This window comes from Acomys minous (assembly GCF_964271855.1).
Source record: "Acomys minous genome assembly, chromosome: 2".
In the NCBI taxonomy this organism is placed as follows: Eukaryota; Metazoa; Chordata; class Mammalia; order Rodentia; family Muridae; genus Acomys; species Acomys minous.
The window spans coordinates 56500086-56570036 of record NC_140484.1 but is presented as its reverse complement, the minus strand read 5'-3'; the positions used below and the strand labels follow the sequence as shown (position 1 = coordinate 56570036).

General features: G+C 48.4%; 2 protein-coding genes across 21 annotated transcripts in view; both read right to left on the bottom strand.

The window, feature by feature from the left end:
- IGF2 (insulin like growth factor 2) overlaps window positions 1-5192 on the bottom strand; it is a 10580-nt gene extending 5388 nt beyond the window's left edge. The window contains exon 1 of one of the 4 annotated variants that reach the window (XM_084800744.1): window positions 4971-5192. Coding sequence is in view for 2 of the 4 variants with exons in the window: in XM_084800743.1 (XP_084656869.1) it covers window positions 2381-2407 (27 nt within the window). In the remaining 2 variants the exon portion in view is untranslated. Of the gene's footprint in view, window positions 1-1429; window positions 1570-2380; window positions 3517-4970 lie in introns of those variants that run through there. The other 3 variants (XM_084800743.1, XM_084800742.1, XM_084800745.1) reach the window with 3 other exon arrangements.
- A 17652-nt stretch (window positions 5193-22844) lies between these two features.
- On the bottom strand, window positions 22845-68251 carry LOC311592215 (insulin). Of its 17 annotated transcripts, XM_084772305.1 has the most exons (7): window positions 58624-62740; window positions 57726-57848; window positions 53927-53995; window positions 31183-31318; window positions 23881-24348; window positions 23570-23770; window positions 22845-23043 (listed from the first exon to the last, which is right to left on the bottom strand). In XM_084772305.1, exons 6-7 carry the CDS (start codon window positions 23754-23756, stop codon window positions 22898-22900), a joined length of 333 nt encoding a protein of 110 aa, XP_084628431.1. In that variant the 5' UTR covers window positions 23757-23770; window positions 23881-24348; window positions 31183-31318; window positions 53927-53995; window positions 57726-57848; window positions 58624-62740; the 3' UTR covers window positions 22845-22897. The 17 variants fall into 17 exon arrangements, with proteins under 17 accessions (XP_084628431.1, XP_084628440.1, XP_084628445.1 ...); XM_084772314.1 differs by lacking the exon at window positions 31183-31318 and having other exon boundaries at window positions 53808-53995; XM_084772319.1 differs by lacking the exon at window positions 31183-31318 and having other exon boundaries at window positions 53907-53995.
- Window positions 68252-69951: the final 1700 nt, after the last annotated feature.

Genomic DNA, 69951 nt, shown 5'->3' with positions numbered 1-69951 from the left:
TCAATGGAACACAGGAAGGCACCCCGTGGTGTCTTTGAACTGTAGAAACCCAAGGACCACCCACCTACAGGCGCAATTACAGCTTAACCACACCCACAGCTGCTAGGGACCAGCACTGGACACTGGACTTGGTTTCCATGCTATGACATCATGGGGGCGGGTCCAACCCAAGGGCACATCACCACTGCCACTCCTACTCTGGCCTTCAAGCAGTGGCCAAGATGGCAGATAGCTCCACCCCACCCACCGTGGAGCATGTGCATCCAAAGGGACCAGTTGCCAACCTCCCTGCCCCCTCTCCCCCCCCACCCCCCCCACTCCCGCTAGCTGGCTACCCCTCCCTAAACAGCAGAGCCAGCCCCACCCATCCAACCCCCTCCCCCAGGCTATGCTGAGCAGGGCCCAGGTCAAGAATCCAATGGTTAGCGCAATGGGACCCCTGTACTCCTATGAGCCTTGCTCTCCAGGATTACCCAGTCCTCCAAGTCCTCTGGCACCTCAGAGCTCAAGAGGAAACCTAAAGTCCTGTACCAAGCCTCAACCCTTACCCATTCAGGGTCAAGGACCCTATAAACTCCCTCTACGGGCCACAGAATCATCTTTCAGGTAGGATCTAAATTATAGCCAGAGTACTAGAGACAGCAGTTTGGGCCCCCTGGGAAACTGAACACCTCAGTTTAGAGGGACACACCCCCTCCACAGGCTGTGTGGCTACGGACCAGGGCAATGGTTAGCTAGCTTCTATAGTAATGGGAGACTGCCACTACCCACGGTAAGCCACCACCCTTCACTCTGCAGTCAGAAGAGCCCTCCAGGCCGCAGCCCCAGCCTCTGTTCCACAGGCCCAGAGGATTTTTTGCTGCAAAGAAACATATTGAGAGACCAGTGCAGAATAATCAAGAAACAACTTTGTTCGAGGCTCCCTCAGTTAACTAAAAGTCACCTTTGCCCACCTCCTCAACAAGACCCAGACCGATCCCCCCAAAGCTCTCTGTGCCACCACTGCTTGCAATCAGCCCGCCATATCTGCAACAGTTAGTCCTGGGTGGTGGTGGTGGTGGTGGTGGGGCTGCGGCGGCGGCAGCGGCAGCGGCGGCAGCAGACGGAGCTGACCTCGAAGTCCCTTCCCAAAGCCACTGGCTCCAGGTCCAGCCCAGGTGGCCAGGAGAAGCAAGCAGGAGACTGACCAAGAGGTAAGGGATAGGTGAGGGCCCAGGGAAGGCCCAAATTTCCTGGAGTGGGCAGGCGGAGGGGAAGGAAAAGGGGAGGACGGAGCAGGTGAGGAAGCCAGTGGGCACAGGACAGAGGCTGAGGGAGGACGAAGGCTTGTAAGAGGTAACAGGCCCAAGGCTACTCAGTGCCCTGACCACCCCACAGGGCAGGCCGGAGCAGGATGGTAGCAGGGCCCTGGCTCCACAGCCCTGGTTACCTGAAGTTGGATAAAGAGGCCGCTGGGGCTGGAAGAGGAAGAAGGCAGGAAAAGGCTGGAAGGCTCTCGCCGGAGAAGCCAATGTCCAGTTTGCGAGCTGGTCAGTGCCTCGGCTTTTATGTCTGAGTCGGCTCCTCCCAGTCCCGGCTCCACCCTACCCCCCAAACCCCCACCCTGCTGACCACTCCCCCCGCCCCCTTTTGCACCCGCCCCCTCTCTCCTTCTAGCCAGTCCCTTCTCTTCTGCACCCCCAACAGCTACCCTTGGACCATTCCTCAGCAAAGCACCACCAGTGGGAGGGGGGGCCTCATCGTGCGCCCCCAGCCCCCTCTGCACAGACCAATGGGGGCAGGGAGTGGGCTCCTCACATCCCCCTATGGAAAGTTCCACCCAATAAAAGGCAGGGGCAGCTTATTTCTCTCTGGACTGCCCTTTTGAGCCCAAACCCACTCCCTTTCTCCACATTCCAGGTTGGGAATGTTGGGGGGCATAGATGGGGTGTGTGTGGGGGGGGACAGCGAACTGTCGCGTCTGGTCTGTTTTGCCAGTATTGGGGGGCTTCTGGCCCCGCCCACCCAGTTTTCTTCTCTCAATTTCCTTGGCACAAAGTCAACATACCAGGGTGGGCTTGGGAGAGTCGGCCCCCCTCCTCATCACCCAGCACCTGGCGGGGGTGGGGGGGCGAAACAGGGCCTTCACAACACGAATAATAAATTTTAAGCAGCTCAATCCCCCCTCCCTGAACACACAGGAAGGACCAGGAAGTCTTCTGTGAGTTCAGCTTACATACCCCATCCCCAGAAGTCCCCATACCCCTGCCCCTGCCCCTCCCCCACTCCATGGCGCAAAGGGGAGCTGAATTTGCTTAGGGAACGAGTCCCAGCCCCCACCCCGGGCCGTACCAGTCCCGCCAAGCCCAGGCCCGGCCCTGGGGCCCCTGAACGCCCTTACCTGGAAGCCGGCGAAGTTGCCGCCCATCTCCCTGCTGCGGATTTACAAAAAAACCGAACAGCGGGCGAAGGCCCTTCTGCCGGGCACTCCTCTGCCAGCGCCGCTCGGACCGAGTCGCGGGGGCCGAATTGCGACGGGTCTCGAACGGGGGGATGGCTTTTTTGATGGGGGGGGGGAACGATGTCTCTTCTGCTTCTTATGGCAGGGCGGGCTGTTTAGGGCTGAGGCGGGACAGATACTATTCTTTCGGGGGGAAAAGGTATCGGGAAATGAGGTCAGCTGTTGTATCAAGGACAGTGGAGGGGCAGAGATAGTGAGAGAGACAGAGTGAACGTGAAAGGGGGGGACCACAGAGAGGGAGAGAAGGAGAGAGGACAGCGAGAGGCGGGTAGGCTCACAGCGGGAGAGGACAGCACGGAGAGAAACAGAAAGCGTATAATTAATCCACTTGGGTAGGCGAAGGCCGAGGGCGGACGTGAGGGGGGAGGGAGTCTGAGGCGAGGAGGAGCGGGGAGGGGGCAGGAGGGGAGCCTAGGAAAGGTGGCGGGTAAGTGAGTGCGCAAGGGGGCGCGCACCGCAAGCAAAGGAAAGGATGCAACTTCGAAGGGCCGAGGACGGTGCTGAGGGGGGAGGAATGGAAGCGTCACCCCGGCCACGGGCACCCAGCTCGGTTAGGGCCGACGGAGCCCTCGGCCGTCGTAAGCCCGGGCCTCTGGTGGGGGGGGACAGGCGTGGCGGCGCCGCGGCCGCTCGGGACTGCAGCGAGAAGAGGGGAGCGGCCGGGCCACGCGCCGGGGAGGGCTGGGAGGGGGAGCGCGGGGGATGACAACGCCGGCGACCTGCAAGCCGGACTGCCTGCGGTGGGGACCGCCTCCTCTAGCGAAGCAGGAATGGGGTGTTGAGGTAGATAGAGGAGGAGGCGGTGGGGAGATCCGCAGGCCCGACGGAGCGCGGCCCCGCCGACGGCGCCCTGCGCGGGAGTTAGCAGCGAGGCGGCGGACGGCGTCGACGCGGGGCCGCCAGCCCGGATGGAGGCGCTGGCGGGCCGAGCGCGGGCGGGCGTGGGCCAGGAGGCGGGGGCGGCCGGAAGGGGGGGCCGGGGGCCGGCCTGGCCTCACGCAGCTCCGCCGGAGAGCAGGCAAACTACGGGCGCCAACGCCCGACTCTTATAGCCGCGCCGCCCCGCGGCTCGGAGCCCGCTCGGGCCCCGCTGGCCTTACGCCCGCGCCAATGGGCGTCCGCAGGGCTCTCGCCCCGCCCCGGGACCGCCCCCGCAACTGGAGCCACGGGGGGGGGGATGCGGGCCGGGGGCCCCGGGCACAGGGAGTGCCGGTGAGGGGGGGGCGTGGGTTGCGTGGTCGCGAAGCTGGGGTGGGGGCGCTAAGCGTCCCCGCAGGCCCACGAAATCCCCGGTCCCCGTCCCCCAAAATCGAGGGCTCTTGTCACGTTTCCGGGGTGCCCTGTACTTGTGCGACAGGGGCGCGTGGTGCAAACCAACGTGCGTGGCACCCTAGGCCTCAATGGTAATGAGGAGACCTGTACCCAGTTAGAGGGTTACTAGGTAGGCGCATTGCAGCAGGCCCGAGTTCAGGCGCAGGTAACAGGGTCGAGGGTCCACACTGGAACCTACCTGTCAGGCTGGGGAAGGTCCCCAGGGAACCGCTAGGGCTGAGCGCGCAGCCTCCACCTGCCTGAGCTGGCTGGGCAGCTCTAGCAGCACCTCTAGTAGCCGCCATATCCAGAGCGCCTCCCGGTCCTTTACGCGGGATTCCCCAGCAGCCTCAGGGGCCACCAGGTGCGCCACGAGGGGAAGGCTGGTTTGGCCATGCCAGATCGAGGCCCTGCGTGGAGCCCCGCGCAATGTCTGCACCCTTCCGCAGAGAAAGAAGCAGGGCAGGAAATGTAGCTCAAACCATACCTGTAAATCAGAGCTCACCGGACTGCGACTAAACAGCGCGCCTTTGGGACCCACCCAGAATATTGGGATAACAGTTCCCTCGCCTCAGTACGCTGAACTTGTTTAGACGCGGGTTCGACCCCAGGGGCCACCACGATAATTTGGGGGTCTGAGGAAACCATCTCCTGGAGGGTTCAGACGATGTAAGAAGCCGTTGCGATTTTTACGGAGTCAACCCCACTCATAAACCCGATCACCCTGCCTCTCCCCGCTCGCCTCAGCACCTTGAAGAGTGGAAGGGGCTGCCGCCGGCGGAAACCAGCGCGCCAGGGAATAACCTCCTGGCCAGGCCATCAATCACTGCGCCCATGGCTCCGCGCACGCTTTCCCAAGCCTTAGACCTGTAAGGCCGAAGGCTCCAAGCCTCCGGAGAGTTCAGCGCCTCTCCCCTGCCTTCGCTTTGCCCAGCGCTCTGCCATTCCTGCTTCCTAGCCGCCCAGCCTTTCCCCCTACCACTACGTAGTTTGCAGAATGCAATGAAAGTGGCGCGTGTTTGGGGCACCCAACCCAAGGGAGCGTGGCCGCCAAGGGAGAAGCCAGCAGCCTCTCCCGTTCTACTCGGCGGCAGCCCTGGGGACAAACTGCAAAGTAGCCCGGTGCCGGCAGCCGAAGAGCTGGAGCACGGGAGCTCACCGCAAGGCCGAAGGTCGGGTCCGCAGGCGCAGGAGGATCCGAGGAGAAAGGCAGAAGATCGCTCCACGGAGCGCAGTGGACGCTGCTGAAGGTGAGCGAGACCCCAAAGGGCAGTCCCCAGTGTCCCGGGGCAACGCCCAGTCCGTTGGAAGACCCGGGGACAATGCCCAAATTTGGGGGAAACTGGGGGCAATGCCCAGTCGTTTTCCTGGACGAGGGAGCAGTACTGCCCACGCCCTGGCCTTTGAGCAGTGTCCTGAGCGTGTTCGGGACACACAAACTTTTCCAAAATCTGAGCTGCCGCTGGGACACTGTAGGAAACGCGAAGAGGCCAATACCAATGTTAAGCGCAGGACAGGGGAAGTGACCAGGGGAAACAATGCTCAAATTTCGGGGGTTTGCAGTCCTGCGAATGAGTGTCCAGAAGTAGAAGGTTTCCAAGGAGAATCCATAAATGAGGAAACTGGTGAATGACTGAATTTGAGATTCCAGGAAAATTAGAAACCAAGTTGGAGAATGGGAGAAATTATTCTATGAAAAAAGGGGGGACCGTCTTGGTCCACGCCTAACTTGGGGAACTCAACAGCTTGGTCAGCAAGCTTAGAAAACCCACAAAATCCTGGACTAATTTGTAGAAGAAGTTACTTGGTTTGTTGTTGCTGTTGAGTTTAAGAAAACACCTAACATGAAATTTGGAGCAACGTCCTTTTAGTTGCTTAAATTTGGGTGATGAAAACACAGATGGATTTTAGGATTCGAGGTCATTCTTTTAGGGGAAGAGAGTGACGACTAGGGCTCACCTTGAGGCCAGTGGACCTTGCAGCACCTGGGGGAAAAAATCACCTCCAAAGTTTCTGTGGCTTCAGAGAAGTCCTCTAGAGAATGCGGAAATGCTGGCTAAACGTGGGAGACTTAGAAGTGCAAGCAAGCAGTCTATTTGAAGAAGACAGAAAAATCAATGTCTTTTAATATTTTAAATTTTAAAACAGATTTCAATTGGTCTTTTGTTGAACAAGGGGGAAGTCTGTATGTTTTCTTGGACAATGTTTGTGCTGGAAAAACATACTTTGAGTTTTACGGATCAATAAAAATTACCCAATGGATGTTGAAATCTAAATTGCAGAAAACAGAATTAGTAGCTAGGAAATTTGTAAGACACAGACCTTTAAAACATAGGATTTGGGAGATATGGGATATTATTTCAGTGTGGTTTGAGGACCATAAAACATTGTCTGAATGTAGAGAGACTCAGGTAGGAGTCATAAATTCAACAAAGTTCATTAAAGTTTAATAAAAATCCAACTCTTTGGAAGAAAAAAAAATCTCAATTTGTTTTGGAGTCCCTGAACTTGGGGGCCCCTGGAAAAATAATTTCAGAATTTAAAGTTTCCCAGTATCCTTGGAGCACTTCAACACCAACTCCTACATTACAAGGAATAGAGATTATGAGTTCCTAAATCATAGGGCCTGAGAACCAATGCCCCAAACTTGTAATCTGCAGAGATTGTGCTGGATGACTGAAGAGGAAAAAAAAAAGTTGAAATGTAGGCTGAATGAGGGCATAGCTGGCATTGAAGGGGGAGATATCAGAACCCTTTTGTGACCCAAGGCTAACACTAAGTGTATTTGGGGGGCCTGGGAAGTATTGCCTTATGTTGGAGGACACTGGGCATGGCTCAACATGGGGGGGGGGTAAGGGTGAGGATCCTGGGTGGTACTGGATTTTGAAATTGTTGTTTGAATGAAAAAAAAATTTTTTTAATTGGTAAGCTAAAGGGACTCTTATTACTTGATGCAAAGAAAATGCTCAGAGTGCTCAAGGGTTGGAGACATTCAGCATTCTAGTATACAGAAAAAGGCTTTGGCCCAAAGTTAATTGTGTGCCTTCTGTGACCTAGAGAGACATGGGACAGGCATACATGACTTGGGAGAGCACGGAAAGGTCTCCATATGTGAGCACACGCCTTAGATCATTGCTCAGCCTGCTTGGGGGCTTGCGTGAGAGACTTAAGCGTGGCCAGAAAGCTTTCAGGAGCTCTAGAAAATCACAACGCCCTGACCCGTGTCTGTGCATGGGATTGTTGCGGGGGCGGGGGGGGGTGCGGCGCGGGGGTCTTGTTGAGTGAATTTTAGGCACAATTGCTGAAATCACTCCCTATATTTTCTGGAATCTGGGAAATGAGAGTGTAGGCTACTTTAGGTGCATATATTTAGGGGAGGACATAGAAAGAAAAGTTGGAACTTTGAGGGCCCCAAGAACGTTGGGGGTTCCAGAAAAAATTTTTATTAAGGAGGTCTGGGTGGGATTTCAACTTGTAAAATTTGGAATTGGGGCAACAGGCTACAGAATCTAGTCTATTATGTTCCACGTTAGTAAAACTGAAAGACGGGTGGCGGGGAAGAGAGTCAGCAGAAATAGTACTGCAGATATACAGGGACACGGAAAAACACCCTCCGCCCTACCCTGGAGACAGCTGCGAAAATGTCCATTCTCTCAAGTAAGGAAAATTTGTCAGAAGGACTAGGGACTAAGGACTAAATTTTAGGGAACTGAGGCTGGTATTTTTTACATCCGTAGGAGTTTGCCTATAAAACGGTGATGAGACAGGACCAAACTTGGGAGCCCAGGCCACATAATCTAATTTTGGGGAGCCAAGAGAAGCGGAATTCCCACTTTAAAAATGTTTGGAAATAAAGTGCCAAGGGAAAAAAAAAGTTTCCCTTGTAAGGAGAACCAATGCTGAGTGATTTTTGAAGGGCCCGGGAAAGCAATGCTTAAATTTCTAGGATCCCAGCCGAGGTGCAGAGAAGCCGGCAAGTTGTTCTGGCTGCACCGAGGCCACAGAGAACTAGAGGTATGTTTGAGAAACTGTGCTCCCAGGCCGCGAAGGATGGGGCGCCAGGATCGGCGGTGCCAGGGAACTCACGTGGAGCAGGGGCGCCCTCACAGGGGAACGCGGGCGCGGGAAAGGGGCACAGACGAGGCAAACTGGGAGCAGTGGCGCCGAGGAGCGCGCTGCCGAGCCAGCAGCATTTTTCGTTCTTTTGCCTTTTTTGCCACCCAGAGGGTTTGGGTGGTCAAGGCCAAGCCAGACGGGTGTCGGAGAGGGAAGGGGAGTGTCAGGCGAGCAGCAGCGCGCAGCTCCGGGAGGCTCCTCGGGCTCCTCGGGCTCCGGTCTCCCGCTCGGCTTCCAGCCGCCCCTGCGCCCCACGCGCTCAGGCGCCGCGAGCCTAGGCGAAGCCGCGGCTGGGCGGCCGCCGGGGGCAGGCTCGTCCCTGGCTCTGTTTGGGGACCCGGGGCACCCCCAGTGGCCACCCCTGCCCGCCCCGGTGCCCCGCACGCACTTCTCGTGCGTTGCCTGCTCCCTAACAACTAACAGTGGAGGAGCCAGCTTTGTTTGGACAGTGTGGAAAGAGGGTAGAAAATGGGGGAGCAGAGAAGAAAGTGGGGGAAAAGAGCACCGCGGAATGACACAGTAATGGCAGCAGCCAGATGCCAGGGCCTCATTTCGTTTTCTCAGAAAATTTCTGCGACTAGCCTCCCAGTCCTGGCTGGGGAAAGTTCAGCTCCTTAAAGGCAAATATTAAACCCACACACAGGCTCACCGCGTGTTGTTGCTGGGAACAAGGCCACCCCCTCAAAGTTGGGCAATGCTGGAGGTAAAGGGCCATGGTTACAGCCGATAGTGGCGAGGGGGGGGGGCGGTGTTAGATTGGGAGAGCTGCTAGGGAGCAGCAGAATGGGAAAACCCAAGCATGGCTTGTCTCTATATTACCCATAGAAAATGGTATGGGTGTTGGGGGGAGTTCTCAAAACCTGACACTCTGGGGAGGCAGGAGTTAAAGTCAGTGGACAGGTGCAGGGACCTAGGCAGGGTGAGGCATCCCCTTCATATTAGCTTGATAGGACTGAGAGTCACCCCGCCTCACCACCACCCCCACCCCCCAGCACACACACCCATTTTCCACCGGGAGCATGAAGCACGTGGGGAATGTCCCCCCTTCAAATTCCAGTTGGCATCAATCACCCCCGTGTCCCATTCCAAGAACATCTGGCCTGTCTCCCCCCACACACACACCCATGCTGCCCCCCTTCCCTCTTCCACCAGTCTCTCTCCCTGGGTTTTCTGGCGTGTGTGTGTGTGTGTGTGTGTGTGTGTGTGTGTGTGTGTGTGTGCGCGCGCGTGCCTATAGACTTGAGGAAGCTTCCAGCTAGGAAGACTGGGGTATGATGATGTGCCCCATTGTAAGGAGACTTGTAAATTTGTTGGGAGTGAGGAGCATTAAAAAAGTGCCTGCGATCACCCCAAGTCCTTGGGAGGCCAGAGTAAGGCGACAAGCCTGTCTCCTTTATGAAGAAATGGCAGGGTGGCTCACAAGAGACAGGCGGAGTGCCTTCTACTTTTCCTCAAGAGGTGGCACAGGCTGGGGATGATCAAGGTTCTGGGAGCAGAGCCCCCCCTGCCCCCAGTTCGTTTCTGGAGTCCTGCCTTCCTTCTCCTAAGGAGCATCTGAGAGAGCACAATCACACTGTTTCAGAGCCTAATCTCAGCTTCATGTCCTGCAGAGTGGCCCTGGAGAAGCCACAGAACCACCCCTGGAGATGCACTCCTGGACTTTGCCAGGTAGGAAAACGCCAAGGTCACCTTGAGGTGCCCACTGAAGAGCCACCAGGGCATGCAGGTGGGGTAGAGTTGGGGACGGGCATGCATGGTCTCCTTCCTCTACTTGGCTGCCCACAGAGCCTTTACCTGGCCTTATTTAGTCAAAGTGTGGCTCAAGGGGCAGGGGGAGGCTGGTACAGTTCCTGGTCAAAGCAGGGCGCAAAGCGACCTGATTTTCTCTAAGGCCCTCTCCTTTTCTCTATTTTTGCCCTCCTGCTCCAAGGTGAGAAGAGGCTTACACCAGCCTTAGGATGTCATGGGGCTGGAGATGGGGGCTGTGGTTTCCTCTAGGCAGGGCTTGGTCCGCTAGACTTTAGCCCTTTGTGGACCCCAGTCCCCTCCCTGCCCTGCCCCACCACCACCATGGCAGACCAGGTCTCCTTTCTGGGCTTAAAACCTCAAATTCTGAAGAAACTGCTCCTTAAGATTCTGAGTCACCCACTATGCCTGGCTAGCACCCTTAGCCAGAGGCTCTGCCTGTTTCCCCTCTCTCCCTGCAGACAGCTGGTCTTCCTTACTCCCCGTGTCTTTTCCAGGTCTGCTATTGTTGCTTTCCCTCTCCTTGGCAACAAGCCGAGCATTTTACACACCCAGCTTTTCTTTGGGGGTCTCCAGTATTATGTGCTCCCTCGCACTCTGCCGGAAGCCTGCTGCAGAGGACACATTCTGCTGGACTGCAGACTTAGGCACCACATAGGGACTCTACACCAGGAAGACCCAGGGAGTGTTCTGTGTCATCCTGCAAGCCTGGAAAGTCACTGCGGGGACCACCAACATGAGGATTGCACCACCAGGCTGACCAACACAACCCAAGCTAAAAGTAAGTGTTGTTGTAGAGGCACTAGAGAGACGGTAGCAGGGAAGGGCCGGTGTGCTGGATGCAGGCAGACTGAGGCCATGCCACTATGTTATTGCTTTAGTGTTTGAACCAAACTTTAAAAGAAGATTCTTGGCTTCTCTTTGGCATGGCATGATAGACTGGAAAGGGAGTGGGAGTTCACTGGCTGGGCCCCACCCTGTTGACTCTGGGAGGCCTGTGCCACTTGAGGCTAAGGCACAAGGACACAAACCCGTGCGCTGCCCTCCAATCTCTAGTATTGCTCCAGAACCAGTCCTGATCAGTAAACTACAGCGCTACCAAGCAGCAGAGCTTACTCAGGCAAAGTCCATAGTGGCTTCTGACCTCAGAACCTTTCCAGCTACCTCCCATCCCCGTTCACACATAGGAAGCGCCCATGGCCTTTAGAACACAACAGAATCAGAAACAAACGTCCCTAAGGCTCTCCACAGGTCTCACAATGGAATTATTTCATTTGTAGTTCCCAGTTCCAGCCAGGAGGGAGGCCTGAGACTGTCACACACAGTTTGAAAAATGTAGATAGACACAGAGAGATCAGGCCACTGGTGCAGGGGCACCACAGCTACAACTACACAGCCAGGGGGAGAGGGAACAGGGCCCCAATCCCCAGCTTTCCTCAGCTTCCCAATTCTTTCTGGCTAACCGTTTTTCTTGTTCTTTCCTCAGGTTCTTTCCTCATCTGGAACCTCAGCCTTTCCCTCTTGGGCTGTCTGACCTTCCCCTCAGCCCTTGCCACCTTTGCCCCTGGACTCCTGGAACACAGCTTTAAGGACCTACATTGCACATGGACTGCCAGATGCCTGCTCTGCCTACACCCTGCATTCCCAAGGAAACACCTGGAACCCACTTGAACTCCGGATACCAACTGTATGACTGAATAGACTGGTTCCTTGGCTGCAGGGGACTTGGTGGAACCCTGTATCTGCAGGAGTCCTGCAGACAAGACTTTTGTGTTTAATTGCTAGAGATAACATCCAGTGTGCTGGATGCCTGATGGACACTTACCTCTGAGAAAAGGACTGGGGCTGGTGGGTGGCTTCGTTCAGTTTTGGGAGCGTGAGGATCTCCTACGCCATAGGCCACAGCATCTGGTCTCCGGGCTGGATTCTCGGGCTGGTCTGGCCTGTTGCTTCTTAGGCTTTGGCTCAGGCCTAGGTTCAGGCTCAGGCTCAGGCCTTGGCTCAGGCTTCGGCTCAGGCCTTGCCTCAGGCCTTGGCTCAGGCCTAGGTTCAGGCTCAGGCTCAGGCCTTGGCTCAGGCCTAGGTTCAGGCTCAGGCTCAGGCCTTGCCTCAGGCCTTGGCTCAGGCCTAGGTTCAGGCTCAGGCTCAGGCTCAGGCTCAGGCTCAGGCTCAGGCTCAGGCCTTGGCTCAGGCCTAGGTTCAGGCTCAGGCCTTGGCTCAGGCATTGGCTCAGACATTGGCTCAGGCACTGGCTCAGACATTGGCTCAGGCATTGGTACAGGCCCTGGATCAGTCTTCTGCCTCGATTCAAGCATTGGCCTCGGCTCAGGCTGAGGAGATGGAGGACCCTGGGATAGGGGCCTGGGATCATCTTCCTCCTTCTCCTCCTGCACAGGGAGCTTAGAGACGATTACTCGGCCCCTGAGGAGAAGCAAATGTCCTTGAGAGGATCTCAAAAACAAGTCTTTTCCAGCCGAGTCTGGCCCCCTCTCCTCCCCCTGCTGCTGATTGGGAAACCTGTGGTTCACCTTGTTAGTATTGAGGCATTCCCTCCCACCCCCACCCCTGTCCTTTCAGCTGCTTAGCCCCCCTACTAAGCAGAAGGGAGAAAACAGTTGGTAAGAAGTCACTTTGCCAAGTTTGACAACTGCTCAGGGAGAGACAGGAGACCCTCCCTTGGGAAAAACAAACTGGCCCCTTCCTGGTTATGGATTGGATTCTGCCTTAGCATGGGTAGGGGTGCTGCACACAAAAGTTTGTTTGTTTGTTTGTTTGTTTGTTTTTGAGGAGTTGCAGCTAAAAATATGAAAGTCTCCCATTCCTCTCCTCACACTCCCACCTTGGATGGGAGCAAAACTGAAAAGGCACATGTCTGTGCTTTGGGGAGGCACTCTCTGGAAGGGGTGGAAGGCTTCTTTAGGAAACAGACCCTTTCCCTATAAACATTACACTGGGTGGATTAAGGAGTCTGAGATCACAGTTGCAGGGAAGAAAAAAACTTTATGCACAAACAAATGTGCACTCAAGAGTACTGCTACCACCCCAAATTCTAGAGGGAGGGTGCAACGAGGCTGGTACAGTCAGGAGAAGAGCAGCTTTTGTTTTTTAAATCCTGGTAGGGAATAACAAGGAATATCCTTTCATGCTCCTGCCATTTACTGTCCAGTACCTTAGTGGTAGGAGATACAGGATGTTTAAAAAGAAAAAAAAGGATGGAATCTATGCTTTTAAGATTATATATAATATATGTGTATAATATACACACACACACCCCTACACACACACACTACTCCAGAATATCTGGCCCCTCTGCACAGTTTGGGGGGCGGGTAGAGAGGGACATGCACCAAAGTGAAATTTTTACACAGAAAAACTTTTCTTTTACGTTTATATAAATAGCTGTGCACTCCTGCTGTGGAGAGAGAGAGAGAGAGAGAGAGAGAGAGAGAGAGAGAGAGAGAGAGAGAGAGAGAGAGAGAGAGAGAGGGAGGGAGAGAGATGCCCCTCTCCTTTTGCACAGTAAATTAGAGGAGGAGAACCTGCTTTCCTTGTAGCTTTGTGCAGCCCTGTAAGTTCCCTTCCAATTATCTTTTCTGTCCTCTCAGAAAGCTGTAATTACTCTTAGACTGGTCAGTCTAGCAGCAACCTTCCCCTCCTCAGAAACTAGCTAAAGAATCCTGTCCCAGTCCCCAATCCATCCACTCATCAGAATATTTAAACTGCAATTTCACTCATACACGGAAGGCATGAACAAGGGAAAACCAGTTAGTTACCTGTACTCTAGTAGCTTCCCTGAAGTTCCCGGGCGGTGGATAATGAGGACCGGGGAGTCACTGGAGCCCAAGATTCTCTTCCGAAATGTCTTGGGTGATGATGTGCGGGCTGCAGCCTCCTCCAAAGCAGAGGGTGCACTGGTTATGGCGTCCAGATCCTCCAGCCTGATCGGAGTTGAAGTAGAAGGGGCTGAGGTTGAGGTTGAGCCTGAAGAGTCCGTGAGAGGGACTTTTAGGCTTTGCATGATAACAGGGCCTCTAGAAGTGGCTTCTGCTCTCCTCCACCGAGCAAGGCACCTGCTCAAATGCTAACTGACTCTATGACTTTGTTCCTTACCTCCTCGTCTTTTCCACGCCCATCTCCAGGCCCCTCCAAATTTGGGAAATGATGTGCAATCACAGCACAGCAAGGACTTCTGGGAAAGCTGACTGTGACTAGGGGGCATTAGAGGGTGGAGCTAACATACGGGAAGCCGTCTATGTGGATGTGAACAAAGCTAGAAGCACTTCCTATTAGCTAGGGGGGGTGGGACTATGTGTAGAAGTGGGGAATGGGTGAAGCTTCACTAGAGTGACACTTGGCAGTCACTGGACACCCTGGAATGTACGTGGGCATGGCACAGGTAAAAAGGGGGCGTGGCTTATGCAAATTAGAAGCAGGGTTCAAAATAAATATTTAAATTGTGTTTAAGTGCTTCCGGTGCATCTGTGTGGCACAGCGCCATCATGTCGTTTCATGTTTCATGGGTACTCAACTTAGAATTCTTCCCTGTCATCAGTCATCTGACCTGGCCCTCTGCCCTGTACGAGTGATGCCAAGCACTAAGCATACTGGTGCAGATGGCATGTATAGTGACACTTGTTCACCCTTTTGGGGATGTTGACTGGGTTGGTTCTCATCCCTTTTTAGCCTACAACTTCATTTAAGGCACAGACTCAAAGCTGACAGCAGCTGGCATGAGGCTCAGATACAAGTATTGCCTGAAATCTTATTTGTATTCTGAAACCTTTGTCCCCGGCATTGAGGTAGAGCATGGAGTAGAACAAAGGCTCAAAAAGAAAAGAAAAGAAAAAAGCACTCCAGAGAAACCCACTAGTCCCTATCTTTGCACTTTTGCATTGCAGCGTAATCTTTTTTTTAAATCTTACTCATCTTATCAGCCCAAGCTAAGACTTAATTATTCCCTCTCTCTTTGTTGTCCAGGTTCCACCTGAACTCCCTTACTTAGTGGTAGAGATAAGAATGTTTGTGTAGAATGAGACTTTCTGTGAGGAAAGATAAACTTCAGGGCAATTCATATCTGATGGAGGTGGCCCAGCCTGCTAAAGAGATCCTAGTCCATGAGAGAAAAGCAAGTGGGATTTCTCCCTGTGCTTGTGGATGACCCCAAAATATATATGAGATACACAGCAGAGGACGTTTTATACTTCTCAGAGCGAGGCAGTCTTTTCCTTGAGAAGATTCTAGCTCTACTTTGGTGCCCATGGCTAGGAGTATGTGACAAGTGCTGCCCTATATTGTCCGTTGTAATATGCCTGGATGTTGCAAGCTGTTACTATAGAGCCTTCTGAGTACATTTGGCTGAGATTTACTAAGCTAGAGATTGGCATGGAGAAGGTAAAAAACAAAACAAAACAAAACAAAACCTTACTCCAAGCCCATGAAGAGATGCCATGGAAGTTCCACAAGAGGAGGGTGCCCTCTGAACAGGTAGAAGGGTAAGGGGCTGTAAGGAAAAACTGGCTACATTCTACAGGTCACAGTCAGAGAAGTCAAGTTTTACTCCTCCCAAATGAATCCAAGCTCTGTCTCCATGAGTTTCCACCGCTGATTAGGCCCAGGGCTATTTTTATTCCATTAGGGTCAGAATGTTTAAGGACAGGAAGAATTCAGGCAAAGAGTACCCACAGAGGAGCGACTAAACCATGGTGCCAATGAGGCAGGAATGGGACACCAGACATCAGTGAGTTAGGGTGTGAGGGGCTGACCCTTCAAAATTATATTTCATGAATGATCCATGGTTGAGGGGCACAGTCTAGGGGGACACAGGAAGAAGGGACCATTAAAAATAGAGAGAGAGAGAACAAATATTGAGGTGTCACCATGAAGGCACAGCACATTAAAAAAAATCTACTCACATGAGGCCTGAAGAGAGGCGAGTCAACTAATTCAGAGAGTCTGCTGGACTTGCATTTATGGAAAACCGAGCTGAAGTATCTCTAGAGCTCCCCAGCATCCCGTTTTCCTTACTAGGCTGCTAAAGTGGCCTCATGCTGACATCTGGTGGCTATACATGTAATTACAATGCACAATCTAAAGTTCTTATTTAGGGCAAGAATTTGAGGATACTCTGAGAAGGCAACTGGTGAGGAGTGAAGCTGTAATTCTTCCCCCTACAGAGAGGAAGACTGGTAGCATCGGGGTACAAGTGAGTTCTGTAACCTTGTACGTGCACTGAGGCCTTTTTTGTTTTTGTTTTTGTTTTTTGTTTTTTTTTTGTTTTGCCTCTACCTTGTAAGGCATTCTTTGCACATCTTCCTGTCTTAGAACTCGGGGACACCTCAAACCACATAACCTCTAAATTCCTTCAACTATCCACTTAGTTCTAAGAAAACTATGACATACTTATATCAAAATATATTTATTATAAACTGTTTCTAGGCATAATCTCAGGATCCTAGATAAGAGGTAGGGTTCCTGAGAGGAACAAGGGTGGATTCAATTTTGTTTCTAATTCTCATTGGCAGCCCATGATCCAGCACCAGAAAAGGGAATTTGCCAGCCTGGCTCGAGATCGACATCTGGTGGTCATTTAAGAAATTGCACTGATTCTTCAGAAAGCTCCTCTTTTCCCCACTGTCATTAACTACAGGGTACTATTATACCAAGCCTTGGGAATGGAGAGAAGAGGGAAGGTGTTATGGCTAGGATGTAGTTTAGTGGTAGAGAATCTTGCAAGCGTGAGGCATTGATTCAATCCACAGCACAGGAAAAAGCACTCTCATTTCACCTGCAAATAACTTGTCCCTAATTCTTGCTCACTGATTTCTTCCCCTTGATTGACTGGGAGGGCTGAAGCTACCGTCTCATAAGCTATAATTCTACAGCTGAGCACCCATGCTTGGGGATGGCGGGCCTGTTCTATATACTTCTTTTTTTTTTCCCTTTTTATTTTTGGTTTTTTCGAGACAGGGTCTCTCTTTGTAGCCTTGGCTGTCCTGGACTCACTTTGTAGACTAGGCTGGCCTCAAACTCACAGCAATCCGCCTGCCTCTGCCTCCCGAGTGCTGGGATTAAACGCGTGCACCACCACGCCCAGCTCCTCATTCTATATACTTCTATCAACTGGGGCATCACACAGGACTAGAACGGGTACAGGGGGCTGGTGACTACCTAGTTTCAAATACCTACTATGGTTATTACTTTGGGTAATCAATCTAACTTGAGCTTCCATTTTCCCTTCTGACCACACAGAAGGAAACTGGTGCACTTCTGGAACCATGTGTAAATGTATTTTTGATAGTCCTGAACCTACGGTTGTGGGACACTTGTACGTTAAAGCCCTCTACATGTTCAAACAAAAATTTACTCCAGAGAAGACTCTGGAATTTTGGGTGGAACACTGGCTAGGGCTGCCTTGACTCCTGAGATAGGACTTCAAAGAGCTGCAAAGGCCTCCTTGCCCCCAACATACAGAGAGAACCTCAGAACCAGAGCAATCCTCATCGGCAGCATGGCACTGCTGGTCTCCTACAAAAGCTCACACTTGACTAAAACCTTTTCTCTATGAGCCACTCCAAGTGGAGGTCTCTATCCTCCACTCCTGGGATATCCTGTCCCTTAGAGTATGGTGCCTCCCATATAACCATGGCTATCCTAGAAGCATATGCAGGAAGTTCACCAGTTTCCTCTTCTCCACAAAACTCACAGGAGAGCCTGTGCTCTCATCCAGGAGGATGAAAGCCAGAGAATCTTGGATGCAAGACATAAGCCTCCACCAGCCTGACTCACCAGCTCTCATGCTTCAGCCCCATGGACCCGAGGAGGATGAGGATGGAAGGGAAGGGAAGGATCTCTTACTTCCCTATACACAACACAGACCTTTTTGGGCAATATGTGACTATAGACACCCATTGCTTATGCCATGGCCGACCCATATACCAGGCCTTAGGGAAGTGCTCAGCAGAAGTCCAATCATGGCTCATAGTAGTGCCTGGCCATGGATTGTGGGGAGGCTCTAGTGGACCTGCCTCAAGGCTACAGACTGCAGAGCATGAACACTGTTTCAGTCAGCCCACCCCCCCCCACACACACACTCATTTCCATCTTGCTTTTAAGGTCTGACTATGCAACTAGATCTGAGAAATGGGACTCCTTCCTTTGCTAGTTCTCTGTCAGCTTTTCTTCCACTCAGCCAGCCCCTCGCACCTCCTTTTCAATATCTGGCTCCAGGTGGGGCACCTTCACCTTTTACCAGTTCCCTACCCCTGACAACTGAAGCCGTTTCTCATCCTCAGAAGTCAGGCCTAGGGAAGATCAGGCAGTAACTGCCAGAACACAGACTTGAGTGCCTCAGTGTTACCTCTGGTCCCCAGGCACACTCTCACTGTTGCTGGGTCATCAAGTGTTGCTGACCCACGCTAAGGACTTGATCCCAGAGAAGACAGGAGCCTTCCAGGTCTGCAGCAGTCCAGGTCACAGTGGGTCTTAGAGAGACCAAGACCCAGCTGGAGCAGGACTCCGTTCTAAGCCAGGGTGGCCTTTGAAGAGCAGAGGGGGAATGCCAGGGCCTCAGCATGATCAGCCACAAACTGGCAGGGCTCAGGGCCTCCACTCTGTGGTCTACAAACACAGATGGGCTGGAAGAGCCAGAGGGAGGTCCTGGTGGAATGTGGGTCATTGTCAGCTGTAGGATTTGCAGGAGGATTTGCAGGACTGCAGGGGATGAGGCCTCATGGAAACGTGAGGGTCTGTGGACCTCCAAGTTTGGCAGCTTTAAGACTTACTTCTGTCATTGGCAAAGTACAGGTATGTCTGGTAAAGAATCCACCATAAGTCCACAGATGGGAGCCAAACATGGCCTTTGAGATTTGTCTGGCTCAGCCAACCAGAGTTGGTGGCCTTACCCCAGAGGTCTGATAACTGGATCTAGGCATTTTAAGCATATGGATGAAGCACTGAGTAGTTGATGCATTGCCGTGCCAATCTCTCAATCTGAGGATCCCTGGCTCAGGCCCTCCTTGAGAGAGAGACTTGTTGGTATCCCTATAGCTCAGCCCAGGCCCAAATTCATGGGTCAGCCTCAGGGGTCTGCAGCTCAGGAACAGAGTTCTAGCTACCTGCAGCAGAAGGGTGTCGGTTGATGTGTTTGTACCAAAGTGGTGGTGGTGATGTGGTGATGGTGATGATAAGGCGGGGGCAGCAGGCTACCTGGGGGCCAGGCAGTGAGCCAGTGACTCCAAGGGGGCTGGCTTGAAGCCACTGGGTAACTTGGCGCCAGCACAGCGTGACTTGGCCACACAGGGTCACCTCCGCAGCTTCACTTTCGAAGGAATCTGCCTTGCTGTTCTGTGACCAGGCCAGAAACAATAGTGGGGGAGGGGGGGAAGAGAGGAGTGACACTGTATCCAGGCCGTTCTTCAGCTCTCAGACCCCTGGCCACAACACCCCCAGCATTCTTTTCAAAATTGACCTTCCCTTCCTCTCAGCACTGGGCGGAAGGTAGACATGGGAAAGGGCTGACCCTATCCCAGATGGACTCTGCGTGCGGCATCCTGCACCCCGGGGTCCCTGTGGCCCCCACTTCATGTGAAAAACCAAGGTTTGGCCTTCCAGCCTGTGAGCCTAAGAAAACTCCAAGCAGAGCAAGAGACGACTGGCTCCTCTGGCTCCCAGTCTGTTTCCACTAGGGCTCTGGGGACCACAAAAGTCCCCAGATGGAAACAGACAGTCTGCTCCCCCTGGCCTGTTTTCTTAGCCATAGTGTGTTGTTGCCTAGATTGTGCCTGCATTCTCCTTTAGGCAGCTGTAATTCTAGGCAGGCAGTAAATGACTATAACCTGAGACATTCTAGGAATATTGCAGACACCTAGTCATTTATTTGTTCAACCCTTCCATGGGCCTCTAGGGAGCCTAGACCTCAGAGGTGCACATCCAGGGTGATAAGACACCTTCTGTCCTTACCAAGCCCCACACCCTCGAGGGTTCAGGGAAGCCAGCCTTTCCAGAGGCCCCTCTGTCCCTGCGTGTGCAAGGGAGCAAAGGAAGATACTACATAAAGGCAGCCCCTAGAAGGATCTATGGTAGGACTGTCAGACTCGGAGCACCTCAAAAGCAAGGCTTTGGTGCCCTCTGCTGGACACTTCTATGACTAGCCATTTCTAGCTACATTGTCCAGATTTCACAAACGTCCACTGTAAAACGGTTCTCTCTGCACTAAGGGACAACCAACCTGAGTTTGTGGAAAGGCTCCTCGTGGGTCCCCTCCATTCACATCTAGGCTAGGGATCCACCAACCAATGTTTGGTGTTGCCTAGTGCCAACTTTTCTGGTCAGGTTGACATAGGAGCTACCTGGGTCTGGAGTGCTTCCTACTCCTTGTTTCAGAACCTTGCTGGGCATAAAGATATCAAAGGACAAAGATGGACCCCCCCACCTTGATCCCACCTCTCACGTCACTCAAGGCCTGTTCAGGCCTGGAAAACATGAGTGCAGTAAACATTCATTGATAACACGAGAAGGCAAAAACTATCCATGGGGCTAGACTGAGGTGCCAGTTCATCTGTGACAGGAACTAGGGCAACCCAGGGGAGCCAACCTGGAGGCATCTACATTGGAAAACCATCTTAGGTGCCTGGAGACCTGTACTGTGACTGGATAGCAGAAAAGTGGCTGCCCTGGCTCCAGGCTCCAGGCTCCAGGCTCCAGGCTGCCTGTGTGTAGTATTAGTATGAGTCTCTCCATCTCCGCATATATGGAGCTAAAGCACCTTCTCAGAGCAGGCAAGAGTACAACACAGATGTACTGGCTATCCTTGGTAACATCCTGGCCCTCAAGATGGTAAGCAGAAGTGACGAGGGGTCCCAGCAGGGTTGGGGTTTGTTAGGGAGCAGGGCCCCATAAGACACAGCCCAAGCTCCAACACCAAAGTGACAGACATAGCTGGATAAACATGATTTCTCTCTGCAGGCCCCATGGACAAGGGGAGGCCCTGGTTCCAAGGGCAGGAAGGAGCACCTGTGCTGCAAGGCTGTCTCGTACACAGAAGGGCCCCAGCAAGGCCAGCTGGGGTTCCTCATGCAGGTCTAAAACTGATTTTTACGGAGGTGACCTGTACCCTTAAAGAAGCATCTGAAGTCCTCAGCTAGGATGTCTGGGGTTAGCACTTGGGGCGGTGCTGATGGAAGACTGATTCAACCTCTACTCCTTGGGCACTAGCTCACTTGGGGTGGCTGCTTCTTGTCCCACTCCCTCAGGGATTGAGAGGTATTCTGACTCCTCTCCTCCAGGCCAGTAGAGGAGACTGAGTGAAAAAAGTGAAGGAGGAGAGCCCCTAAACTAGAGTTGCGCGAGGCCTCAGGAAGGCTGTGGGGCATGGACCTCTCATTCTGGGAAGGTTAAGGGGTTCTGGGGCAACCTGCCCCTCCTTTGAGGCCTGGGTCAAAGGCTCTGATCTTTTGATATCCTGATATCTGGACCATACTTCTGAGCTCCCAGAACCCACAGCATGAGTCCACTGCAGGTCCTGAAAAGTTTGGCTTGCTCACAAGGCCCAAGGACACAAATATTCTTGATCCCTTTGCCCCTGACTCATATGTCTTGCATAGAGTTTATGGCACTTGAATGGTGGGGTGTCCCATCTGCCCACCCACCCAAGGCCCAGGCAGCCACAGCCAGTGGCTTTCTGGAGGCTCAGCAGATCCCCAACCAGTCCACTTGTCAGTCCCCTCTTCTGTTCTTGTTCTGTGGAGGCTCACATAACTTCCCTCCAGCAGGGCACCCCACCTGAGGCCATGACACCTGACTGCTGGGGTGTTCCCACAGAAGGATCCCAGCCTCCTCCCTCTCTCCTCTTTTTGGCTCAGTGTTCGTCTGTCTATCCATCCATCCATCCACCCATCCATCCATCCATCCATCCATCCATCCTCCGGCTAAGTTCTGGCCTCCTTTTTCAGAGGCAGGGCTTGCTAGGGGCCTGTGGCATTTCTCTAAGTGGGAGTGTGGTATTGTCACAGAAAGGAGGTGACTGGGAAAGGGTACTCTGGGCTGCTGGAGGAGGCTTCCTAGACACCAAGTACCAGCAAGAAGGATTGTGTCTAGCTCAAAGGCCTGTCATACTGGCCCTGGGTGAAGCTTTTTTCAGGAAGACACAGATTGGTTTGGTTTGGGTGGCAGGCAGTCAGAGCCAGCTCTTGAGATGACTCGGAACAACTTCTAGATCCCTAAGCTCTCATCTGATGGCCAGATGGCACCCAATCTGTGCTCAGTGGGTGAAAAGAAATGCACTCTATGTTAAGATTCCCCAAAGACCTAGATGTTATGTGACCTTTCTTTAGCACTGATATCTCTGGGGGGATTGCCAAACAGTTGTGTTCAAAGAATCTAGTGAGAGACTCTACCTATCTGGAAGGAGATCTGGCATCATCTGGCTCTCTCGTGACCCACATTGCCTGACCACGCCTGAGAAGTGGGGTTCTTAGGCTCCTGCCCAGTGCCTGTAGGAGTCTCTCAGTATATCTTTCCACATATGTGGGATGCCTGTCCTGTCCAGAGCACTAAGGGTAACTTGGAGAGCCTAAGGGGTTGCTGCTGTCCTCTGTCCTCCCAGAGCTGGGTCAAGCACTGTGAGAATGGCCCTCCAGCTCAAGTTCCCAAGCCCACTTTCTATCCCTTCAGAGACTCCTTCTAAAATAGCCTTGGAAATCGAACTCAGGAAGGCTAGGTGGGAGCCTTTGTTGGAATATTCTGGTTCTCTTTCTTATAAAAGTTCTCCAGGGCTTTTGAGGGCCCAAGGCCATGGAGCAATGAAGCGTTAGCTTCCAACTGCCATCACTCATACAGAAGCAGCAGGAATTGCAGAGGGGGGCCATGATACTCCAAGACAACTCGGGTTGGGGGTTATGGGCTATCTGAAGGTGTTGGCTACCTTGGGGAAGGACCTGTCTATGTTCCACGTTTGGTCTAGCAAGCACAGGGTTACCAAGAAAGCCACGAGGAAGCTGGGGGTGCAAAGAGCACCAAAGGGAGTCTTGGGCAGATTCTTTAGGAGCCGTCATGGTCAGGCAGATGGACTAAGCTGTGGCCACCCCAGCCAGCCCCGCTCACATCCTGCACACACACACACACACACACACACACACACACACACACACACACACACACACTGGAAGTGCTCCTTCAAAGGTTTTATTCATTGCACAGGGTGGGTGGGGGTGGGGGTAGCGGTGGTGCCTAGTTGCAGTAGTTCTCCAGCTGGTAGAGGGAACAGATGCTGGTGCAGCACTGATCCACAATGCCGCGCTTCTGCCGGGCCACCTCCAGGGCCAAGGCCTGAAGGTCATCTGCTCCAGGACCCCCGCCCAGCTCCAGTTGTCCCACTGCCAGGCAGGCAGTGTCAGAGGAAGCCAGAGTGTCAGCAGCATAGGAGCAAAGACACATAGGGACAATCCAGTCAGGAACAGCTGAGCCACGCCCTGCCTATCCCAGGCTTTCTCTCACCTTATCCCCTGCTAAGTCAACAATAGTTGGCAGGGGCTGCATATATGTGGGACAAGTCACTGAGTACGGGGTTCCAGAGCCTACACATCCTGCCACCCCATCCTTCAGTTGATGCAGTGCTTTAGTGGGTGCGGCAAGGGGGGGTTCACAGATAGGTGCCTGTTCTGGGGCCTATCCACGTACACATCCCAAGTTCCTGCCACCTAGGAGCCTTAAGGCAGGATTATCATTGATTCCTGGCAGCTGCCATGTTTACATACGTCCAGCTTCCCATGGAAATACACACACCCCTTTCCCGGTTACCCTGAGACCCTCCACACCCAGGACACAATCTATGAGATCCTGAGGGTGAAAAGAAAAGCGGGGTAATTAGCACTTGGGACACAGTTCAGGAGCAGAGCTCACCTTGTGGGTCCTCCAAACCACGGCGGGACTTGGGTGTGTAGAAGAAACCACGTTCCCCACACACCAGGTAGAGAGCTTCTACCAGGTGGGAACCACAAAGGTGCTGGTTGACAAAAGCCTGGGCAGGGTTGGGCTCCCAGAGGATGAGCAGGGCCAACAGGGGCAGAAAGCGCATCCACACGGCCATGATGGAAAGATAATCTGGAAGATAGGCAAGGTTGAGGCCAGCAAAAGGTCCGTGGAAGAGAGAGGCTCGCTCAAGTCCCTGGAGTCTTGGCTAGGGAGCCAAGCCCAGCGACGAGAGTACATACCTGCTTGCTGATGGCCTCTGATCGTAGCTGGTCAAGTAGGGCTGGGGGTTACTGGGTCCCCAGTAGCTTTATAGTCTGAAGCACCTCCTCTTTGCCCCCCTGGACTTTGCTGTTTGGCCCATTAATGGCTCCAGGGGGTAGGTCGGCAGATGGTCAAAGGGGCTGAGACTGCAGTTTCCAAACACTTTCCTGGTGCTGGGTCTGCAGAAAGTTCTTCTTGGACGTCAACACCTCTACTTAGCTGTTGGGTAATTAGAGTCTTAACAAGGTGCTGGGTGGCCTGATGAGCCAGTTCTCAGCAGGGGGCATTGTCCCAGAGAGAGTGGGGCCTTCTTTGGCGTTGTCCGAGCAATTTCCACATCATTCCCCAGGGAGCTGTTGTTAGGGACCTAGTATCTCTGTCCCTTGGACTGTTGCACAGTTTCCATTGGAATCCAGGTCCTTAGCTCAGCTGAGATCTCAGCTCACCTACAGAGGTAGAAAGAAAACAGAAGTGAAGAAGCAAGGTATTGCTGACCCCGTCTCTTTTATCTCTCCTTCCACGAACCTGTAACCCACTCAGGGGTCAGCTGACTTGAAGTCCTGTGGCACATCCTCCTGAAGTACACCTGAAGGCCAGCAATTCCCCACAAGAAGTACATACTTCAGAGCTAAGAGCTAAGGCAGCTGTGCCTCCATCTCCTAGTGCAGGCTCTACCCCAGTCAGGGAACCCTTCTTAGCCTCCACATGGAGTGGCCGGGGGTGGGGGTGGGGGTTCCTTGACCCCTTCTGTTCCTGGTTTGGTACTTTCCTGTTTCCCACCAACCAGCAAAAACTCTTGGTGGAGCTGCAAGAGCTGAACTCTACCTGATGCAGGACTTTACAGCCACTAGACTCGAGTTCCTTGCTCCCTGCCCCCCAGAAAGTGCCACAGCTATTCATACTCTGGGTACCTGGGACACTACAGTGGACCCATCGCAGTTGAAGATATGTGAGCTCCTCAAAAGGAGTTCAGGTGAAGAGCTGGGACAGGATCTGGGTGGGAAGACCAGGGATGTAGGAAGGGGTGTCCTCAGGACCATAGAGAGGCCAGAGGGCCTTCCTGAGAGTCTCACTGGGCTTTCAACCTCCCTAGAGTTTTTTCTTTTGAGAAAAGAGTCCTACAGTGTAGCTAGGCTGGCCTCAAACTCACAGCCTTCTTGCCTCAGCCTCCCAAGTTCTGAAATCCAGCCCTGCACTGCCACCTCTGGGTCCCCTTGGGAACTTAAAAAGACCTAGGGTCTTCTTTACACTTTTTTTCTGATGTTGAAGCTCTTTATGGGGTCTCAGTGACACACGGGGACAATCTTGAGCATCCCCACAGCACCGTAAGCCCTCCACAGGACCACCATGGGGGCTCAAGCCTCTCCAGAGCTCTATGGGGGAAATCACACATAGTTTGTGTCTCAGAGGAGCTCATGGACACACCCACAATGCAATAGGCTTACCCCACCCCATGGTTGTAGCAGGGTCCACAGCCTATTTCAGGGTCTCTCTGTGGTTTAAGGCCTTCCTTGGGGCTCCACATGGCTCAGCAGCCACCTCTCTGCTATCCTATGTGGGTTTCAGTGTGACTGTAGGCCTTCCCCAGGCTCTCAGAAGAACGAATGTTTTCCCCAGAGCCCCTGTGATGTTTTAGAGTACCCTTAAAGACAATGGCACCCAGAGACAGCTCCAGTTCCTCAGTGGGGTTAAGACCTTCTCTAGGCATTTTTGGAGCTCAGAGCCTTTCCTCGGAGTCCAAAGAAGCATCATGGTCCTGCCATATCACTACTCTTTCAAATTCTTACAGCCTTCCCCAGGGTACTAAAGAGACTCAGGTTTTTCTCCAGACGTTAATGCTTGGGAACTCAGTGGGGCTCACATTGCCTCCTTGGCTCTCATCCAAAGTCATGGCATTCCCAAGGGTCCCAAGGGAGCTTAGGGCTTTCTGTAAGGCCTCAGTGGGTCTCTCTGAGTTCCTAAGATCTTAAAAAGACTTAACTCTTCCCCCACCCCTGCATTAGTTCTTTTCATATCCCTGTGAATGAATCTCCCCAAAGAAGCAACTTTAGGAAGGAGAGGTTTGTTTCAGCTCATGGTTCATTGTGGAAAGGCAGTCACGGTGGTTGGAGTTAGTCAGTCTGTGGCAGCGGGAGCATGCAGAGGCACTGTCCAGGAAGCAGGGCTGGCCTGTAACCTTAATTCTCACTCTTATGGCCCTTTATGTATCAGCGAGCCCCATGTGTAAAGGTTTCACAATTTCTGAGAAACAGCACCACCTGCTGGGGACTAAGTGTTCAAACACATGAGGCTGTTGGTAAGCCTCACACTTAAGCCATTATGCCAGGGGCTCAGTGGATCACAAGACCTCCCCCCATGGTTGCTGTGGGGTCCACAGTTTCTCCTAAGGTCTCAAAGGAACAGAGAATCCTCCAGGGATCTCAGTGAGCTGCAGTGCTTCCAGAAGTGTCTCACCACAGTTCCCTGTCTTCTCTAGGTTTTTTGGAGGATCACACTCTGCCCCAGGGTCACAAATTCTTAATGAAGCCCACACTTTCTCCAGGTATTCAGCAAGGTTCATGGCTCTCACCAAACTCTCACTAGCATATTTTGATTCACCGATTTTCCCAGGGCCCTAAAGGAGCTAAAGCCTTGGGACCTGAGTGAGGCTAAGGACTTCCCTAGGGTCTCAGGAAAGGCCAGTCTTCCTTAGGATCATATGGGCTCTCCTCCAGATCTCAGTAGGGATTTGCTAAGACTTCTGAGGTCTGAGACCCTTCCACACCATCCTAGAGGTGCTCCCATCCCCCATCAGGGTCACAGCAGCCTCACAACCTTTTCCAAAGCCACAGTGGGGGCATGAGAATTTTCTAGGGCCTCAGCGGTATTCCAACACCACGCAAGTGTCATCAGGGGAGAAGGCTTTTTCTAGAGTATCTTTGAGCTTCAAGCTTTCACCAGCATCTCACTAGACTTCCCAGCCTGAGGTCCCCATGGCTTCAGGAAAGCTCACAGATTTGCCTGAAGTCTCAGATCTTCTTTTATGTCTATATTTTAATTAATTAATCAGTTTGTTTGTTTACTTCTAAGTGCAAAAGTCAAATGACAATCCATAGGGCACAAGTCCCTCTTTCCACAAAGTGAGTCTTAGGGTCATGAGGCTTAATAACACACACTGCTACAGTCTGAACCATCTGGTTAAGCCCAGATGTCTCACTTAGGCCTAAAACCTACAGATGGCCTTACCAGAGGGCCTACAATCTTTCCAGTGACCGAATAGGAGCCTAAGGACTTCTTGACACCCTTAAAAAAAAACCTAGGGCCTTTCACAGAGACTCATCAGACCCAGGCCTAAGATTTTCCCCAGGAACTTACTGAAGCCAATGGCTTTTTCTTAGAGCCTCACTGTGCTCTAAGGGGTTTCACTATGCCTCGGGGTTTCACTATGGCCAAAGGTTATCACCAAAGGCTAAACAGAGCCCAGTATCTTAGCAGGGTCTCATGAAGTCCAAAGGTTCCCTAGAGTCTCTGTGGCAAAAGTGCTACCCTCATAGAGACCCAGAACTTATCCAAACTAATACTGAGAACTAAGGTCTTCACCAGGTATCATTGCGCCTAAGGCCTTTCCCATATTCTCACTGGGCCCAAGGTGTTCTCAGGTTCTGACTGGGACCTAAGGTCTCTCCTGGTGTTTACTGGGGTAGCAGGCTTTACTCAGGTTCTCACTGGGAGCTGAAAGCCTTTATTAGGCTCTCACTGGGGCCTAAGGTTTTCCAAGGTTTTCATTAGGGCCTAAGACTTTTCACAGGTTCTCGCTGGTCTGAAGCCCTATCCAGATGACCTCACTGACTCTTTTTTTTTTTAAATAAAACTGCATCTTCTTTATTTTGCATACTTTTAATTTCAGAACAAAATAAAACCAACAAAAACCACAATACACAATACTCAACTTTGCTATTCCGTGGGAGGGGATTTTCCTGCCTTAAGGTGCAAGGACAGGATAGAAGAGATTCTTCTTGACATGAGCAGAGAGCCAGGTGGGCCAAGGCTGCTAGGGGAACTATACAGAGGGCATGGGCTTCCTGGGGGTGTGTGTGTCTTTAGTCTACTTCTTCCACGCAAGGACCTCACTGACTCTTAATGCCTTCCCAGGTTCTCACTGGGTCTTATTAAGGCTTTCCCCAGGAGCTCACTGGGTCCTAATGCTTTCATTAGTTTATTACTGAGTTTGAAGGTCTTCCCCAGGTTATCACTGGGCCTTGAGGCCTTAAGGACTGGCTGGGGCCTGAGATCTTCCTCGGATTCTCACTGTGATCATAGGTCTTCAGTGGGGTGTGAGGCTGTCTCCATGACCTAAACTGGCCTTATACTTTCCCTAGGATCTCATTGGAACCTAAGGTCTTATTTGTGGTCTGATTTGATGTTAAGAGATTCCGAGGGTCTCACTGAACTCAAGATCTTTCTATAGTCTCTTAGAGACCTAAGATATTCATTAGGCTCTTTCTGGAACATAAGACCTTTTCCAGGATCTCTTATCTCCAGAGTCTCTCTAGGGCCCAAGGACTTTACCAGGGTCTCACTGAGGTAAAAGGTTTTCCTTAAGGCCTTTCTGTGGGTTAAGGTTGTCCCAGTGGTTCTCTGGGACCCACCCAGGCCTCTCTTAGGGTCTAACAGAGTCCTCCAACTCTCAAAAGGGGGCTGAGAATTTCTCCAGAATCTCACAGATTTTTAAAGCCTTGCTCATGCTCTCACTGGCACCTAAGGCGTTACCCAGGGTCTCACTGAGCCTAAAACAATTTCCCTAGTTCTTATAGGGTCTTTAAAGTCTTTAACTGGTTTGCACTGTGTGGTGGTTTGAATAAGAATAGCCCCCTTAGGCTCATATATTTGAATGCATAGTCACCAAGGAGTGGCACTATTTGAAAGGATTAAGGGGATGTGGCCTTGTTAGTCTAGTTGTGGAGGTGTGTAGTGGTGGAGGGTGTGTCACTGAGGGTGGGCTTTGAGATTTTCAAAAGCCCAAGCCAGGCTCTCTCTTCCTTCTGTCCATGGGTCCTAACAGAACGCTTAACTACCATTTCCACTCATGCACCACCATGCTCCCCACGGTGAGGAAAATGGGATAGATCTCTGAAACTATAAGAAATCCAGTTAAATGTTTTGTTTTATAAGAGTTGGCATGGTCAAGGTGTCTCTTCACAGCACCAGTAAACTGACTAACACATACTGGGTCTGAAGACATTCCCCGTATTCCCACTGTGGCATAAAATCTTCTCCAGGTTCTCACAGGTATCTATGCCTTTCCCAATGCCTCACTTAGGCCTTAGGCCTTCCCCAGGTATTCTCTGGAGCCTACAACCTTCTACAGGTTCTCACTGGGCCTCAAGGCCTTCCCAGGTTATAACTAGGGTCTGAGGCTTTGCCCATGTCTTTGCCTCGGTTCTCATTGGAGCCTAAGGTATTGTTTAGGATCTCAGTGGGATGTCACACCCTTCCCATGGTCTTGGTCTCAAAGCTTCTGCAGGTCACCAATGGGACCAGAGACCTTCCCAGATTGTCACTGTTGTGTAGAGCCTCCTGCAGGCTATCACTAGGGCCAAAGGTCTTCCAAGATCACCATTTTGCCCAAGCCTTTCTCCATGTTATCAATGGATCTTAAAGCCTTGCCCAGGCTCACACAGGAGCCTAAGGTATTATCTAGTATTATCTGTGTGGGGCCTAAATTTTTCTCAAGTTCTTACAGATTTTATAAGGCCTTCAAACATGTTTTCACTAGGTCTGAACACCTCTCCCCTATTCTCACTGCAGCCCAAAACCTTTTGCAGGTTCTCACAGTGGTGTGAGGCCTTTTCCAGATTCTTACCAGGATCTAAGGTTTCTCCAAAGTTTCATTGATTCCCTAGGCTTCCCCCAGCTTCTCATTGCAACCTAAAGCCTTGGTCAAAGTCTCATTGAGGAATAACGCCTTCTCCACAGTCTCACTGGGGTCTAAAACCTCCTGCAGGTTCTCACTGGGGCCTAAGGACTTCCAAAGTTCCAAAGGTTTAAGGCCTTCCCCATTTTCTGAACATGGCTTAAAGCCTTGCTCAGATTCTAATTGGAGCCTAAGGTATTACCCAGGGTCTCAATGGGTCCAAAATTTTTCCAAGTTCTCACAGGACATATTAGTCCTTGCAAGATTTTACTGGGCCTGAAGACCTTCCACATGCTCTCTCTGTGGTCCAAAACCTTCTACAGATTGTTCCTGGGACTTAAGGCCTTCTCTAGATTCTCAGTGGACCTAAGGCTTTCTCCAAAGTATCATTGAGGCCTTAAACCTGCTCTACATTGTTACTGGATACTAAAACCTATAGGTTCTCACTGGGACTTAAGGTCTTTTTCAGGTTCTTACTGGAGCCTAAAACCTACTACAGGCTCTCACTGGGGTCTAAGACCTTCCCCAGGTCTTCACCGGGGCTTAAGATGTTGCCAAGGTTCTCATTGGGCCTTCAACCATTCTTCAGGATCTCAATGGAGCTAAGAGCTTTTCCAGATTCTCGCCAGTGTTTATAGCGTTCTGCAGGTTATCATTGGCACCTAAGGCCTTCTAAGATTCTTACTGGGTCTTAAGGATTTGCCCACATTCTCACTGGAGCCTAAGGCATTACTACGGGTCTCACTGGTGCCTTAAAAACTTTTCCAACCTCCCACAGGTTCTATAAGTCCTTTGAAAGTTTTCTTTGGGCCTGAATTCCTTCCTCAAGTTTTCGCTGTGGAGTAAAACTTTCTACACATTCTCACTGGTACTTAAGGTCTTCTCCAGGTTCGTACTGTGGCCTAAAACATCCTACAGATTCTCAAAAGAGCTTAAGACATCCCTCAGGGTCTCAGTGGGGCCCAATGTCTTTCCCATGTTGTCAGTGAGTTTTAAAGTTTTACAGGTTCTCACTTGGGCTAAGGCCTTCTCAGGTGTCACTGGGGGCTTGAGGCTTTTTCAGATTCTTACTTGTGTCTGAGGCAGGTTCTATGAGGGCCTAAGACCTTGCCAGGTTGTTATTGGGGTTAAGTTCTTCCCCATGTTCTAATGGGGCCCAGTGCTTAGTCCAGGCTCTCAATGGAGCCTAATGTAATACCCAGGTTCTCACAGGGGCCTAAATTTTTCCTACATTCCCATAGGTTCTATAAGACCTTTGACACATTTTCACTGGTTCTGAAGGCCTTCCTTATGTTCTCACTGTAGCCTAAAATCTACAGGTTCTCACTGAGGCTTAGGGCTTTCTCCAGGTTCTCACTAGGATAAAAGGCCTTCTACAAAGTCTTACCGAGGTCTTGGGCCTTCCACAGGTTGTCTCTGGAGCTTGAAACAATCTACAGGTTCTCACTGTGGCATAAGATCTTCCCAAGTTGTAACTGTGTCCCCAAGTTGTCACTATTTCTTAAAGGCTTCCCCAGGTTTTTCTGTGAGGCATTACACAGACTCTCAGTATAGGATACAAATTTCCCCATGTTATTGCAGGGTTTAGAAGAACTTCGACAGGTTTTCCCTACATTGGAAGAATTTCCCATTTTCTCATTGTGGACTAAAATGTTCTACAGGTTCTCACTGGTGCTTAAGGCATGGGATTGTAAAGGATTGAATAGGTTCTCACCAGAGACAAAGGCATTACTAAGTGCCTCAATGGGGCTTAAAATTTTCCCCATGTTCTTTCAAGATTTATAAGCCTTCAACAGGCTCTCAGTGGGTCTGTAAGCCTTCCTTGTGGTTCTTACTATGGCCCAAAGCTTTCTACAGGTTTTCACTATAATTGAAGACGTCCCTTGGAGTCTCAAGGGAGCCTAACTCTTTTTCATGTTCTCACTGGGTCTTAGATCTTTCTCTAGGTTCTCATTGGGGTCTAAGGCTTTCTCTAGGTTATTAGTGGGGCCTATGGCCCTCCCAGGTTGTCACTATGGTATGGGGTCATCTTGTTTCTCATTGGTGTCTAAGGCCTCTTGTAGGTTCTCACTGAGACCCAAGGCCTTCCCAGGTTGTCACATAGGTCTAAGGCTTTTCCAGTTTTCTCACTGGAGATAAAGACATTACCACCTGTCTCATGAGGGCCTAAAAGTTTTTTCTAGGTCTCACAGGGTGTTTAAAGTGTTTGACATGTTATCACTGGGTCTGAAGACCTTCCCCATCTTCTGACTGTGGCATAAGATCTTCTACAAGTTCTCACTGGATCTAAAGCCTTCTCCAAAGACCCATTGAGGCTTCATTTCTTCTCCGGATATTTACTGATGCCTAAAACCTGCTACAGGTTCTTTCTGAGGCCTAAGGCCTTACTAGTATTTAACTGCTACATAAGGCCTTCTCCATGCTCTCACTGGGTTGAAAAACATTGCCCAGGTTCTCATGGGATAGTAAGGCATTCTTTAGGGTCTCAATGGAACCTAAGGTCTTTCCCATGTTCTCACTGGAGGCTAAAATATTTTACAAGTTTTCAGTGGGGCTCAAGGCCTTTCTAGATCGTCACTGGGGCCTAAGGCCTTCCCAAATTCTCACCAATGTCTAAGGCCTTACTACAAGTTCTCATTAGAGCCTAAGGCCTTTCCATGTTGTCACTGTGATCTAATCATTTCCCTGTGTTATCACTGGGTCTAAAAGTCTCCCCTGGTTCTCACTGGAGCTTAAGGCATTACTCAGGCTACCACTTGGGCCTAAAAATTTCCCCAAGTTTTCACAGATTTTTATAAGACCTTCAATAGGATTTCTCTGATTCTAAAGGCCTTCCACATAGTTTTTTCAATGTGGCCTTAAACTTTCTAAAGTTTCTGACTCTGAATTAACATCTTTTTCAGATTCTCACTGCAATCTAAGACCTTCTCCAAAGAATCATTGAGGTCTTAGGCCTTCCTCACATTCTCATGGGAGTCTACAACCTTTATGAGGTTCTCACAGGAGTGTAAGGTCTTCTACATGCTCTCAGTTTAATGTTTGGCTCCCCAAAATCTCATTGAGCCCTCAAGTCTTTCCAGGTTCTCTCTTGGGACCTAAAATTTTCTACAGGTTCTCACTGGGGCTAAAGTCTTCTCGAGTTGTTCCTGGGTGCTAAAGCCTTCTCCATGGTCTCACTGGATCTTAAAGGTCTTCCATATTATCACTGGAATTTAAGGTGTAACTCAGGATGTCAGTAAGGTCTAAGGTGTTACAAGGTTCTCACAGAAGTCAAAATCCTTCAACAGAGATTCATAGGGCTTAAAGCTGTCTTGAGTTTTTCACTGAGATCTAAGACTTTTCCCACAATCTCATTTCACGCTAAGGCATCCTTACTGGAGCCCAAAACCTTCTCCAGGGTCTCACTGGCTTCTATGAACTTCTCATGCTGTCATTGGTTTCTAAAGCCTTTCCCATGTTCTCATTGGTTCTTAAAACCTCCCCAGGTTCTCACTGAAGCCTAGCATATTACACTGGATCTCACTGGGGTCTATAAGGCCTTCCAAAGTGTCTCATTATGTCTGACGACTTTCCCCATATTCTCACTGTGGCCTAAAAATGTCTACAGATTATTACTGGGGCTTAACTCACTCAGGGTCTCAATGGTGCCTAAAGTCTTTCCCATATTATTACTGGGCTATAAAGCATCCCCAGGTTCTTACTCAGAATTAAGGCCTTCCCAAGGTGTCACTGGAGTCTTAAGACTTCCATGTTTTCCTTGGGTATTAAAGCCTTGACCCTGATCTCACTGTAGCCAAAGGCCTTATGCAGGGTTCACTGTTGCCTAAAATCTTTCCTAAGTTCACACAAGGTGTATTTGCCTTGGACAGATTTTTTCTTCACCTGAGGGCCTTCCCCATGTTCTCACTGAGTCTTAAGGTATTTCCCAGAGTCTCACAGAGACATAAAACAATTTCTAAGTCCACAGTGAGTCTATACATTCTTTGATATGTTTTCACTGGGTCTGGAGACCTTTCCCATGTCCTCACTGTGGCTTAAGCTTTCTGGATGTTCTCACTGGGCTAAAGGTCTTCTCCAGGTTCTCATGGGATCTAAGGACATCTCCAAAGTCTCACTGCAGTCTTAAATCTGTCCCATATTCTCACTGGAGACTAAAACACTCTATAGGTTCTTAGTGGGGCTTAAGACCTTCCAAGATTGTCACTGAGGACTAAGGCCTTCCCAAACTCTCACTGCTGTCTAAGGCCTTCCGCATGTTTAGTTATAATTCTCTTCCCATGTTTTAAGTCTTACAACCTTGCCCAGGTTCTTACTGGAGCCTAAAGCATTAACCAGGGTTTAACTTGGGCCCAAGTTCTCACAGATTCTATAAGCCCTTCAAAAGGTTTTTATCTGGGTCTGTCTGAAGGCCTTCCCTATGTTTTCAAAATGGCCTTGAACTTTCTACAACTTCTCACAGGGGCATAAGGCCTTCTCTAGGTTCTCAGGGCAGTTTTAGGCCTTATCCAAAGAATCATTGAGTCCTTGGGCCTTTAGCACAGTCTCACCTAAGTCTTAAACTTTCTACAGATTCTCTTACTGGAGCTTAAAGCCTTCTCCAGTTACTCACTGTGATCTAAGGCCTTCCCCAAGACCTTCCTCAAGGCCTAAGGTCTTCTTCCTAGGTTCTCACTGGGGCACACAGTATTACCATTTTCTCACAAGAGGGAAAAAACCCCTTCATTAAGTTCTCAATGTGGCTTAAAGCTTTCTGCAGGTTAGCACTGAAACCTAAGGCTTTCTCTACATCCTCACTGGGCCTAAAGGCCTCTATAGGTTCTCACTTGGTTCTAAGGACTTTCTAGGTTCTCACTGGGCTTTACGGCCTTTCCCATGTTCTCAGTCTGTCTAAAGCCTTCCCAGTGGCTGGCTGGCAGTCCCAGTCTGTCTAAAGATTTCCAGTGGTGCCTAAGGCATTACCTAGGGTATCATTTGGCCCTAAAAATTTCCCCACATGGTCTATAAGGCCTTCCAAAGGGCATCACTAGGTCTGAAGACTTTCCTCAGGTTCTCACTGTGGCCTACAACTTTCTACGGCATCTCCCTGGAGCTAAAGGCCTTCTCCAAAGTCCCATTGAGGCCTTAGGCCTTCCCCAGGTTCTCACCATTTCCTAAACTCTTCTTCATGATCCCACTGGAGCTTTAAGTATTAAGTGTTGCAGGATATTTGATCCCATCATGAATCAGCTGACAAGGATTAAGTAGAAAGACAGACTCTGAGAGAAGAGTATTTAGGACAGAATGGAAAAGAAGAAGGAACGTTTTGGGTTTTAGCTTCTGGCTTTTTCTCCTTGGCTGTCCGCTGAGTTAGCAAGCTTTAGATTTTTAGCTTTTGGTTTTTGACTTTTTCCTTGGGGACGTGAGCTGAGTAAGAAGAACAACTGGGTGCTTTCTCTACCTCTCTGAGCTAGCAGGTTTTCACCCCATCATCTGGCTCCTGAGTACTCATTGGAAAAATCAAACAGTTGAGGTTTTGTTTTGGAAAACAGCATTTTGGTGTTCTAACAAGTGGCATGATCCCACAGACAGAGAGCTCACTCCAGCTGCAGACAAACTGAGAAGCCATCAGATTTGGTAAGTCATCTGGGATGTACTCAAGGACAGAGTTAAAGATGTACAGTAATAGAAGGCTTTAGAACCCTGTTTAGTGCTACTCCAGATAGCTTGAAAAAAGAAGGTGAAAAATGAAAAGCAAAAAGCCTTAGTTTATCCACAAAGCTAGTTCAGGACAGCCAAGGCTACACAGAGAAACTCTGTCTCAAAAGACCAAAAAAGAAAGAAAAAAAAAGCCTTAGCTTAAATTGTCCCAATAGTAATTATGATTATTATCATCTTGGTATTTTGTACTTTATTCTTAATAGCCATAATGGCTCTCGGTACTTGCTCAAAGAAAAGGTGTATTGATAAGATTCAATCCTTAGAAGGAAAATTAGAAAGACTTAAAAATAAAAATGAGAAAAATACTCAGACACAGATGGAGGAATTTAGACAAGCCTTAGAAAGACCTATAAATGAGAATAAAGAACATTCTCAGACACAGAGCATTTTCGACAAGAGGCTACCTTGCCCCCTCATAATGAAACTGAAAGAGGGAAACCCAAAGTTGTTAGAAAACCAACCTTAGTTTATCCAGTTACTATACAAGACATACCAGGAGATGATAGGCACCTCCAAGGTTATAATGAAACTGAATGGGGTCCTATAGACGTATTAGATTTGAGGAAATTTAAGGAAGCAATCTTCTCCTATGGTGTGCATTCATCCTATGTGAAGCAGATTCTAAATTCATGGGCAGCTTATAAGAGGATTATTCTCCGAGACTGGAAAGATTTGGCAACAGCAATGTTAGAACCTGGTCCTCAGTTACAATGGCAATCATAGTGGAAAGAGGAAGCAAAGGCCATACAACAACTAAATCAGGCCAGAGGTACTGATATTTCCAGGATCAGCTACTAGGTGAAGGTCAATATGCTGATTTACAAAGGCAGTTTGAATTTGATGATCATATCTTGGCACTATGTCATCTAGTAGCTTTAAATGCTTGGCATAAGGTTGATGAATCAAGAAAGAGGTCTGAGTAATTTACTAAAATTATTCAGGGCCCAACAGAAGCCTTCCTTGAGTTTTTGCAAAGACTGACTTCAGCTGTAAATAGAATAGTATCAGATTCAGAAGTCAGAAAAAAACTGGTCGAACCTTTGTCTTTTGAAAATGCTAATTCAGAATACGAAAGAGTGATTAGACCTAATAAGGCAAGATCAGCACTAATAAAGGAATGGATTAAAGATATGGCCGATGTTGGATCTCATGTTTATGATGCTAATTTGATAGAAGTAATTTCTAAAAGTCATAGGAAAAATCAAAATGGCCGATGTTTTAATTGTGGTAAACAAGGCCATTTGAATAAGGATTATAGGCAAGGCATCCTAGTAACAATGTGTTTTCTAGTGATAATCCAGAAAGAAGGCCCCAATCTTCTGGAGTATGCAGAAGATATGGCAAAGGCAGCATTGTATTAATGAATACAGATCAACAAGGAATAGGCAAGTTAATCTTTTGCTGTTGGGAAAGCCCAAGGAGGCCTCCAGCAGGCCCTGGCATCAAATTCTATTCAATTGTTCCCTATAAGCATAGGAGAAACTTATGTATAGAGCAACTAAAAGATGTAATGCTTGTTGTTAAAAACACCACTGCTCTGGATGTTTTTTTTTTTAAAGCTTCAATAAATAAAACAAAAATTCAAGAAAGACCACAAAGCAAATATTTTGGCAAGCTGCTATAAATGATCAAAGACTTAAGCTAAAAATAAAAATAAATGGCATTGGAATTGAAGATTTAGTAGACACAGAAACAGATGTAACAATAATTTTACCAAAATCTTGGCATCCATACTGGCCTCTTCAGGAAGTAAATATCCAACTTCTAGGGATATCTCAGGTAAAACAAGGTGCAAGTCCTTGCTCGGGTTCTCACTTGGGCCTAAACCTTTTACAGGTAGTCACTGGTGCCTATAAACTTCTCATGTTCATGGGGTCTAAAACCCTTCTCGTGTTCCTAATGGTCTTACAGTCCCGTCCAGGTTCTCTCTGGAACCTAAAGTATTATCTAGGATTTCACTGGTGCCTAAAATTGTTCCAAAGTTCTCACATGTTCTATAAGACCTTTGACAGTTCCACTGGGTCTGATCACCTTCCCCGTGTTCTCACTGCTGCTTAAAATTTTCCATAGGTCTTTAATGGGGCCTAAGTACTTTCCAGGTTGTAATAATGATCTAAGGCCTTACCATATCTTATTGCCTTGTCCAAGTTCCCAATGGAGCCTAAGGCATTTCCCAGGACACCACTGAGCCTTAAAAAAAAAAATCTCCCAAGTTCTCATAGGTTCTTTAATGCCTTCAACAGGTTTTCACTGTGTCTAAAGGCTTTTCCCATGTTCTCACTGGTGCCTAAAACATTATACAAGTTTTCACTGGGGCTTAAGGCCTTCTTCAGGTCCTCTGTGGGATTTAAGGCCTTCTTCAAACTTTCATTGAAGCCTTAGCCTTTCCAAGATTATCTGGAACATTAAACTTTCTACACATTCTGACTGGGGCTTAAAGGCATTCTCAGGTCCACGCTGTGCTCCAAAGCTTTCCCTAAATTCTCAATGCAGCCTGAATCTTTTCTCACTTGGACCTAAAAATTTTTCTACAGCTTCTCAGTAGGGTCCAAGGCCTTTTCAGGTTGTCAGTAGGGTCTAAGACTATATGTTTGTTCTCAGTGGGTCTTAACATCTTGTCCAGGTTCTCACTGTAGGTTAAGGCTTTTACCCAGAGTCTCACTGAGACCTAAAAATCTCCCCCAAGGTTCTATAAGGCCTTACATACTTTTTCACCGCTTTTGAAGGCCTTTCCAATGTTCTCATTGTAGCCTAAAGCCTTCTCTATAGAAGGTTGCTCAGTGGGGCTTAAGGCCTTTTCCAGGTTCTCACAGGGATCTATGGCCTTCTCCAGAGATTCATTGATCCCTAAGACCTTTGATGTATTATCTCTGGGGTTAAAACCTTCTACAGGTTCTCACTGGGGCCTAAGGACTTCCCTAGTTGCTCATGACTGTCTAAGGCCTTCTCCATGTTCTCATTGGAACTGAATGAATTATTTTGGATCTCACTGGAGCACAAAACCTTCTACAAGTTTTCACTGGAGGGTAAATTCTTCTCCAGTTCTTCACTATAAAATAAGGCCTTCCCTGAATTTTCATTGAGATCTGAGGTCTTCCCTGGATTCTCACTGAGTTTTAAAACCTACAGATTCTCAGTGAGGTCTATGGCATTACTTAGGGTCTAAATGTGGCCTAAGGTCTTTCTCATGTTCTCACTGAGTCTTAAATCTTCTCACTGTGACATAAGGCCTTTGTGAGGTTATCACTGGATACTAAAGCCTTCACAGGTTGTCACTGGGGCCTAAAGACTTCCCAGCTTCTCAAATTTGTTGAAGTCCTTTTACAGGTTCTTATTGAGGCCTAAGGCTTTCCTAGGTTGTCACCTGTGTATAAGGCCTTCACCATGTTTTCCCTGTGGCTTAAAGCCTTCTTTGTGTTTTCATTGTGATTTAAGGCCTCCCAGTGTGTCTTCAAAGCCTTACTCATTCCCCATGTTCTCACTAGAGCCTAAAATACTTCACAGGTGCTCAATGGCCCTACAGGCCTTTTCCAGAGTCTGACTGAGATCTAAGCAATTCTGAAAGTCTTATGCCTTGTCTAAGTTCTCACTAGAGCCTAAACCTTTATACAGGTTTTCTCAAGGGCCTAAAGCCTCCCCAAAGTTTTTACTGGGAACTGAGGTACTTCTCCATGTATCATTGGGGTTTAAGGCCTTCCCAGGTTTTCACTGGGGCCTAAGGCCTTCCCATATTCTCATGGGTACATATGCCTTCCTCAGGTCCTCACTGAAGCCTAAGGAATTACCCTGGCTCTCAAGATACCTAAAAAAATTTCATAAGTGTTTACAGGTTATATTAGGCCTTCTCACACTATGTCTAAAGACCATTTCCACATTCCCACAGTGGTCCCAAGTATCCTACATGTTGTCAATGGAATTTAAGGCCTTCTGCATGTTGTAACTGTACTTTAAGGCCTTTCCCAAATTCTCCTTGTGGACTAAGGCATTCTACAGGGTCTCACTGGGACCTAAGGCCTTTCAAAGGCAATTACTAGAGCCTAAGGTCTTCTCAGGTTGCTTCTGGGGCCCCAGATTCTCACAGGGACCTAAAGCCTTCTACAGTACCCACTGGAGCCTACGTAATTCCAAGATTGTCACTGGGACCGGAGGCATTTCACCATATTTTCACTGGTGTTAAAAACCCTTGCCTGATTCTCACTGGAGCCTAAGACATTACCCAGGGTTACAGGGTGACTAAAATTTTCCTAAGTTCATACAGGTTCTATCAGACATATAAAAAGTTTTCTCTGGGTCTGAAGGTCTTCCTCATGTTCTCACTCTGGCCTTAAACTTTCACCACATTCTCACTGGGGGTTGAGGCCTTCTCAGTGTTCTCAACAGGACCTAAGCACTTCTCCATAGTGTCATTGAGGCCTTGGGTATTTCTCATGTTCTCATTAGGGCCTAAAACCCTATGCATGTACTCACTGGGGCCTAAGGGCTTGCCACATTGAAACTTTGGACTAAGGACTTATTTATATCATATTCTCAATGGGTCTTAAGGTCTTGCTGAGGTTCTCAGCTAAGCCTAAGGCATTATCCAAGGATTCACTGGGGAATAGAAACTTTCGCAACTTTTCACAGGGTCTACAAGGCCTGAGACCATTTCCTACTGGGTCTGAAGGCTTTCTGTGTGTTCTCACTGTTACCTAAAACATTCTCCTGGTACTCACTCAGTATAAAGGCCTTGCCCAGGCTCTACTCTATTCTAAGATCTTCTCCAAAGTCTCATAAACCCTTAGAATTTCCTAAGGTTCTCACTGGAGCATAAAAACTTCTATTGGTTTTCACATAAGCTTAAAGCCTTTCCCAGTTTCTAACTGAGACTTAATAGTTTCCCCCAAAGACATTGAGGTATAGGCCTTCCCAGGTTCTCACTAAGGTCTAAGGCCTTTCCCAAGTTATCACTGGGGCATAATGTCTTCCAATGTTGTCATTAGAACCTATGACCTTCACAGATACTTATTTGTGTCTAAGGCCTTTACCAGGTACTCAGTGGGGCCAAAGATCTTCCAAGTTTGTTGCTGGGTCTTTAAGCCTTGGCCAGGTTCTCACTGTAGCTGCAGGCATGACCCAAGATTCACTGTGGCCCCAGAAGATGCCCAAGTCCACTCAGTTTCTGTAAAGCCATCAGTAGCCTATCACTGTATCTAAAGGGTTTCTCCTTGTTTTCAATGTGACCTAAAGCATCCTTTACATTCCAATGTGGCTGAAGGCCTTCTCCAGGCTCTCCACTGGAAAGTAAGTCCTCCTACAGCATCTCCTCAGGATTTCCTTCTTCTCAAGTTACTTACTGGAGCCTAGAACCTTCAACAGAGTCTCACTGGAACTTGAGCTTTTCTCCAGGTTCTACTGTAACCCCTGCCTTTACCAAGGTCTCAGTGAAGCCTAAGGCTTTCCACTGGCTCTCACTGGGGCCCAAGGGCTTCCCCATGCTATAACTTGAGTCAAAGCCTTTCCTGGCTGTCACTGCAAACAAAGAGCTTCCCAGATTCTCACTGGTGTCTAAAGCCTTCCTGGCCTTCTCACTGGAACCTAAGGTATCGCAGGTGTGCAAAGGAGTCTAAGGCATTGCCCACATTGTGTTTGGGTCTTAAAACTTTGCCCAAGTTCTTACTGGATCCTAAGGCCTTCCCCAGTTTCTTCCTGGGCCTTAATCCTTGACAAGTTCTGTGACTGAAGGCCTTCTCTGTGTTCTCACTTGGATCTAAGGCCCACGCCTGTCTTATTGGGGGCCTTAGGCCTACCAGAGATTCTCCCCCAATAGTCTTAGTGGGGTCTTAGGCCTACTAGAGATTCTCCCCCAATATCCTAAAACTTTCTAACAGTCCACTCTAGAGCTTAAGGCCTTCCTCAGAATCTCAATGGGGCCTCAAGTGTCCCATGTGTTCCCACTGGGTCTTAAAGCTTGCCCAGGATGTTACTAGGGCCTCAGGCCTTTCCCAGGTTATCATCTGTTCCTAAGGCCTTCACTCTGATCTTAGGTCTTTCCAGATTCTTACTGGTATGGAAAGCCTTCCTGAGAATCTCACTGGGGCTGATGGCCTTCCCCAGGTAGTCACTGGTCTCTAAGGCTTTCTCTATGTTCTCACTGGGTCATCCACTCTCACTGGAGCCTAAGGCATTACACATGGTCTCACTGAAGCCTGAAATTTTTTCCCGAGTTCTCACAAGTTCCACAAAGCCTTCCATAGGTTTTGACTACTTCCAAAGGCCATCCCTATATTCACATTGTGGCCTAAAACGTTCTGCAGGGTCTCATTGGGACTTAAGGCCTTCTACAGGTTCTCAGTACAATCAAAGGCCTTGAGGTCACATCAAGGCCTTAGGGCTTCCTAAGTTTCTCCCAAGAGTTCAAATATTTCTATGCGTTGCCACTCTGGTTTATGGATTTCTCTGGGCTTACACTGCTAAGGCCTTTGACAATGGTGCATTGAGACCTACAGTATGCCATGGATTCTTACTGGGACTTAAAGCCTTCCCAGGTTGTCACTCAGTCTTAAAACCTTGCCAAGGTTCTTCCTGGATCCAAATACCAGGGTTTAACTTGAGCCTAAGATGCTTCCCATGTCCTCTCCGGGTTTTCAGTGGGCCTGAAGAATTTTGCCTGCTCTCAGTGCACCCTACAATACTCTATAGGTTCTCAATGGCACTAAATGCCTCCTTTAAATGTTCACTGAGGCCCTTTTGCCTTTCTCAGGTTCACACTGGAACTTAAAATATTCTGGAGATGGTCTTTGGGGCTCCAGGCTTTTTCTACTTTCTAACTGTTATCTAAGGCCTTCTGAAAACATTCGTTGAGGCCTGAGGCTTTCTTGAGGTTGTCACAAGCGTCTAAGGAATGTCACAGATTATAACTGGAGCCTCCCCAGGCTCTCACTGGTGTCTATAAGTTTCCATAGGTCTTCACTGGAGTCTAAGGCCTTGCCCGATGGCCAATGGAGTCAGAGGCCTTCCCCATATTCTCAGTGGGTTTTAAAGTGTTGAACAGATTTTCACTTGAGCCAAGTCCTTTTCCAGGTTCTCAAAAGATTCTAAAGTTTTCCACATGTTCTCACTGGTCTTAATACCCTGCCCAGTTCTCACTGGATCATAAAGCATTCCACAGGGTCTCACTGGGGTTTAAAAATTTTCACATGACATCAACCCCATCAGAAACTTGAGAAGGAATAAAATCAATTATATGAGCAGACACGAAGTACAGGTAAGTAGCTTCCACAATGAGAAAATGACAGGGACAGTTTGATGCCTGAACTGTCACCCAATCTCTCTATAATGTTGGAGCATCATCTTCAGCCTTCTGGCCCATTATATCTGACAGACTTATTTGTGAGCCAGGAACTACTGAGGACTTGCTTACCCTGTCTTGGCAGAGTTTGGCCATCGGCTCTGCCTGGATCCAACCTTACTCATTTTTAGGCAGAATTCTGTCTGTAGCAGAAATGAGGACATTTTCCCCAGTGGCTGCTTTGCCACATTTGAAACCATGTCTATAAGGAGGTTCGATGATGCTCATAATCTCCTTTGAAGTAGGATGGGTGTTGCAAGGAGTTAACCTGTCTTGTTGTTAAAGAATCTTTAAGCTAAGACCAGATCATTTAGTTTCACAATTAAGCTTAGTTGTTTTGGAGTTAAGATGTTTCTAGGTCTAGATAGATGCTTTAAATCAATAAACATGGGATATGATAGATATTGATTTGCATTCAGAATTTTAGACTCACCAAGACAGGAAAGATGTTCTCTTCAAGGTTGCCAAATACAAATAGCCAAAAACACTATGAATGTAACATTTATATGATGGTTCATGGTTTCATGGTTCTTCTTGCTGTAGGTAGTTTATTGTATATATGTGTAACAATATAAATATATGTCAAAAAGAAAAAAATTAAAATAAAAAACTAATCTTATAAACAAATGTCACACGTTTCAGTTCCCTTTGACAATTTTTACCGAATCTGAAGGCCTTCCTATATTCCCACTGTGATCTATTACATTCTCCAAATTCTCCCTGGGGCATAAGACCTTCTCTACTGACATCAGAGGCCTTTTACAGGGTCTTCTTAGGACCTCATACCTTTCCCAGACCATTACTGGTCCTTAGGATATCCCAGGTCATTACTGGTTCTTTCTCTTTTTTTTTTCCCTTTCCCTTCTTTTCCCTTTTCTTTCTTCCTTTCTTTCACTCTATGTTTTGGTGCATATTCTCACAGAGGCCTAAGACCTTCCAAGTTTATGGCCAGGTTTCAACACTTTGCCTGGTTTCTCACTGTAGCCCAAAGTATGACACAAAGATTCATTGTGGCCTAAATATATCCATAAATCCTCATAGGTCCTATAAATAAAGCTATCACTAGATTTATACTATATGTAAAGAATTTCTTATTGTTTTCACTGTGGCCTATAACTTTCTGCAGGTTCTCATTAGGGCCATATATTTTCTCCAAGTTCTCAATGGGATCAAAGTCCTTTTGACCTTCAGATTTCTGTTTTGCTCAGCTAAATACTGAAACAAGAAACACATTCTCACTGGAATTGAAGGTTTTCTCCTGGTTCTCACTGCTACCGATGACCTTCTTCAAAGTCTTGGTGAAGCCTAAGGCTTTCTGCAGGTTCTCACTGGGGCCCAAGGTCTTGCCCATCTTATCACTTGGGCCTAGGGCCTTCCCAGATTGTTTCCACACGTGTCTAAAGCCTTCCTAGGCTTCTCATGAGGTCTAAGGCCTTCCCAGGTTTTGAAAGACTCAAAGGCATTGCTCCAGGTCCTCACTGGAGCACAAAACATTCCAACAAAAACAGTAGTCAATGGAACTTAAGGCCTTCTTCAAGTTCTCTCGCAGGTCAAAGGACTTGGCAAATGTCCTATTAAGAATTTTGCCTTCCCTGGGTCCTCACTAGAGCAGACAACTTTCTAAAACTTCTGAATGTCACTTGAGGCATTATCCAGGTACTCGCTACAAGCTAAGGCTTTTCCCAATGTCTCTTTGAGGACTAAAGCACTTCTCATATCCCCACTGTGCCTTAGGCTATCCCAGAGCCTTAATGGTGTCTATCGCTGAGTGGTTTTTGTTGTTGTTGTTTTTGTTTGTTTGGTTTTGGTTTTGGTTTTAGTTTTTTGAGACAGGCTTTCTCTGTGTAGCCTTGGCTGTCCTGGACTCACTTTGTAGATCAGGCTGCCCTTGGACTCACATTGATCTCCTGAGTGCTGGGATTAAAGGTGTGCACCACCACATCTGGCTCTTCACTGGGTCTTAAAGCCCTGCTCAGGTTCTCATTGTAGTTGAAGGCATGACCAAAATTTCACTGTGGCCTCAGAAAATGCCCACAATCATGTAGTTTCTACAAAGCCATTACCAGCCTATCACTGTATCTGAAGGATTTCTCCTTGTTCTCACTGTGGCCAAAAATTTCCTGTAGATTCCCACCTGGATGAAGGCCTTCTCTAGGCTCTCCACTGGCATCTAAGTCCTCCTTCAGTCTCCTCAGGATTTCCTTCTTCCCAAAGGATTTATTGGAACCTTAATCCTTCAACAGATTCTCACTGGAACTTGAGGCTTTCTCCAGGTTCTAGTGTGACCCACAGCTTTTCCCAAGGTCTCAGTGAAGCCTAAGGCTTTCCACATTCTCTCACTGAGGCCCAAGGGGTTCCTTGTGCAATGACTTGGGACTAAGGCCTTCCCAGGCTTTCACTGCAGACAAGAACTTCCCAGATTCTCACTGGTGTCTAAAGCCTTCCTTGGCTTCTCACTGGAGCCTAGAGTCTCGTCAGGTGTGCAAAGGGATTTAAGGCCATGTCCATATTGTCTCTGGTTCTTAAAACTTTACCCAAGAGCTCACTGGAGCCTAAGGCCTTCCCCAGCTCCTCCCTGACTTTAATCCTCAACAAGTTCTCTCTGTGGCTAAAGACCTTCTGTGTTCTCACGTGGCTCTAAGGTCTAGGCCTGTCACTTGGAGGCCTTAGGCATACCTAAGACTACTCCAGTGGCCTAGAGCCTTCTATCAGTTCTCCCTGGAGTTTAAAGCCTTCCTTGGGACCTCACTGGGGTCCAGATACCACACCTATTCCCACTAGGCCTTAAAGTTTACGATGTCATCTGGGCTTAAGGCCAATCCTAGGGTATCATCTGTTCCTAAGGACTTCAAAGGTTTTCACTCTAACCTGAGGTCTCCCCAGATCCTTACTGGCATGTAAGGCCTTGCTAAGGATCTCACTGGGGCCAAGGGCCCTCACAGGGAGTCACTGGTCTCTCAGGTTTTCTCCATGTTCCATCATCAATTCCCACTGGATCCTAGAGCTTTCCCCAGGGCCTCACTGAAGCCTGACAATGTTTACCAGATCCCACAGGCCCCTACTGTCCTGCCATACATTTGGCTCCCTCTGAAGGCCATCCTCATATTCTCATTGTGGCCGCCAATTTTTCTGTCAAGCTCTCGTTGGGACTTAACACCTTACCAGGTTCAAACTGCAATAGAAAGCCTTCTCTAATGTCTCGGTGAGGCCTGGGCCTAACTCAGATTCTCATAGGAGCCAAAATACTTCTACAGGTTCCCACTGTTTTTCAGAACTTCTTCAGGGCCTCAACTGCTCTCTGGATAATTCTACAAATTCTCAGTGAGGGCTGAGGCCTTCCCATGTGTCACTGGGTCTTAACACGTTGCCCTTGTCCTCCCTGGATCCTAAGGCATCGTTTCACTTGGGCCCAAAAGCTTCCAACATTCTCACATGGTTTCTCTAGCTCTCACCATGTTTTCACTGGGTCTGAGGACATTCTCCCATGTTCTCGGTGTGACTACAACGTTCCACAGCTTCTCAATGGTCACATTTGTACTGAGGCCCTTCTGCAGTTCACTGGTTCCTCCTGGAAGCTAAAAACGGTCCACAGGTTGTCAGTGTGTTCCTAACTGTGACCTAAGGCCTTCCCAAAACAGTGAGAGGCCTAAGGCTCTCCTAAACTTGTGTCTGGGCTCTAAGGAATTTTACAGTTTAGCACTGGAGTCTAGGCCTTTCCCACATCGTCCCTGGAGCCTAAGACATTTCCAGGTTCTGAATGGTGTCTGAGGGTTTCCTTAGGTCTATAATGGTGGCTAGGACTTTCCAGGTTGTCAACAGGTTCTCAGGCCTTTCCCATATTCTCAGCAAGTGATACAATATTGTCCAGGTTCTCACTGGAGAGGAAGGCCCTTTACATGCTATCACTGGACTCTAAAACATCTCACAGTTGCTTGCTAAGCCTAAGACATCCTGTGTGTCTTTCATTGGCCTCACAACCATCTCTAAGTTCTCCCTTAGATCCAGAGTCATCTTCACAGGCACATTGTTGAGTCCTCAGGGCTTCTGCAGCTTGTTGGTCTATCCTAAAATGTGGAAAGGTTTTCTCTTGAGATTAAAGTACTCCCTAGGGCCTCCCTTGGTCCTAAGATATTTCCCATATTTTCCTCTAAGATGGAGAGCTCCCTGAGGTTCTGAGTCAGGCCTAGGTCCTATCCAAGATTAGACTGAGGCCTCAGTCTTCTCAGGTTTTCAATGATACCTAAGGCTTTCCCAGATCACTACTGGAGTGTACGGCATTGTCAGGTAGTTACTGGCACTATGGTTTCCCAGAGGGTTGTAATGACCTGTTGGCCAGGTTCTCATTGGATCTTCAAGCAGTACAAGGGGTCTCATTGTACTTAAATTTTTCCCAAGTTCTCACAGCTTCTCCAAGGCCTAGAATAGGGTTTTAGTGGTCCTGAAGGTCTTCCATATGTTCTCAGGGTGGCCTAAATGTTCTGCAGGTTCTCCCTGGGGTCTAAGACCTCCTCCATATCCTCACTGAGATCAAAGGCCTCTACTGAAACCTCCATAGAACCTGAGGTATTTTTAAACTCCTCAGTCAAACAGACAGCATTCCAATAAAAATAGTTCTCAATGGAAGTTAAGGCCTTTTCCAAGTTCTCTCTTAAACCAAAGCCTTTGCAAGCATTCCATGAACACTTTAGACCTTCCTTGGTCCTCCCTGGAGCACACAACTTTCTAACATTTCTCAGTGGGACTTGAGGCCTTCTCCCGGTACTCACTGCATGCTAAGACCTTCCCCAGAGTCTCATTGAAGACTGAAGGTTTTCCTAGATTCCAACTGTGCCTTAGACTGTTCCAGAGCCTTAATAGTATCAATAGGCTACTGCAGGTACCTACCCACTGGGGCCAAAGAGCTTCTTAGTTTGTTGCTGGGTCTTAAAGCCCTGCCCAGCTTCTCATTGTAGCTGAAGGCATGACCAAATTTTTCACTGTGGCCCCAGAAGATGCCCATGTCCGTGTAGTTTCTATAATGCCATCACCAGCCCATCACTGTATCTGAAGGATTTCTCCTTGTCTTACTGTGGCCTAAAACATCCTTTAGATTTTCAGTTGACCGAAGGCCTTCTCTAGGCTTTCCACTGTGATCTAGTCCTCCTTCAGTGTCTCCTTGGGATTTGCTTCTTCCCCAGGTACTTACTGGAGCCTAGAACCTTCAATAGATTCTCACTGGAACTTGAGGTTTTCTCCAGGTGCTACTGCGACCTATGCCTTTTCCAAAGTCTCAGTGAAGCCTATGGCTTTCCACAGGCTCTCACTGAGGCCCAAGGGATTACTCATGCTATGACTTGAGACTCAAGCCTTTCTAGGTTGTCACTGCAGATAAAGAGCTTCCCAATGCTCACTGGTGTCTAAAGCCTTCACCATCACCTCACTGGGCCCTAGGTCTTACCAGGTCATCAAAGACATCTAAGGCATTGACCATATTGTGTCCGGTTCTTAAGAATTTACCCAAGTACTCACTGGAGCCGAAGGCCTTCTCCAGTTTCTCTGTGGGCTTTAATCCTCAACAAGTCCTCTCAGTGGTTAAAGGCCTTCTCTGTGTTCTCACATGAATCTAAGGCCTACTCCTGTCATGTGGAGGCCTTAGGCCCACCAGAGACTCTTCCAGTGGCCTGAAACCATCTGTCAGTTCTTTCTGGAGCATAAGGTCTTCCTTGGGATCTCACTGGGGCTCAGGTATTATGCTTGTTTTCATTTAGCCCCAAAGCTTGGCCCAACTTCACAGGGGCCTAAGGCCTTTCCCAGTTATCTTCTCTTCCTAAGGCCTTCCAAGGTTTTCACTCTGATCTCAGGTCTTCCCAGATACTTACTGGTATGGAAGGCCTTCTTTATGTTCTCCCAGGGCCACGGGTCCTCCCCACGTTGTCACTGGTCTCTAAGGTTTTCTCCGTGTTTCACTGGGTCATCAATTCTCACTGGATCCTAGAGCTTTACCCAGAGCCCCACAGGAGCCGGACAATATTTTCTCCAGATCTCACAAGGCGCAAACATCCTTCCATAGGTTCTGAATCCCTCTGGAGGCCATCCCCACTTTCTCACTTATGGGCCAAAATTTTCTGTTAGGTTCTCACTGGGACATAAGAACTTCTCCAGGTTCTCACTGAAGTAGAAGGCCTTCTTCTCCAATGTCTCAGGGGCTCGTTGGGCTTCCTTGGATTCTCAGAGGAGCCCCAAAACTTACACCAGTTCCTACTGGCTTTGTGGGGGCGGAATTCTTCAGGATCTCACTGCTATCTAGAGAATTCTACAAATCCTCAGTGGGGACTCAGGCTTCCCATTCTGTCACTGGTCCTTAACACTTTGCCCAGGTTCTCCCTGGATCCTGAGGCATGGTTTCATGTAGGCCAGAAGTTTTACAACATTCTTACATGGTTTACCTGGCTTACACCAGGTTTTCCCTGGGTCAGAGGACATTCTTTCCTGTTCACAGTGTGCACTGCAACATTCTACAGCTTCTCAAATGGCTGAAAATCTTGGTCAAAACTTATTGAGGCCCTTCTGCCTTTCATAGGTTCCTCCTGGAAGCTAATAACAGTCTACAGGTTGTCAGCGGGTTTCTAACTGTGACCTTAGGCTTTCTCAAAACACCGGGAGGCCTAAGGCTTTCCTGAGGTTGTGACTGGGCTCCAAGAATTTCTCAGTTTAGCACTGGAGCCTAAGACTTTCCCAGATTCTCACTAGTGTCTAAGGGTTTCCTCAGGTCTATATCTGGGGGCTGGCTCTTGCCAGATTGTCAACAGGGTCTCAGTCCTTTTTCATATTCAAGAAAATTACTATAATGTTTTTCAGTTCTCATTGGAGATGAGGGCCCTTTTCAGCCTCCAATTGGACTCCAAATCATCTTACAGTTGCTCGCCGGGTCCTAAAACATACTTCATATTTTTCCTCTTACATCCTGTGGGTTCTCACTGTGTTAAAGTAACTCTTATTCTCCTGACTCAATTGTTGTCTGGGAGGCTTACTGCCTCCTCATGCTAACCAAGGCCTAGACTTAGAACCTTCTAGCTTCTCTACAATCTAACCAAGGCCTAAAATGTTTTTAACCTGTGAGACTTACTGCTTAATATACACACCATTACTTGTTCTTTCTGAGCTCTGGGCTGGCTGGTTCAACTCTGCTGTTCTGGCTCAAACTCCTCTCCTACCTGACTTGTTTAATCTGTCTTCTCTCTTGGCCCAGAATTGCTCTGCTTGAACTCAAACTAACTCAGTGATATGCTCTAATCTGGCTTCTCATTTTCTAGCCCATTCCTGTCTTCACCTGAGTGTTCTCTCTCTCTCTCTCTCTCTCTCTCTCTCTCTCTCTCTCTCTCTCTCTTTCTGCAACCCATCTATCAATTGCTGTCCTAGTAAAAATTGCCTCTTCTCTCTGTAAACCTGCCTCTTAATTAGCTTCCCTTAACTCTTCTCCTAGAAAACTGGGTGTACCCTATTCTGGGAATTCTTCTCTGCTTCATCACCATTTCTGCCACCCAATTAGACATCACTTTCAAACATGGGTGCTTCCTCCTACAAACTAAATTTTTCCTCAGTTCTCACCGGAGCCTAAGGCCTTCCCCAGATTCTCCTTGGGAAGAGAGACAAGATCTCTCTGTGACCAAAGGTCTTCTCTATGTTCTCACTTGGATCTAAGGCCCACGCCTGTCACCAAGAGGCCTTAGGCCTACCAGAGAGTCTGCTCCAATAGCCTAAAACCTTCTAACAGTCTTTAGAGCATAAGACCTTCTTTGGGATCATAATGGGGCCTTAGGTGTCCCAGCTGTTCTCACTGGGCCTTAAAGCTTCTGCCATATCGCCAATGTAAGGCCTCTTCCAGGTTATCATCTGTTCCTAAGGCCTTCCAAGGTTTTTAATCTAATCTCAAGTCTTCCCTGATTCTTACTGGCATGGAAGGCCAAGGGCCCTTCCCAGGTAGTCAATGGTCTCTAAGGCCTTCTCCGTGTGCTCACTGCGTCATCAATTCTCACTAGATTCTAGAGCTTTACCCAGGGACTCATTGATGCCTGACAATTTTTTTCCCATGTCTTCTGAGTCCCAACAGTCCTTCCTTAGGTTTTGACTCCCTCTGAAGGCCATCCCCATTTTCTCATTGTTGCCACAAACATACTCTTGGCATTTCACTGAAGTTCGCCATGTTTGCATTTCGATAATAGGCCTTCTTCAATGTCTTGGTGAGTCTTTGGGCTTCCTCAGGTTCTCACAGGACCCCCCAAATTTTATACAATCTCCCACTGGTTTTTAGGGGCATCTTCAGGTTCTTACCTGCTATCTAGAGAATTCTATAAAGTCTCAGTAGGCCTTCCCATGTTGTCACTGGGTCTTAACACATTCCCTTTGTTTCTCCCTGGATCCTTAGGCATGGTTTCACTTGGGCGCAAAGTTTTCAACATTCACACATGGTTTAACTGCCTTTTGTGAAATTTTTACTGGGTCTGATGACATATTCTCCACTGTGCTCTGTGTGCACTACAGCATTCTGCAGCTTGTCAATGGGATAAAAATCATGGTGAAATTTTTACAGAGTCCCTTGTGCCTTTCACTGGTTACTTCTGGAACCTAAAAATGTTCCACAGGTTGCCGTGGGTTTCTAACTGTGACCTAAGGCCTTCTCAATACATTGCGGGGCCTAAGTCTTTCCTGAGGTTGTGACTGGGGTCTGAGGTGTTTCACTTTTTATCATTGGAGCCTAGGCTTTCCCAGGCTGCCCCTGGAGCCTAAGACATTCCCAAGTTCTCACTGGTGTCTGAGGGTTTCCTCAGGTCTATATTGGGGACTAGGACTTTTCAGTTGTCAACAGGGTCTCAGGCTTTTCCCATATTCTCAGAGATTGATACAATTTTGACCAGGTTCTCACTGGAAAGGAAGACCTTTTTAGGTTCCCACTGGACTCTAAAACATCCTGTAATTTCTTTATGGGCCTAAAACATTCTTTGAGCTTTCAGTGGTCCTCACGAACATCTCTAAGTTCTTACTTAGATCCAGAGCCATCTTCACAACTGCATTATTGAGTCTTCAGGGCCTCTGCAGCTTGTTGCTCTGTCATAAAACACCTACAGGTTTTCACTTGAGATTAAAGCAATCCTCAGGGTCTCCATGGGGCCTAAGGTATTTCTTACATTTTCTCTGAGTGTGAGAGCTTCCCAGCATTCTGAGTTGGGCCTATATCCTATCCAAGGATACACTGAGGCCTGAGTCTTCCACGGTTATCAATGAATGGTACCTAAGGCCTTCCCTGATTGTTACTGGAGTGTAAGGCATTGCCAGGTAGTTACTGGGCACTAAGGTTATCCACATATTCTCAAAGAGTCACAATGTCCTCCTGCCCAGGTTCTCACTGGATCCTCAAGCAGCACAAGGGGTTTCATTGTGATCGACTTTCCCCATGATCTCACAGGTTCTCAAAGGCCTTGGAGTGGTTTTCACTGCTTCTGATGGCCTTCCTCATGTTCTCAGGGTGGCCTAAATATCTCCAGGGTCTCCCTAGGCCATGAGGTGGCCTCCACATTCTCACTGAGATCAAAGGCCTTCACCAAACCCTCCATAGAACATGAGGTCCTTCCAAGAGCTTCACTGGAGCAGAAAACATTCCAACAAAAACAGTTCTCAATAGAACTTGAGGCCTTTTCCAAGTTCTCTGTGAGCTCAACAGAAATCACAAATAACACCCTCTTAAGACTTTTGCCTTTCCTGGGACTACAATAGAGCAGCCAGTTTTCTGATACTTCTAATGAGCCTTGAGGCCTTCTCCAGGAACTCACTGCAAGCTAAGGCTTTCACCAAAGTCTCATGATGGACTAAAGCTTTTCCCGTATTCCCACAGTGCCTTAGGCTGCCCCAGATCCTTACTGGAGTCTATCAGCTGCTGCAGGTACTCACCAGGGGAAAGAACTTCCTAGTGTCCCTGGGTCTTAAAGCCCTGCCCGGGTTCCCATTGTAGCTGAAGGTATGGTCAAAACTTTCACTGTGGCACAGAATATGCTCACATCCAAGCAGTGTGTATAAAGCCATCACAAGCCTATAACTGTATCTGAAGGGTTTCTCCTCCTTCTCACTTTGGCCTAGAACCATCTTAATATTCTCACTGGGCCAAAGGCTTTCTCCTGGCTCTCCACTCAGATCTTCATCCTCTTGCAGCATCTCCTCTGGATTTCCTTCTTCCCCAGCTATTTACTAGAACCTAGAACCTTCAAAAGACTCTCACCGGAACTTGAAGTTTTCCTCCAGGTTCTAGTGTGTCCTGTGACCTATGCCAAAGTCTGAGTGAAGTCTAAGGCTTTCCACAGGTTCTCACTGGGGCCCTAGGGCTTCCCCATGCTATAGCTTAGGTCAAAGCCTTCCTAGGCTGTCACTGCAGACAAAGAGCTTCTCAGATTCTCACTGGTGTCTAAACCCTTCCTGGGCATCTCACTGGAGCCTAAGGTCTTGTCAAGTGGCACAGGGATCTAAGGCCATGTCCATATTGTCTCTGATTCTTAAAACTTGGGTCCAAAGTTTTACAACATGCATACACAGGCCTAACTATCTCTCACCAGGTTTTCAGTGGGTCTGAGGACATTCTCCTCCGTGCTCAGTGAGCACTACAACATTCTGCAGTCTCTCAATGGGCTAAGAATCAGGGTGAAATATTTACTGAGGCCCTTTATGCCTTTCACACATTCCTACTGGAAACTAAAAAACATTCTACTAGTTGTCAGTATGATTTTAACTGTTGCCTAAGGCCTTCTGAAGTGGGGGCCACGCTCTAAGGAATTTCACAGTTTAGTTCTGGAGCCCAGCCCTTCCCAGGTTGTCCCTGGTGCCTAAGACATTCCCAGGTTCTTATTGGTGTCTGAGGGTTTCCTCAGGTCTATTTGGGAAGCTAATGCTTGCCAGGTTGTCAACAGAGTTTCAGGCCTTTCCTATATTTTCAGCAAGTGATACAATGCTGTCTGGGTTCTCACTGGAGAGGAAGGCCTTTTCCATGCTGCCACTGTACTCTAAAACATCATGCAGTTGCTCGCTGGACCTAAAACATCCTGAGTGTCCTCAGTTGGCCTCACAATATTCTCTGTGTTCTCACTTGGATCCAGATCCATCTTCACAGCCACATGTTTGAGTCCTCAGGGCTTCTGCTGCTTGTTGCTGTGTCCTAAAACATATACAGGTTTTCACTTGAGATTAAGGCATTCCTCAGGGTCTCCATGGAGCCTAAGGAATTTCCCACATTTTCTCTGAATGTGAGAGCACCCCCCAGGTTCTGAGTCAGGCCTAGGTATATCTGAGGTTAGACTGAGGCTTCAATCTTCTCATGTTTTCAATGGCACTTAAGGCCTTCCCAGATCATTACTGGAGTTAAGGCATTGTCAGGTAGTTTACTGGGCACTAAGGCTTCCCAGACATTCTTAGAGGGTTGTAATGACCTCCTGCCCAGGTTCTCACTGGATCCTCAAGCAACATAAGGGGTCTCATTGTGCTAAACTTTCCCCCATGTTCTCACAGGATCTCTAAGGCCTTGGATAGATTTTCAGTGGTCCTGAAGGCCTTCCTTGTGTTCTCAGGGTGGCCTAAATGTTCTGTAGGTTCTCCCTGGGGTATAAGGCCTCCTCCATATCCTCACTGAAATTAGGCCTCCGCTAAAGCCCCCATAGAACCTGAAGTCTTTTCAAGGTCCTCACTGGAGCAGAAAACATTCCAACAAAAACAGTTCTCAATGGAACCTGAGGCCTTCTTCAAGTTCTCCCTCAGGTCAAAGGCCTTTGCAAATGCCCCATACTCTTGGTCCTCATTGGAACAGACAACTTACTCACAGTTCTCCATGTGACTTGAGGCCTTTTCCAGGTACTCACTACAAGCTGAGACCATCCCCCGAGTCTCATTGAAGACTGAAGCTTTCCCAAGATTTCTGCTGGGCCTTAGGCTGTCCCAGAGCACTAATGGAGTCCATAGGCTGCTGCAGGTACTCACTGGGACCAAAGAGCATCCTAGTTTGTCTTTAGGTCTTAAAGCCTTGCCCAGTTTCTCATTGTAGCTGAACAAATGACCATAAATTTTATGGTGGCCCCCAGAAGATGCCCATGTCCATGTAGTTTCTGTAAAGCCATCACCAGCCCATCACTGTACCTGAAAGATTTCTCCTTGTTCTCACTGTGGCCTAAAACTTCCTTTAGATTCCCACTTAGTCGAAGACCTTCTTCAGGCTCTCAGCTGGGATCTAAAGTCCTTCTTCAGTGTCCTGAAGAGATTTCCTTTTCCCCAAGGACTTACTGGATCCTAGATCCTTCAACATAGTCTCACTAGAAGCTGAGGTTTTCCCCAGGTTCTAATGTGATCCTCAGCCTTTCCCAAAGTCACAGGAAAGCCTAAGGCTTCCCTCAGGCCCTCACTGTGTCCCAGGGCTTCTTCATGCTATGTCTTGGGATGAAGGCCTTACCAGGCTGATGCTTCACACAAAGAGTTTTCAGATTCTCACTGGGATCTAAAGCCTTCCTGGGCTTCTCACTGGAGCCTAAGGTCTTGTCAGGTGTGCAAAGGGATCTAAGGCATTGGTCACATTGTCTCTGGTGGTTAAAGCTTTACCCAAGAGCTCACTGGAGCCTAAGGCCTTTCCCAGTTTCTCCTTCAGCCTTAATCTTCAACAATTCTCTGTTGTCATTTGGATCTAAGGTCTAGGCCTGTCACATGGAGGCCTCAGGCCTACCAGAGGCTCTTCCAGTGGCCTAAAACCCTCTATCAGTTCCTCCTGGAGCTTAAAGGCTTCTTTGAGACCTCACTGGGGTCCAGATATCACAGCATTTCCTACTAGGCCTTAAAGCTTGCACCCTGATGTCACCTAGGCTTAAGGCCTTTCCCAGGTTATCATCTGTTTTTCAGGACTTTTAAGGTTTTCACTCTGACCTGAGTTCTGTCCAGATTCTTAATGGTATGCAAGGCCTTCCTGGGGATGTCACTGGGGCCAAGGGCCCTCCCTAGGGAGTCACCGGTCACCAAGGCCTTTTCCATGTTCTCACTGAGTCATCGATTCCCACTAGATCTTAGAGCTTTACCCAGGGCCTCACTGAAGCCTGACAATATTTACCAGATCTCACAGGCCCCTACTGTACTGCCATACATTTGGCTCCCTCTGAAGGCCATCCCCATGTTCTCATTGTGGCCCAAATTTTTCGTTTAGGCTCTCACCGAGACTTAAGACCTTCTCCAGGCTCTCAGTGCGATAGAAGGCCTTCTCTAATGTCTTGGTGAGACCTTAGGCTAACTCAGATTCTAATAGGAGCCACAAAACTTGTTCAAGTTCCCATTGTTTTTTAAACTTCTTCAGGGTCTCAATTGCTATCTGGATAGTTGCACAAATTTTCAGTGAGGGCTGAGGCCTTCCATGTTGTCAGTTAACACACTTAACACATTGCCCTTGTTCTCCCTGGATCTAAGGCATGGTTTCACTTGGGCCCAAAGATTTCCGAAATGGGTTTAACTAGTTCTCACCGAGTTTTCACTGGGTCTGAGGACATTCTCCCATGTTCTCAATGGTCAAATTTTTTACTGAGGCCCTTCTGCCTTTTCCAGGTTCCTCCTGAAACCTAAAAACGGTCCACAGGCTGTCAGTGTGTTTCTAACTGTGACCTAAGGCCTTCCCAAAACACTGAGAGGCCTAAATCTTTCTTGAACTTCTATCTGGGCTCTAAGGAATTTCACAGTTTAGCACTGGAGCCTAGGCTTTCCCAGGTTGTCCCTGGAGCCTAAGATTTCCCCAGGTTCTCAGTGATGTCTAAGGGTTTCCTCAGGTCTATATTGAGGGCTAGGACTGGCCAGGTTGTCAACAGGGTCTCAGGCCTTTCCCATATTCTCAGAGTGGTGTAATGTTGTCCAGGTTCTCACTGGAGAGGAAGGCCCTTTTTATGTTGCCACTGGACTCTAAAACACCCCACAGTTGCTTGCTGTGCCTAATACATTCTGTGTGCCTTCTATGGGCCTCACAACCACCTCCAAGTTCTCCCTCGGATCCACATCCATCTTCACAGCCACATCGCCTCAGGGCTTCTGCAGCTTGTTGCTGTGGCCTAAAACATTTAAAGGTTTTCATTTGAGATTAAAGCACTCCTCAGGGTCTCCATGGGGCCTAAGGTATTTCACACATTTTCTCTGAGTCTGAGAGCTCCCTTAAGTTCTGAGTCAGGCCTACATCCTATCCAGGGTGAGACTGAGGCCTCAGTCTTCTCAGGTTTTCAATGGTACCTAAGGCTTTCCCAGGTCATTACTGGAGTGTAAGGTAACAGAGTGTAAGGTAATGGAGTTGTCAGGTAGTTCCTGGGCACTAAGGTTGCCTAATGTTTTCAAAGGGTTTAATGTCCTCCTGCCCAGGTTTTCACTGGATCCTCAAGCAGCGCAGGGTGTCTCATTGTGCTTAAAATTTTCTCGCATTCTTACAGGTTCTCTAAAGCCTGGGATATGTTTTCACTGGACCTTAATGCCTTTCTCATGTTCTCAGGGTGGCCTAACTGTTCTGCAGGTTCTCCCTGGGCCACAAGGCCTCCTCCACATCTTTACTGAGGTACAGACCTCCTCCAAAACCTCCTTAGAACATGAGGTCTTTTCTAGGTCCTCACTGGAGCAAAACCACAGAACAAAAACAGTTCTCCAAGTTCTTTCTCATGTCAAAGGCCTTTGCAAATGCCTATTAAGACATTAGAACTCCCTTGGTCCTCACTGGAGCAGACAACTTTCTAACATTTCGTGATGGGGCCTGAGACTTTTTCCAGGTACTCATTGCAAGCTAAGACCTTCCACAGAGTTGCATTGAAGACAGATGCTTTTCCCAGATTCCAGCTATGCCTGAGGCTGTCCCAGAGCCTTAATGGAGTCTATAGGCTGATGTAGGTACTCACTGGTGCCAAAGAGCTTCCTAGTTTGCTGCTGGGTCTTTAAGCCTTACTCAGGTTCTCAGTGTAGCTGAAGGCATGACTCAAGATTCACTGTGTCCCCAAAAGATTCCCAAGTCCACTCAGTTTCTGTAAAACCATCAGCAGCCTATCATTGTATCTGAAGGATTTTTCCTTATCTTACTGTGGCCTAAAACATCCTTTAGATTCCCAGTTGGCCAAACCCCTTCTCTAGGCTTTCCACTGGGATCTAATCCTCCTTCAGCATCTCCTTGGGATTTCCTTCTTCCCCAGGTACTTACTGAAGCCTTGAGGTTTTCAACAAATTCTCACGGGAACTTGAGCTTTTTCTCCAGGTTCTACAGTGACCTATGCCTTTCCCAAAGTCTCATTGTAGCCTAAAGCTTTCTACAGGCTCTCACTGGGGCCCAAAGTCTTCCTTGTGCTATGATTTGGTACCAAGGTCTTTGCAGGCTGTCACGGCAGACAAAGAGCTTCCCAGATTCTTAATGGTGTCTAAAGCCTTCCTGCGCTTCTCATTGGAGCCTAAGGTTTTACAAAGGGTTTGCAAAGGGGTCTAAGGCATTGCTCATATTGTCTATGGTTCTTAAAACTTTGCCTCAGTTCTCACTGGAGCTTAAGGCCTTCCGCAGACTCTTCTTCGGAAGAGAGACAAGATCTCTCTGTGACCAAAGGTCTTTTCTATGTTCTCAATTGGATCTGAGGCCCAGGCCTGTCCCATGGAGGCCTTTGACCTACCAGAGATTCTGCTCCAATAGCCTAAAACCTTCTCACAGTCTTCCTGGATCATAAGGCCTTCCTCAGGATCTTAACGTGACCTCAGGTATCCCACCTGTTCCCACTGAGCCTTAAGCTTGCCACCTACGTCACCGGAATTTAATACCTTTTCCAGGTTATCATCTGTTCCTAAGGCCTTCCAAGATTTTCACTCTGATCTCTGGTCTTCCCTGATTCTTACTGGTATAGAAGGCCTTCTCGAAGTTCTCACAGGCCCAAAAGTCCTATAGGTAGTCACCAGTCTCTAAGAGTTTCTCTACATTCTTGTTGGGTCATGAATTCTCGCTAGATTCTAGAACTTTACCCAGGGCCTCACTGAGCCTAACACTATTCCCCAGATCCCACAAGTCCCAACAGTCCTTCCTTAGCTTTTGACTCCCTCTGAAGGCCCATCCCCATGTTTTCATTGTGGCCCAAATTTCTCTGTTAGGCTCTCACTGGAATTGAAGACCCTTCCTCTTGGAAGCTAAAAACGGTCCACGGGTTGTCAGTGTATTCCTAACTGTGACCTAAGGCCTTCCCAAAACACCAGAGGCCTAAGGCTCTCCTGAACTTGTGTCTGGGCTCTAAGGAATTTCGCGGTTTAGCACTGGAGTCTAGGCCTTCCCGGGTTGTCCCTGGAGCCTAAGACATTGCCAGGTTCTCAGTGGTGTCCGAGGGTTTCCTCAGGTCTATATTGAGGGCTAGGACTGGCCAGTTGTCAACAGGTTCTCAGGCCTTTCCCATATTCTCAGAGTGTGTTGTAATGTTGTCTAGGTCCTCACTAGAGAGGAAGGCTGTTTTCATGCTGCCACTGGACTCTAAAACACACATCCTGAGTGTCCTCAGTTGGCCTCACAGCCGTCTCTTAGTTCTTATGTGGATCCAAAGCCATCTTCATAGCCTTATTGTTGAGTCCTCGGGGCTTCTGCAGCTTGTTTCTGTGTCCTAAAACTTGTAAGTGTTTTCACATGAGATTATAGCACTCCCCAGTGTCTCCATCAGGCCCAAAGTATTTCCCACATTTTCTCTGAGTGTGAGAGCTCCCTGAAGTTCTGAGTGAGGCCTATGTCCTATTTGAGGTAAGACTGAGGCTTCAGTCTTCTCAAGTTTTCGGTGATACCTAAGGCATTGTCAGGTAGTTACTGGGCACTAAGGTTACCAGATTTTTTCAAAGGGTCCTAATGTCCACCTGCCCAGGTTCTCACTGGATCCTCAAGCAGCACAGGGCATCTCCTTGTGCTTAAAATTTTCTCAAGTTCTCACATGTACTCTAAGGCCTTGGATAGGTTTTCACTGGTCCTGAAGGTCTTCCGGTAGCTCTCAGGGTGGCCTAAATGTTCTGGAGATTCTCCCTTAGTATAAGGCCTCCTCCATGTCCTCAGTGAAATCAAAGGCCTCCGCCAAAACCTCCATAGAACCTGAGGTCTTTTCAATATTCTCACTGGAGGAAAAAAAAAACATTCCAACCAAAACAGTTCTCAATGGAAGTTAAGGCCTTCTCCAAGTTCTCCCTCAGGCCAAAGGCCTTTGCCAACACCTCATTAACACTTTGGCCCTTCCTTGGTGCTCATTGGAACAGACAACTTTCTAACACTTCTCCATGGAACATGAAGCCTCCTCCAAGCACTCACTGAAAACTAAGACCTTCCCCAGAGCCTCATTGAGGGCTGAAGATTTTCCCAGATTCCAACTATGCCTTAGGCTGTCCCAGAGCCTTCATGGAGTCTATAGGCTACTGCCAGTACCCACTGGGGCCAAACAGCTTCTTAGTTTGTTGCTGGGTCTTAAAGCCCTGCCCAGCTTCTCATTGTAGCTGGAGGCATGACAAAAAAATTCCCTGTGGCCCCAGAAGATGCCCATGTCCGTGTAGTTTCTATAACGCCATCACCAGCCCATCACTGTATCTGAAGGATTTCTCCTTGTCTTACTATGGCCTAAAACATCCTTTAGAGTCTCAGTTAACTGAAGGCCTTCTCTAGGCTTTCCACTGGGACCTAATCCTCCTTAGGTGCTCCTCGGGATTTCCTTCTTCCTCAGGAACTTAATAGAGCCTTGAACCTTCAACAGATTCTCACTAGAACTTGAGGTTCCAGGTTCTTCTCCAGGTTCTACTGTGACCTATGCCTTTCCCAAGGTCTCAGCGAAGCCCAAGGCTTTCCACCAGCTCTCACAGTGGTCCAAGGGCTTCCCTGTGCTATGATTTGGTACTAAGGACTTCTCAGGCTGGCACCACAGACAAAGAGCTTCCCAGATTTCTAATGGTGTCTAAAGCCTTCCTGGGCTTCTCACTGGAGCCCAAGGTCTTGTTAAGTGCACAAAGGGATCTAAGGCAATGTTCATATTGTCTATGGTTCTTAAAACTTTACCCAAGATCTCACTGGAACCTAAGGCCTTCCCCAGTTTCTCCCTGGGCCTTACTCCCCAACAAGTCCTCTCTGGTTTTTGGAACTTCTTCAGGGCCTCAACTGCTCTCTGGATAATTCTACAAATTCTCAGTGAGGGCTGAGGCCTTCTCATGTGTCACTGGGTCTTAACACGTTGCCCTTGATCTCCCTGGATCCTAAGGCATTGTTTCACTTGGGCCCAAAAATTTCCAACATTCTCACATGGTTTCACTAGCTCTCACCATGTTCTCAGTGTGACTACAATATTCCACAGCTTTCAATGGTCACATTTTTACTGTGGCCCTTCTGCCTTTCACTGGTTCCTTCTGGAACCTAAAAACAGTCCACAGGTTGTCAGTGTTTTTCTGTGACCTAAGGCCTTCCCAAAACACTGAGAGGTCTAAGGCTCTCCTGAACTTGTGTCTGGGCTCTAAGGCATTTCACAGTTTAGCATTGAAGTCTAGGCCTTCCCAGGTTGTCCCTGGAGCTTAAGACATTTCCAGGTTCTCAGTGGTGTCTGAGGGCTTCCTCAGGTCTATAATGGTGGCTAGGACTTTCCAGATTGTCAACAGGGCCTCAGGCCTTTCCTATATTCTCAGTGAGTGATACAATATTGTCTGGGTTCTCACTGGAGAGGAAGGCCTTTTTCATGTTACCACTGGACTCTAAAACATCCCACAGTTGCTCGCTGGGCCTGAAACATCCTGAGTGTCTTCCACGGGCCTCACAACCATCTCTGTGTTCTCACTTGGATCCAAAGCCATCTTCACAGGCACATTCTTAAGTCCTCAGGGCTTCTGCAGCTTGTTGCTGTGGCCTAAAATGTGTCAAAGTTTTCACTGGAGACTAAAGCAGTCCTCATCCTCTCCATGGGGCCTAAGGTCTTTCCCACGTTTTATTGAGTTGAGAGCTCCCCCAGGTTCTGAGATGGGCCTATGTCCATCACAAGGTTACAATAAGGCCTTAGTCTTCTAAGGCTATCAGTGGTAACTAAGGTCTTCCCAGATCATTGCTGGTGTGTAAGGCATAGTCAGGTAGTTACTGGGCACTAAGGTTATCCACATATTCTCTAACGGTCATAATATCCTCCTGCCCAGGTTCTCATCAGATCTTCAAACTGCACAAGGCATCTGTCTCTTATGTTTAAAATCTTCCAATGTTCTCACAGATTCTCCAAGGCCTTGCATAGGATTTCACTGGTTCTGAAGGCCATCCTCATGTTCTCAGGGTGGCCTAAACATTCTGTGGGTTCCCCCTGGGCCATAAGGCCTTGTCCAAAAGGCCTTCTCCAAAGCTTCCATAGAAGCTGAGGTCTTTCCCCGGTTTTCACTGTAGCAGAAAACATTCCAACAGAAACGGTTCACAATAGAACTTAAGGGCTTTTCCAAGTTCTCCTTCAGGCCAGATGCCCCGTTAAAACTTCCCTGGGTCTTCAGTGGAGCATACAGCTTCCTACAGCTTCTCAGTGGGACTTGGGGTCTTCTCCAGGCACTCACTGCAAGCTAAGAGCTTCACCAAAGTCTCATTGAAGACTGAAGCTTTCCCTAGATTCCCACTGTGCTTTAGACTGTCCCAGAGCCTTAATGGAGTCTATAGGCTGCAGCAGGTACTCACTGGGGCCAACAAGCTTCCTAGTTTGTTGCTGGGTCTTAAAGACCTGCCTAGGCTCTCTTTGTCTCTAGGGACATCATCAAAAATCTCCCTGTGGCCCCAGAAGATGCCCATATCCGCTCAGTTTCTATAAAGCCGTCACCAGCCTATCACAGTAGTTGAAGGATTTCTCCTTGTTCTCTCTGTGTCCTAAAACTTCCTTTAGATGCCGACTTGGCCGATGGCCTTCTCTGGGCTCTCCACTGGGAAGTAAGTCCTTCTGGAACATCTCCTCAGGATTTCCTTCTTCCCAAGTTACTTACTGGAGTCTAGAACCTTCAAAAGGTTCTCACTGGAACTTGAGCTTTTCCTCAGGTTCTAGTGTGACTTACAACCTCCCCAAAGTGTCAGTGAACCCTAAGCCTTTCCGCAGGCTCTCATAGGGACCCAAAGGGTGTCCCATGCTATCACTTGTGACTAAGGCTTCTCAAGCTGTCACTGCAAAGAGCTTCCAAGAATCTCACTGGTGTCTAAATCCTTCCTTGGATTTTCCCAGGAGGGGAAGGAATCACAGGTCTGCGAAGATGTCTAAGGCATTCCCCATATTGTCTTTGGGCCTTAAAACTTTGCCCCAGTTCTCACTGGAGCCTAAGGCCTTCCTCAGTTCCTTTCTGGGAAGAGAGACAAGATCTTTCTGTGACTAAAGGTCTTCTCTGTGCTCTCATTGAATAAGAGGCGTAGGCCTGTCACATGCAGGCCTTAGGCCTACGAGAGATTCTCCTCCAATATCCTGAAACCTTCTAACAGTCCTTCCTAGAGCTTAAGGCCTTCTTGAGATCTCAATGGGACCTCTGGTGTCCCACCTGTCCCCATGGGCCTTAAAGCTTGCCCCCATGTCACCGGGGCTCTAGGCCTTTCCCAGGTTGTCATCTGATCCTAAGACCTTCCAAGGTTTCACTCTGATCTCAGGTCTTCTGAGAGTCTTACTGCATTTCAAGGCCTTCCTGAGGATCTCACTGGGGCCAAGGGCCTTCCCCAGGTAGTCACTGCTCTCTAAGGCCATCTCTATGTTCTCACTGGGACGTTAATTCTCACTGGATCCAAGAGCTTTACCCAGGGCCTCAATGAGGCCTGACAATTTCCCCCCAGATCTCACAAGGACTAACAGTCCTTACATATATTTTGACTCCCTCCAAAAACTACACTGTTCCCATTGTGACCCCATTTTTTCTGTTAGCCTCTCACAGGGACTTAATAATGTCTCCAGGTCCTCACTGCATTAGAAGTCCTTCTCCAATGTCTCTGTGAGTCCTTGGGCTTCCTCGGGCCCTCAGAAAAGCCCCAAAACTTATACAAGTTCCCACTGATTTTTAGGGATTTGTTAAGGGGTCTCACTGCTATCTCAAAAATTCCACAAATTCTCAGTGAGGGTTGAGGCCTTCCCATGTTGTCACTAGGTCTTAACACATTGCCCTTGTTCTCCCTGGATCCTAAGGCATTGTTTCACATGGGCCCTAAGTTTTCCAACATTCTCACATGGTTTCACTGCCATTCACCAGGCATTCACAGGGACTGAGGACATTCTCCCCTGTGCTCAGTGTGCGCTACAGCATTCTAAAGCTTCTCAATGGGCTAAAAATCTTGGTCAAATTTTTACCTAGGCCCTTCTGCTTTCACAGGATCCTCCTGGAGCCAAACAATGGTCCACAGGTTGTCAGTGCTCTCTAAGTGTAACATGAGGCCTTTCCAAAACACTGAGAGGCCTAAGGGTTTCCTGAACTTGTGTCTGGCCTCTAAGGAATTTCACAGTTTAGCACTGGAGCCTAGGCCTTCCCAGGTTGTACCTGGAGCCTAAGACTTTTCCAGGTTCTTACTGGTGTCTGAGGGTTTCCTCAGGACTATATTGGGGGAATAGGACTTGACAAGTCAACAAAGTCTCAGGCCTTTCCCATATTCTCAGAGTGATACAATGTTTTCCGGATTCTCACTGGAGAAGAAGGCCCTTTTCATGTTACCACTGGACTCTAAAACATCAAGCAGTTGTTTTTGGTGCCTAAAACATCCTGTCTGTCTTCAGTGGCCCTCACAACCTTCTCTAAGTTCTGAGTTGGATCCAAAGCCATCTTCAAAAGTACATTGTTGAATCCTCAGGGCTTCAGCACCTTGTTACTGTGACCTAAAATATGTTAAAGTTTTCACTTGAAGTTAAAGGACTCCTAAAACATTCCTCAATGGAATGTTTTTAGGGACTTGTTAAGAGTCTCACTGGTATTTCGAGAACTCCTTCTCCAAGTTCTCTCTCAGATCAAAAGCCTTTGCAAATGCCCCATTAAGACTTTAGGCCTTCCTTGGTCCTCACTGGAGCAGACAACTTTCTAACCCTTCTCAATGGGACAAGAGGCCTTCTCCAGATGCTCACTGCAAGCTAAGACCTTCACCAGAGTTTCATTGAAGACTGAAGCTTTTCCCAGATTCCAACTATGCCTTAGGCTGTCCCAGAGCCTTCATGGAGTCTATAGGTTACTGTTAGTACCCACTGGGGCCAAAGAGCTTCCTAGTTTGGAGCTTAGTCTTAAAGCCCTGCTCAATTTCTCATTGTAGATGAAAGTATAATGAAAAACTTCACTGTGGCCCCAGAAGATGCTCAGGTCCACACAATTTCTATAAAGCCATCACCAGCCTGTCACTCTACCTGAAGGATTTCTCCTTTGTTCTCATTGTGGCCTCAAACTCCTTCCCTTCAGATTCCCACTTGGCCACAGGCCTTGTTCATGCTCTCCACTGGGATCTAAGTTCTCCTGAAGCATCTCCTCAGGGTTTCCTCTTTCCCCAGTTACATATTGGAGCCCAGAACCTTCAACAGATAATCACTGGAACTGGAGGTTTTCTCGAAGTTCTAGCATGACCTACGGCCTCCCCAAAATCTCAGTGAAGCCTAAAGCTTTCCACAGGCTCTCACAGGGACCCAAGGGATTCCCCCTGCTATCACCTGGGACTAAGGCCTTTTCAGGCTGTCACTCTGATCTGGTTTTCACTCTGATTTGAGGGCTTCCCAGATTGCTGCTGGTATGCAAGGCCTTCCTGAGGATCTCATTGGGGCCAAGGGCCCTCTCCAGGTATCACTGCTCTCTAGGGCCTTCTCCATGTACTCACAGGGTCATCAATTCTCACTAGATCCTTGATCTTTACTCATGCCCCTTGAAGCCCGACAATATTTTCCAGGTTCTCAGTGGTGTCTCAGGGTTTCCTCAGGTCTTTATTGGGGGCTAGGGCTTGCCAGGTTGTCAACAGGGTCTCAGGCCTTTCCCATATTCTCATAGAGTGTTGCAATGTTGTCCAGGTTCTCACTGCAGAGGAAAGCCCTTTCCCCACTCCCACTGGACTCAAAACCATTTAGCATTTGCTCCCTGGGGTCTAAAACATGCTTCAGATTTTTTTCTGGGACTTTAAAAATCACGTGTGTTCTCACTCGGCCTCACAGCCTTCTGTAAGTTTTCACTTGCATCCAGAGCCTCTTTACAGCCACACTGTTGAGTCTTTAGGGCTTCTACAGCTCACCACTGTGACCTAAAATTTGTACAAGTTTTCACTTGATTTTAAAGCATTCTTCAGGGTCTAATGTGCCTTAAGGTTTCTCCCACATTTTATCTGAGTTTGGGAGCTCCCCCAAGTTCTGAGTTGGGCCTATGTCCTATCTAAGGTTGCACTGAGTCCTCAATCTCCTGAGGTGTTCAATGGTACCTGAGGCCTTCCCAGATCACTACTGGAGTTAAGGCACTGTCAGGTAATTACTGGGCACTAAGGTTTTCTACATATTCTAAAAGGATCATAATGTCCTCCTGCCCAGGTTCTCACTGGATCCTCAAGCATCACAAGGGGTCTTATTGTGCTTAAAATATTTTGCCACTTTCTCTCAGGTTCTCTAAGGCTTTGGTTAGGTTTCCACTGGTTCTGTAGGCCTGTCCCATTTTCTCATGTGGCAGAAAGGTTCTGCAAGTTCTCTCTGGGCCATAAGGCCTCCTCCACTTCCTGAGATCAAAGGCCTTCTCCAAAATCTCACTGAACTCAAACACTTTCCCAGGTCCTCACTGGAGTAGAGAACTTTCTAAGGAAAACAGTTCTCTATTCTCTATGGAACTTAAGGCCTTCTCCAAGTTCTTCAAATCAAAGGCCTTTGTGGATGCTCCATTAAGACTTTAAGCCTTCCATGGGTCCTCACTGGAGCAGATAAATTTGTAACACTTCTCAATGGGACTTGAGGCCTTCTCCAGCTACTCACTGTAAGCTAAGACCTTCTTCAAAGTCTCATTGAATACAGAAGCTTTTCCCAGATTCCCACTATGTCTTAGGCTGTCCCAGAGCATTAATGGTGTCTATAGGCTGATGTAGGTACTCACTGGGGCTCAAGAGCTTCCTAGTTTGTCCCTTGGTCTGAAGGCCTTACCCAGGTTCTCACTGTAGCTGAAGGCATGCCCAAAAATTCATTGTGGCTCCAGAGGATGCCCAAGTCCCCTCAATTTCTATAAAGCCATCACTAACCTATCTGAAGGATTTCTCCTTGTTCACACTGTAACATAAAACTTTATTTAGATTCCCACTTGGCCAAAGGCTTTTTCCAAGCTCTCCTCTGGGACTGAAGCTCTCCTGCAATATCTCTCCAGAATTTCCATCTTCCCAGGTTCTTCTGAAGCCTAGAATCTTCAACAGAGTCTCACTTGATCTTAATATTTTCTCCAGGTTCTACTGTGACCTTCGGCCTTTCCTCAAGTATCACTGAAGCCTCAGGATTTCCACAGATTCTCACTGGGACCCAAGGGCTTCCCCATGCTATCCTTTGGGTCAAAGCCTTCCCAGGCAGTCACTGCAGATGGAGAGCTTCCTAGATTCTCACTGGTGTCTAAAGCCTTCCTTGGCTTCTGACTGGGGCCTAGGCTCTTGTCAGGTATGCAAAGGGGTCTAAGGCAATGTCCATATTGTCTATGGATCTTAGAACTTTACTGCCTGCCTCTGAATCCCTGTATGCTGTTATTTGAGTCCTGGACCACCATGACCAGCAAAGATCTCAGGCCTTATGGAGTCTTCAGAGAAGGCCTTTGATCTCAGTGAGGGCTTGGAGGAGGCCTTATGGACCAGGGAGAACCTGCAGAATGTTTAGGCCCCACTAAGAACATCAGGAAGGCCTTCAGAAGCAGTGAAAATCTATCTAAGGCCTTAGAGAACCTGTGAGAAGTTGGGAAGTATTGTATGCTAGGTGCCATGGGCTATACGGCCCATCTTGTCCAAGCCTACACTTTTAAGTTTCTGTTTCTCCCAGAGCTTGCCTTTTTACCAGAAATCAGCTAACCCTGTTGTAGTTTAGCAGTTAGATTAAAGATAGATAAAGATAGAGCAAGATTTCCTGTATGACAGGACGTTATGACCCTGCCTAAAATTCCCCATGTCTTAAGATAGCCTGCAGCTGGGTTGCCATAGCAATATGCTTCCCCGTCTCCTGCCTTATAAAAACTGCTGCCTGAAAAATGAAAGTTTGAAAGAGCTTGATGAACTTCAGACTTGCTCTCCTTCTTTGTGTCTTGTGTTCTGTCCCTCATTCAGGTGATTCTCCTCCTGAGCTTTAGTCAAACCCCCGCTGGTCAGGACAAGTGGCACCCAATATGGGGCTTGGGGAACCGGAGCACTCACCTGTCCGTTGCCCTTCTGGACTGGCTGGTCACCCTCCCTGAATCGCCATGGACTCTGTGCCCATGAGACGGATCGATACGCATTGCCACAGACTCTGTGCTCATGAGACAGATCAATACACATCGCCACAGAATACTTGCCCATGAAACAGATGGATCTACATCACCATGACTCCCCTACTCATGAGACAGATCGACTAAGGTAAGCAATGGTGACACACATATGAGACAATCACTCAGCAAACATGAATTATTTATTAAGGCACTCAAAACCTCCCTCAAGGCATGAGGAATGCAGGTAAAGAAAAAGGACTTTGTAAAATTTTTTCTCTTTCTTGATGATATTTGCCCTTGGTTTCCCCCAAGAAGGCACTGTGGACAAAAAGATGCTGGCTATGGGTGAGGGATTGCCTTTGTGATTATTATAGGTCCTTTGGGTCCAAAAAGGTCCTGGTGTCTGCCATATCTTACTGGAATCTCATTAATGATATTATTCAGGTTCATCATTTCCAACCCGATGTTAATGAGGTTGTTCAGGCTTCAGAGGAGTATTTTAAATCTAATAGTAAAAGACAGAGTAACATCCTCTCCCTTGTACCTTCTAAATGCCCTTCAGTTTCTATTCTGATGCCTGATGATGTTAAAGAAGGGATAGACCTCAACCCTCCACCTTCTGCCCCTCCAAAGTCAATTTATCCTGTCTTAAGGGGCTTCTAACAGCTCTCTCCTTATGATGCACCTCTCTCTCCTGAAGAAGAGGCTGCTGCTCAGTATCATAATTCAGACTGGCCGCCTGCTCAGACTTCCCAGGCTGGGCCACTGCCCTTTGGAGTTTCCCCACCCTTTTGTGTCCCTGCCTTGGCCAATGGTTCTAGTGTTGGGGATCTTGCTCGACAGGCTGCCATTAGGTTAACATGGGAAACTCAGTCTTTAAAAAAGTTGCTTCATAAACCCCTACCCAAATCTAGCCAATGGGCAGAACATTCTCCACAGTTGAGTGGAGAATGGGGTATGACTTTCACACGTACTCTGGTGCCTCATATTTGACCATGTCCCCTGGAGGGGGAGACCTGGTGGCACTCAGAGGAAGGTTAGCAGGTTACCAAGAAGAGACTTGATACCCTATGAGCATATACAGGGGGAGGAAATCCCCCTCAGGAACAGTCATAGGGGAGGGAAATGGGGGGGAAATGGGAGGGAGAGAAGAATGGGAGGATACAAGGGATGGGATGACCATTGAGATGTAACAAAAATAAATTAATAAAAAATTTTTAAAAATTTGCTTCAAGCAAAAGAGGAACATGCACAGCTCCTTCGTAAACTTAAAGATTTAGAAATCACACTCAGATCTCCCTCCGGCTCTTCCCATAGAACCCCAAAAGTTGTTCAGGGGGCCACCACCCTCCAAGCTTATTCTGTCATTTGCTCCCAGGTACAAGGCCCGGGGGATCCCCTGCATGACACTAGCGGTACTTTACCACAAGCTTCTACTAATACCCTGCCCCTCCCCGCTGCCCTGCGTTGGGTGACGATGATATCTCAGAACTTTCTGGGGAGGATGAAGAGCTGAAAACTGCGAGAATATAGGGTCCTGGGGCTGCTGATGCTACCATTCCTGGTCAGTGTTATCACCGCCTAAAATTTAAACATATGAAGGAACTTAAAAGTACCATTGCTGCTTATGGTCCTACTGCTCCTTTCACACTTTCACTTTTAGAATCTCTGAACAGAGATAGGCTTACTCCCCACCATTGGCACACTCTTACCAAAGCTACCCACTCTTGGGGTGACTACTTG

Excerpts from the sequence above, each read along its gene's own strand:
- LOC311592215 (XM_084772311.1), bottom strand. The coding sequence starts at position 23,756 with ATGGCCGTGTGGATGCGCTTTCTGCCCCTGTTGGCCCTGCTCATCCTC. Across the intron at positions 23,044-23,569 it reads TGGTTTGGAGGACCCACAAG|TGGGACAACTGGAGCTGGGC; the intron begins GTGAGCTCTGCT and ends CCTGCCTGGCAG.